This window comes from Brachyhypopomus gauderio, chromosome 11 (genome assembly GCF_052324685.1).
Source record: "Brachyhypopomus gauderio isolate BG-103 chromosome 11, BGAUD_0.2, whole genome shotgun sequence".
Lineage (NCBI taxonomy): Eukaryota > Metazoa > Chordata > Actinopteri > Gymnotiformes > Hypopomidae > Brachyhypopomus > Brachyhypopomus gauderio.
Genome location: NC_135221.1, coordinates 21,540,642 through 21,599,693, shown reverse-complemented (window position 1 = coordinate 21,599,693; position 59,052 = coordinate 21,540,642). Strand labels below are relative to the sequence as shown.

Here is a 59,052-nt window from a genome sequence, read left to right as displayed (position 1 = left end):
TATCTAAACAAATTGTTCTACATTAATCAGTCCATAGAATAAACTGCAAACAATAAACAATTTTGTATATGCCGTAATACCGAAATGCCAACTCAGTCCATCATGAACTTATTTCCATTTATTATGGAAATGTGTGCTGGCTCACAACAATGAATCCATTCTGTGGGCAATGGTTTGCAAATAAGTGGCCCTTGTGATTGTTCATAATCCATTAAATCCCACTTATTTCCAACAGCTGAACGATGGTTGTGTCCCTGCGAAATGGTCGTTTGAAGAGACAAGTGCTCATATTCTGAAATGGGACTGTGCTAATGCAACGCAAGCAAATAGCTGCTGGTGAACTGAAACGTCTGTGTACCGGGCCTGATGTGCTCACACACTGAACAGACTCTGTCTGTTCCACTCACCCTTGGTCACTGAAATGCATAGGAATTTCTGTCTTTTGGGGAGGGGTAAGGGGTGAATTTGAAAAGGATTAGCTCCTTAAAGCCAACGTTTTGTGGCCTGACAAAAAAACAAGATTCCCAAGGGTAATATATAAAGCGTTTATCGCCTACGGGTGACCCAGCAGTGCAGGGTAGAGTGGGGTTCGGGCTTCCTCATTCTGCGGGCCCACCACAGGGAGGCCATTTGCCAAATAACTGCCTCAGAATGCTTCCACAAGTAAAAGACTCTGGGCTTTCTCTGATTGCCTTGGGTCCTGATATCAATCTTCTGACATCTGGAGGTTTCTCTACATTCCCTAAACCCAAAGATGCTTCAAATATGAATGTTCACTCACTGAAATAAGCTACTTGGAGAAAGAGAAGAAACACATTCTCATGAGATATTGGGATTAATAATAAATATGGGAGGACTGAAACCCTGAGACAACGTTTAACATCTCTCTCTCAACCAGAGCAAAAAATACAACTGTTACTAATTGTCAGAATGTGACACCTGACCAAAATGCTCCTTTCTTGTGCTCTCACATTACCAGGGTTAATCTGATCCAAGCTACATTCTTGGCAGCTGAGGAGGGATTTGAACACATGACTTACATGACCATGCCAAGACCTGCTGATATGAGTCTGTAGAGAACTATTGACTCTGGAGCCATCCAGCTCAACTACATCCTTATAAACATGGTCAGTTTTGAGGAATGCTAGATTATTCCCAGGTATTTTCATTGCTGGTGTTATGACTTATTTACCTGGCATAAAGCCTCCCTGTAGGTAAACAAAAGAGAATACATTATATTCAATAATGACTGAAATCTCAAAGATTAAAAGAAAGTCAGAAAACACTATAAACGATATTTAAATATGCTTGCTAGTCTGATATTCAGAAAACAACAATTATTTGCTCATGAAGATTCCATAAAACTGATACATTTTATTACATAATATATTATGACTATGAACTTGACTCAGTGTGGTAAAAGGTACCTCTCTCGGTCAGCAGTCCGAGCTCTCATGGTGTTATAGGTAAAAATAAAACACAAACAGTGAGGAGTGAAGTGATTTATGACAGGGTGATAAGATACTTGCTGGCTATAGATACATTTGCACAGACGCAGCCTGGAGCCGTAGGGAGCAGAGCTCTGGAGGGTCTGTAGGAGCTGTAGGGAGCCATAGGGAGCCGTAGGGAGCAGAGCTCTGGAGGGTCTGTAGGAGCTGTAGGGAGCCATAGGGAGCCGTAGGGAGCAGAGCTCTGGAGGGTCTGTAGGAGCTGTAGGGAGCCGTACGGAGCAGAGCTCTAGAGGGTCTGTAGGAGCTGTAGGGAGCCGTACGGAGCAGAGCTCTAGAGGGTCTGTAGGAGCTGTAGGGAGCTGTAGGGAGCAGAGCTCTGGGGGGTCTGTAGGAGCTGTAGGGAGCCGTACGGAGCAGAGCTCTGGAGGGTCTGTAGGAGCCGTAGGGAGCTGTAGGAGCTGTAGGGAGATGTAGGGAGCAGAGCTCTGGAGGGAGCCATAGGGAGCCATAGGGAGCCATAGGGAGGTGTAGGGAGCAGAGCTCTCGAGGGTCTGTAGGAGCCGTAGGGAGCCATAGGGAGCCGTAGGGAGCAGAGCTCTGGAGGGTCTGTAGGAGCTGTAGGGAGCTGTAGGGAGCAGAGCTCTAGAGTGTCTGTAGGAGCCGTAGGGAGCCATAGGGAGCTGTAGGGAGCAGAGCTCTCGAGGGTCTGTAGGAGCCGTAGGGAGCCATAAGGAGCCGTATGGAGCAGAGTTCTGGAGGGTCTGTAGGAGCTGTTTACAGGCCACTGTAAATGCAGCAACAAGCACACAAACCAAAAGCCAAACTCCGTTTACAAGGATATAATAATGTCAGTGATTAAGTTCAGAGGCTGTAGTCTTACATCTTGTTTGTACATTACATGCTACCAAACCAAAATCTCTCACTGTATATGCATTGTATGACTGGTATGATCACAGTGAGTTGTGTATGTAAAAATGTCTAAAATAATCCTAGGTGGTGGGGCTACCAGGATGCAGCATGAAATTTTTATTTTATTATTTTTATAATTTTTTACATAAGTGGAAACACAGTGAGTTCGAAGGATTCTTCTTTCAGAGTGAAGGATGATAATTTGCTTTAGATGGAAATCACAGCAGCTTTTATTTTATTTTATTTGAAACACAAACATCTGAAAGCATATAAAGAAGAGCTCCAGTAGTAAAAGTCTTATGTCAGTTTAAATGCTTTCACAGGGTTAGGGCTAAAACGACACTTGAACATGGACCTTATGGCTAAGACAGTGGGAGAAAAAAAAACATGTCGTGTCTTTAAAACATCACGTATCCACTTTAGAAACACACAGTAGTGCGTAATGCTTCAGGCATCCTGTTATTTCAGAGTGAGAAGAATGTTGAAATTGAGTGGACAAAAAGTGGCTGCATGTGACAGGGCCCCTGGGTAGAGAGCACAGTGATGGAGGACAGCACAGTGACGGAGGACAGCACAGTGATGGAGGACAGCACAGTGATGGAGGACAGCACAGTGATGGAGGACATCAGTGACGGAGGACAGCGCAGTGATGGAGGACAGCACAGTGACGGAGGACAGCGCAGTGACGGAGGACAACAGTGACGGAGGACAGCACAGTGACGGAGGACAACAGTGACGGAGGACAGCACAGTGACGGAGGACTACAGTGACGGAGGACAACAGTGACGGAGGACAGCACAGTGACGGAGGACAGCAGTGAGGGAGGACAGCACAGTGAGGGAGGACAGCAGTGACGGAGGACAACAGTGACGGAGGACAGCACAGTGACGGAGGACAACAGTGACGGAGGACAGCACAGTGACGGAGGACAGCAGTGACGGAAGGCTGTTTTCAGAACACGCTGGAGCTGCCTGGAGAGCAGGATGTCCTGTGCTCTCCACCATTGTCCAGTACTCTGCTTGCGTGGGACCTCGGCCCAAGGTCAACATCCCCTTTGTCACGCTGAGACCCCAGTACATACAGACACACACAGACGCACGCACAGCCCACGCCAAGACGCACTTACGCAGACGCATGTATATAAAATCATGCACACATGGATACATTAATAGACCTTGTGTAGATGTTGGCCATCATACAGTGTGAACTACTCCAACATTAGTCTGTGTTAGGCTACATAAGGATCACACATATGTATTAAATATTGTCTGTTGAGGCTCAAAATAACTTTAAATGAGTCACTTAAAATAGGCTTCTTCCACTCAGAGTTAAATCGGGAATAGACAGTCAGACAAACACTGTTGTGTGAAAGTGTCAAGAGTAGCATCATGTGTCTAGGGTATTTGTGGTTTACTTAAAATGAAATCTACACAAGTTGCTGACCATCTAATCAGATCGTTTTGAAAATATATCGTCCTTGTTATGACTCCCTCAATAGACAAAGCCATAAAATGTATTTATTTATGATTAATTAGTCTTTTAAAATGCTTATTCCGTCAACTAGTAGTGTGTAATGTGAGTGATGACAGCAGTTGCCCCCCCCGCCAGCACCTTCCCGACGGCTCCCTGGCGCCCCTCCTCTCCAGCCGCCACAATCCTATTGTCTCGTTTCCTGTGACCGCTCAACTTGTCGGTTTGACTATGTTCTTCAGATTAACTACAGGACACCGTTATATAGGGCCAGACTAACGGATTCCTAATACCGTTCTCTCAGGTTGATTCATCCTTTTCAGAAAAGGCTGAAAGACAAAATTTCAACATAGCGTTAAATTTTTTCCTGTGTGGTGCGGTTATTGAACAGGTCAGAGCGCGTGGAGGTTTAAATGAAATTGTTCATGTTTCCTCACAAATTCACGTATTTCAAGAGCTTCGTGGACGGGGGAGACGGAGAAAGGTCTCTTGCAGATATAAGGTTTAAATTCCCGAATACGACAACGACTTTGAATCGATGCACAAAGAAAATACGAGAACTCAAACTGAGGTAAGTAGCTACACTATCGTGGAGACTGCTTGATAAAGCTGTAGTTCGACAAACTGAAAAAGGAAATCCGTTATGTCAGTACCTCACCGGCTGTATCACATTTTTTGTCGGGATTTCCAGCACAATAACAGTGAAGAGATGCTTAGTTGTGTAAACTAATGAAAACTGAACCTCACTAAACTAAATTTCATTGAAGTCGTGGAGAAAGACTACATATATTGAATGTGACAGATAAGAAAGATGACAGAGCTTAAGTCCATTGTATGGAAATACAATTTTCTTATAATGTCATTGTCCTACATCCTCTGATACATTTGGACCCAGGTTGTTTAACATCTTTACCAGGTAGAGAATAGTGCTTAGGTGTCAAAAATAATGATGTTCATCTTTTTTTGTTTCTCAATGGCTATTAACAGACATTAATATTTTAATATGAGTAAAATAACCAAATAACAGGCCTATAGTCATTATAAAAGAACCTTAGGCACCGATGTAACAAGCTGAAGTGGAAATCCACACTAAACATGTCTGTGTGAGTAACCTTTAAAGTGACAGTCACGTTGTGATTTTCACAATAGATTAGTTTGCCAATATTAATACATTAAAAACAGGATCTCATATGAATAAATATATTGCCTCTATTTTTCATCATCCTACTGTTCACTTACCTCTCTGTCCCCATAAAGAATGAGTAAAGAAACCTGATATATTTTCAGGGGATTGTATGAACCTAATGATTACATCATAGACTATTTCAAAGAATGGTATAGATCTTCCACCACCATTTTCATACAGCAAACATCTGCATTTACACACAGGGAGGGTTATCCACTAAAACTTGCGCAGAACAAAGATAAATGTTCTCTTCCTGTATGAACTCTACATAAGATAAATTGTGACTTAGTTTATGTGATAAGATTGAGCTAATGCCAATTTTCAATATTTTTACCCCAAAGAAAAACCACTTTGATTGACCAATGCAGGTTGGTCTTCAACAATTCAATTGCAGATTAGGAGAGGAGAGATGTGAATCAGGAAGTGGAAATAAACTAATTCTTGGTCCTTCAGATGTTTCTGAATGTTTGTCAATCAGTTTCTGATTACATGAGTATCTACAGCACTGTTTACTGTTTTCTTTGTTTGCAAACAAACAAACATACATGTAACATCAGTGTTACATGCAATCAATGTTTTCAGCGCAGCGAAACAGTAAAATGTCCTACTTATATCGTTCAATTACATTTAGCTTAAAAATGAATTTTGTCTTTAATCTATTTTGCAATTACAAATGCAATTTAATTTACAATGTTATGTCATAAAATATCATCAAAGTGATCCAAAATGCCCTTTTAAAATGAACATTACATTATTTATAACTTCAGTAGTTAGTATGATTGCATATTTCCAGTCAGCTGTGTTTACCTAACAACCTAACATCAAGGCTGAAAAGTAAACAATATTTGTTGTAGTGGCACCACTGTTAAAGATCCTCAGAGGTTACACTTAGGTGACGTCATTAAGTCATCTCAGGCACAGTTTACTTCATCCGGGGGCAAACTGTCAAGTGGCCTCGGAGGCCAGAGCCTGCCAGTGACGGGCCCAGGGGCCGACCGGAGCCTGGGCCGCCTCAGCACACTGGCCGTATTGTGAGCCTGCCGTCTGGGAGCGCCCGGCACAGTGTGGGCATTGTGAGGGCCCTGTGAAAACGCAAGGAAGATGTCACATTTGCGGCCGGCTCCCACAGAGCGTAATGGACTGGAGGGTGCGTACTGACGCTAGAGGGGAGAGCACGGCCTCCAAGGGCACCGCCGGCCCCACAGACGAGGTGTCTTCCCCAGCTCCCATCACCAGCGGGCTTAGGGAGAGGGCTGTGGATGGTCAATGAGGCCATTAGTAAGGTTGAGGTTGTGTTAGATGACCAACACGGTGTTGCTGCCTTGGCCATCCAGTCTGCCCCTTTGCACCAGTTGGTAACAGTTGTTAGCAGCATTACGACTGAAGGCTTGGTTTGATGACCTCTGCATTGAAGACACAAAACCCAACAGTAGACATGTAGGCTACAGATAAGAAAATACTCTGGAGCTGTACTGATATTGGATACGTGTATATTTGCATTTGCTAGTGTTATTGCTGCTAAAATGAGTTTATTAATTTTAAATTTACACATGGACATCAATAGAATTTCATTAGATGTGTACAAAAAATACCACCTACACTTCAATCAAAACAAAAATAATGCATCAAAGGACCACTAACATAGCGATCTACACATGAGGTACGTTAGGTAAGTAATACAATCTGCTGGACTTGGCACAATAAGTCAAATTCAGCAGAGGAGTGATGATGATGGAAGCCTTCTTCACATCCGTCACCCCACTCATCGTCTGTCAGGGCACCGCCCAGCTGCGTAGACCATTCTCTAAGCACTGCGCTGATAACAGGCCAGAGCAGACGGGTGACACTGAGAGATGCTAAATACCTCAGATTTGCATGGCGGGATCTGTTAGGCCTGATTTTTCAATAGGCAATACTGTAGACTGTAGAATAGATCATTAACCACTTATAATGCCAATAGTGTACAATATAATGGATAATAGAATTTTACTGGTGAGAACTTGTGACGCTGAAGTGTGGTTTAAAACGTAAAGTTTTAAGTTAGTAAGGTTCAAAGCCAGTCTTGGAAATGGAAGTCTTTGTTTTTCAGATTCATATCTAAACTCTTGTACCACCTACACAGTCCAGCAGGTGAAATTTTTCAATACATTTGGAATCCGCAGGATTTATATCCTGATATGAAACTATGCATCTCTGTTGATTGAAGTCTGTAGATAAAAATAAAAAACCTGCAGGAGAGACAGAAATCAGTTTGAAGTGCATGAGGTTGAAGGCCAAGACAACAACACAATAGAGCATTCTGGGTGAAAGGTAATGCTGCTCCTAGCGCAAGACACGTGCGGCAGAACTCTGCCAGAGGTGCTCCATGTCTTTGTCTTCTGCTAAATCTCTTCCTTTCGCTGCCCTCACCCCCACAGGAAGCAGAATTTGGCTGGGCCGACACACTGAAGAAGATGAAAGCTGTGTGTGCCTTTGTGCTACACGCCCACTGCGTTTGGAGCGTATTTCGATGATGGGCTGGGCAGTGTGCTTTGGCCGCAGCTCTTTTTGACACCCGTGAATTTGCAGGGAGCGGAAGTCCCTCCCACGGGACTGCTGCCACAATGGCGAGTCTGGTGCTGAACGAGACCGGCGTGGAGGACTGTGGCATCGACGACTCGTTTAAGTACAACCTGTACGGCGTGGTGTACAGCATCGCCTTCGTGGTGGGCCTCGTCACCAACTGCGCCTCCCTCTTCGTCTTCTGCTGCCGAATGAAAATGCGCAACGAGACGACCCTCTTCATGACGAACTTGGCGCTGTCGGACTTGATATTTGTGTTCACCTTGCCGTTTAAGATCTATTACAACGTAAGACGCCACTGGCCGTTCGGTGACACCCTGTGCAAGATCTCCGGCGGAGCCTTCATCACGAACATCTACGGCAGCATGCTCTTCCTCACCTGCATCAGCGTCGACCGCTTCCTGGCCATCGTCCATCCCTTCCGCTCGCGCTCCGTCCGCACCCGGCGCAACGCTGCCGTCGTGTGCGCCTTGATCTGGCTGTTGATCCTGGGCGGAGGCATGTCGGTCACCTTCTTTTCCGCCACGAACCGCAGCAAGGCCACCACCACTTGCTTTGAGGGCTTCTCGCAGAAGACATGGAAGACCTACCTCTCCAAGATCACCATCTTCATCGAGGTGGTGGGCTTCCTCATCCCCCTGCTCATCAACCTGGCCTGCTCCTCCATGGTCCTGCGGACCCTGCGCAGGCCCGCCACGCTCTGCCAGATCGGCACCAACAAAGAGCGCGTGCTGCGAATGATCGTGGTGCATCTGGCTATTTTCATCGTGTGCTTCGTCCCCTATAACTCTGTCCTGTTTGTCTACGCCATGGTGCGCACGCAAGCCCTGGCCAGCTGTTGGTTGGAACGGCTGGCACGTACCCTGTACCCCATCACCCTCTGCGTGGCTGCCTTCAACTGCTGCTTTGACCCTGTGGTCTATTACTTCACCTCAGAGTCCTTTCAGAAGTCTCTGACTACTGGGAAGTGTCACGGCAAGCAGGAGAACACGCTACGCAGCGAAGCTCCTGGCTCCAGCAAGGAGAACACCTGCATGGAAACAGTGGAAGGAAACGCAGCCTCCAGCAACGGAAAAGAACAGATCACAGAGACTCACTTTTGAGCAGCAGTGAGGGGATCACACCACGAGTCTCAGGAAAGTTCAAGAGGAGCTTTGCGAAGGTCTTTATTGAGACCTTTCCTCTATGCTCAGACAGAGGAAACCATTGGAATTCAGACTTTGGCCAAAACATGAAATAATTTAGGCCTAAAAGACTAGTTCATTTTTCATTTGATTGTACAGGTCAGGTCCAACACTGTTTTTGTTAAGGTCTCTCATTGTATGGGAGCAATAAACATTGATTAAAATTAATTTTTTTTGGTTAAAAGTAGCAAAGCAGCCAGATCTGCACTGTGCTTGGGTAATGTTTCACCTGAGCTATTGATTTTGTCTATGTTCTTGTTAAAAACTGTATGGATTTAGCACTCCTAAATTAACCATTAGAAATGTAAACATAAAATTTGTTACTGAACTATTAGTGGTTTAAGTTTCTTAGTGTGCACATGCACACAATTGCACTGAATAGCAGGAGATTTTCTTATTTTTATATAATGACACTTGTACTTGTATAAAATTGCCAGGTTTAAAGAACCATCCTAACAAACAGCACTTTTACATGAATTTTGTGTTTGAATGTCTGCTTCTACTAAAGCTCAAACTCCACAGGCAGTTGAAATGCAATGTTGCGTTCTCTTCATCAACCAAACACTTGATCAGAACAGAGCAATCCTAACCTGAAGAAATAACTGAGAATACATGTATTAATTTTGAATGAACATCCATGATTTCAGAGCAGCTAAACTAAGATTTAATACCACAGCTGCAGAAGTGTTGTGCTATTAACTGAAGCGTCAGTCATCAGCACTCAAGCCTGTCCCAGGCGTAGGAAACCCCCGTGTGTGCTGAAGACCTTGGTGAGAACACGTGTTTAAGGGTTCCCTCACTCAGAGAGTGGTGAGCTTAATGAACATTACTTCTCCACACTCTGACTCATGCAGCAGTTTGCTGCAGATGTAATGTGTCTTGTGCAGAGGAAAAGGGAAAAAACTTTGAAGTCCGGTGTTTCCCTGGCGGAGTGTTTATTTTGACTACAGCGGTGGGTCATTGTTTCCCTCTGAACACGGAGGCTTAATCAGGTTTGGGTCCTGTGAGTTGCCCTAATGTGCTTAAACATGTTGTTATTGGGCTTGCCACATTTCCTCTATTGGTTTAGTGAGCAGACTCCAAATGAGTCTCTTGGCTGATATGGGGCCAGAGGCCCAGCTGTGGTTTTGAGCGGTGTCAGAGTCAGACGCTCTGGGCTGGAGAGTCGGGGAATGACAGGTCAAACCCGTGACCTCCCAGTGCACAGCTGTGTATGGCCAAGTGGTGTGATGAAAGGGATCGTGCTGTTTAATGAAGAACAGTGTCCAATAGCAGAGCAGGAGCAACACCATCCAGTGCTCCAGTGGCGACGGACATGATGGCCGAATGCAAAGTGGCTTGATAATCACTCTGGAGAAATTTGTGTATCAGAACCAAAGGGCACCGCAAAAGCTCTGTACAGAGTGGCATGGGCCAGATGGAGGCAGACATCGCACAGCAGCTGTATGGAGAAACGCAGCCAGGGTGACGCGATGGTAGCGGAGGTCAAGGGTCATGAGGATATGTGGGGGAAACACAGGAAGAGGAAGCCAAGGGAGGATCAGGTGACCCAGCAAGTGCCAAGAGATGAAAGATTTACATCTGGGATTCACAAGGAACCATGTAATCTGTCATTAATCTTAAGTCCAATTTTTATTGAGAAGTTGAAGGGTCTGTTCAGTCAGTTCACTTTATTTCATTTTTCTACAGCACTTTTCCACAGGTTACCATAACACACCTTTCACAGTATCACCTGTCTTGTTTTTTCTGGTTTTACAACAATGAGTTTTTGTGCAATGCTTACTAATAGCACCAGTTTTATGTAGCAGAAATTCAGAAATTTCTTTAAAATTTTCCTTAAAATTTCTTAACATTTCTTAAACAGCAGTACAGCTACTCAGTACTCCACTGAGTGAAATGATATAATATCGAAAGTAAATTTTAATATTGTTGGTTTCTAATCAGCACCATTATGCCAGGTACTAGATTTAACTCTGAAAGATTCTTTTTTGTTTACTTGTTTGTATCTTTCTTTTAATCATACCTTAGCAGTAAAATGAGATGGTCAGTAATTAATAATGTTAATAATGTAATGTGCCATATTTTGTCAATTGTGATTTTTACACCCCAATCAAAATTTGTCCTCCGCTTATAACCCATCTGTGCAGTCAGAACACACACACACACACTAGTGATTACTAGGGGGCTGTGGATCACACGTGCCCAGAGCGGTGGGCAGCCCTAGCCCGGCGCCCGGGGAGCAGTTGGGGTTAGGTGCCTTGCTCAAGGGCACCTCAGTCATGGCCTGTCTGGAAATCAAACCCACGACCCTCCGGTCACAAGACCAGTTCCCTAACCGCCAGGCCATGACTGCCCCTAAAGTCAGACAGGGAATCATTTATCTCTAAAAATTGTTATCTGGATGTTCATACTGCTGGTTCAGCTAAACTCACATGGCAAAGTAAAACATTTAAATGTATTTATTTATTTTTGTGACTGCTAATGGAGATAACCCCCATGAGAAGAGTCTAGAAGTCTGAAACTAAATATATTAAGAATGTGTCAAAGTTTGGAGAATATTTTGGAGTCAATTAGTTCCTACAGCTGATGGACAGTGATGGCCCTCTGATTCTGGTCATCGTCAGACTCGTTTATGGCTATTGTGGTGCTTCTCAATAGAGTTGTATAATCCAGGTTCAGAAAGTAAATGTCCTCACCAGGATTTTGCTCAAGCTTGCTAGGTTTCTAATTAGTGCAATCCAGGTAAAATAAGTGGAATCAACACAATTCAGGAAGCCTGAGCAAAATCCTGGTGAGGACTTTTACTTTCTGAACCTGGACTATACAACTCTGCATAATGCTCTTTCCAAATTCACGTTCACGTTCTTGCGTCTGTCAAATCAATGTAGCTCTTTCCTACCCTCTAGTGTCGAGTAATAGCTAATCATTCGGAAAAATACTTATAACAGCCATGACCAGTAGGCGGCGTTGTCTACCTTCAATCGTTGTCTTATGCTATGTGGTAAAATTATTGAATATGTTTAGCCTGAATAACTTTCTGAGCCACTATTCTGTTATTTTGATCAATTGTGTCCACAGTATTAGTAGGTTGTTCATGTCAATCTAAACTTAATTTGCTTGGCTCAGTAGACAGTAAACATTGTATATGTATGTAAATATGTAATCTGTATATATCTTAATTTCTAAATCTAACATCTGAACAGCTTGTTTACATTAAATGAATTCTTAGACAAAAAGGTTGAATGAACAGCGAAATACAGCGGTCTTGTTGGACAAAGACAGCTCTAGAGAATAGCCCTAAGAGTTATTAATATACGGTACAAACAAAAGCTTTCATAACATAAACACAATAAAATGCAACAACACCACATGGTAAACATATCAACATTTAAACAAAATATATTATTTAATGTGTATATATATAACTACACATAAAATGTGTATGTAATGTGTGTTTAGCAAAGTGCGGAAATACTGGCTAAAACAGTTTATGATCATAGGAAGATATGATGATAAGATCATAGGAAGAAAGACACCCCACACACACACCCACATATCTACCCACACACACAGACATACCCATAAAACATTCAGTAAATACAATTACACCTTCTGCAAACAGTTCCAGACAATGTTAAAAGAATGACATTGCATTATTACATCTGTTATGTCTTATTGTGTGTATTTTGTACATCTCAAGCATTCATTTTAAACGTAACTTATTAAGGACAAATTTGAAAACAATTCTGTATGTTAAAAGTGGAACCTGAAACTTTCGATGTGCTTAATTATAGGTGTCCTCTGCAGAGTGATATATATACACTGGTGTATATATATATATTGGTAGTGCTTTATTATGACAGGTCTTAATTAGTAGTTCTAATTAGTAGCAAAATCTAATAGCTTGTTAGTTACTGATAATAATAACTACATACTTACAATATCAGTACATATGTAGTTCTATTATTTAGTATCATTTACAGGCATGTCATGTTTTTTAAACACTTCAAAAGTACAGTGATAGGAGGTAACACAACAGACCTAGTGTTCTAAATGCTGCGGTATTGGTCATTAGTTTCTTATGTTCTTATCACTGATGGTGCTGATTGCTTGACTTGTATGGCACAGTCACACACAACCTACTGAAAGAGCTTGGTGCTGTTTTAAAAGCACATATAGAGATTAGAAGAAATAAAACAAAAAGAATGTTGTTTGTTGAGTGGCACCTGTATTTAGCACCAGAGCAGTCCGTTTAACAGGATACTGTAAGATATTGTGAAGATATATCTTGGGTTAATTAGTTAAAATTACACTATTTATTTATAATCCATTTATATAATAATAATTACTAATAAACTATTAGATAATGATTAAGTTAATATTCATTAGAGCCTGTTATTATAAATTGTAACTAAAATGTTAATCTTCAGTGCAGGACTTCATCACGGGTTGGTAGCAGCATGGCTAAGGTTGAGCATGTTGCTAACCTGCAGTTTAACTGAACCTTCATCTAATTCAGTTTAACTGAACCTTCATCTAATTCAGTTTAACTGAACCTTCATCTAATTCAGTTTAACTGAACCTTCATCTAATTCAGTTTAACTGAACCTTCATCTAATTCAGTTTAACTGAACCTTCATCTAATTCAGTTTAACTGAACCTTCATCTAATTCCTTTTTTGGTGAAATTACACAATTGGCACAACTGACTTTAACCCAATAGCAGTTTTTTGTTCTCTAATAACACTTATGAAACAAGCCTGTCTGAAACTGCCTCAGTACACCTGCTACACACACACACACATTTGCACACCTACGCACACACACACACACACACACACACACAGCACACATTACTCTCATACCTGTTACTAAAACTGAGTGACATGAAGATCTGTGCATGACTTTCCATTCCATTTAGCAGCAAAGTGGAAACTTGTTTATGTTTATCATACTCTTTCAACCTAGGCACGATGTGCATGTAACTCAAAATGTTAAATATACAAATATAATACGGATTTGGAATTGTACATTAAAATCTACAAGAGCTGACTTTGACTGTGGTGCACTGGTAAAGATGTGAAAGTCACTGCCCCATAAGCAAACGCTCTTGCTGAATAAACACATCACTCTGTTGTTAGAGCTTACACTTTTTATAAAAACTTTTATTTCCTGCAGAATAACACATTGTGGCAGAAAGTGTGCACTGTCTCAGGGTGGTTCTGTGAATGTGACAATGGTATGAGTGTAATGTCCAGTCAAACAGCAATCTGACTTCCTCTCCAAACTTCCTTTAAAAAGGGGAAATTTCAATAATGTCCAACAGCCACATTTTTTTCATTGGTTTTCTATAGCGTGACGCAGCCTGTGGACAGACTTTGGTACGTAACCATACTTTGACTTATTTAAGTGTTTGATTGAGCTGCACACTCTGACATATTACATGTGAATTGTCATACTGTCAGTATCTAAATGGTTTGGATCTGGTAAATAGATTTTAACAGGTAAAATTTCTGTGGAGAAACTTTCCTGTCTGGAACTAAACAGAAAGACGTTTCTTGGATTCAGCTCAACTACATGCACGAATAACATGTTCTGTCCTGCTTGTCATGTCTGTCTTCTTTAGAAAACACAGCCAAAATACTGCAAGCCATGAACCAGGCCAGAAAAAAACCCTCTGCGTCCTTTGTTTCATTTTACAGTAGAGCTTTGAGCAAGTAATAAGGAGACTTACAACATGTCAGACCCGAATAGGAATGAATTATCAAGCGCTCCTGTGGTGGTGAAACGTGTAGCTCTCTCTCAGAGCTGGACACAGGAACAGCACGGAGCTCTCCAGATCCACTGGTGGAGATACGGACTAAGCAGTTTTTTTATCTCCAGAAGGTCCATGCTGCCATGCGAAGGGTGGAGTCACGTTCATCTACATGTGTTTACAGACTTCTCATTCGTCACGCGTGTTGCGTGTGCTCAGGTAGATCAAGTTCACATGCTCGTGAAGCAGAAACGTGGCCGCAGCCATGCACCATGTGACGGAGTAGCGTGCAAGGTTTGCTTTTACCGCATTTCAGACACAAGCAGCCCTGCAACAAGCAGCAAACGACTTCGGCTCAGATAAGGGCAACTTCCTCCTCGTGCAAGAAAGGTGGCGTGGGGGAGGGGATGAGAAAACGGCGGCAATTTGGTGAGAACTGCTCAGCATTGGGAGCAGGTTGCAGAGGTAGACACCAGACCGGAGCCTGCACACCTCGTCTGTACCAGGTAGGACAACAGGTGCCAGGTGTACACCCACATGTCTCGCCTGTGTCTGTGTGGAATATTGAACAATGTTCAGATACAAAACCAATAACTGTGTCTAGGGTGAAAGAGAGGACTCTTATTCTTACACGACACTTCTTTTCACCACAATGTGTGAAATTCAGGGTGCGTGTGCAAATGGGGGTATGACAGTGTTTGTTTATAGGTCAAGTACTTTTCAGTTACGTTTACTACAGTACCTTTTGTTTGACTGGCTGAAAGCAGTGTTGTGATGACAAGAACATGGAAAAACATGGAAATATTATGAGAAGCATGAAAAGAACAACCACAAATCAAATCCTGAAACCATGTCCTGGTGTCTCTGGATATGTGTTAATTTCACTGTGATGCATTCCCAAATTTAAACATCCATAAGACCGATGAAAATGACAGAAAACCCTGCAGAAGCTGGCTTTTGTTGGTCTTACTTAGAAGTCCACTACTGAGAAATCTTAATACCATTTCCATATAGAATATTGTCTGTCATCAATACCAATTGGAGCAAATGCTTAAATGACTAAATTAGCCTGATGTCAAATTAATTCAAGCAAGAGAAACTCACTCTGTTTCCAAAAGGGCACCGAGGGTGCTGTACTCCACTAAGGAAGCAACCCTCAAACACTTCCTTTCATCCACTATGACATTTAAAGGCTTCTCACCAACCAAACACCTGCATGTTTTATCATGTTATCTTCTTCCCCTTGCCGTCATGCTTAGTGTCTAACCATGCAAACACCATCACCCCTCCTCACCAGACGACATACAGGAAGGGAGTTGGCACTTATGAAACATGTGTAGGGTCTAAACTGTATGTCTGGATCAGTGGATTTTCCTTGGTACTGTGGATAGGAGAACTGCTTAGCTGATTCCAAACCACATCCTGTTATCATCACCGAAGCAATTAAACATTAATAAATCATTCAGATTAAGTGCAAGTCATTCATAATATATGTTGTGTTCGGGGGCTTGAGAAAAGTCGCAAATGTGAAGTTTAGTCATCATGAACAATTTAATGACCAATTTTCCAAACAATAGCGAATTAGAGTGTCATGAACTCACAAACATTATAGACTTCAGAGGGCAAACGTCTCTTCTAAATATTACAGCGAACTTCAGCTGAACATTTTAGTTCTTGTGAATGTGTGGAGAAATGTCTTCATTATTGAATGCTTATGTAAAGCAATTTGGCATAACTTGTTTTGATAGCTGACTCATGATGATCTATCAGTTTCATTTTTTAAAATTCAGCATCTTCCAATGAATTTGCTGAGTAAGTAGGACAACAGCCTAAAGCAATCTAGAAATGTTTTTCTTTGTTGGTTATTTCTTATAGCCTCTTCACTTTCTGTCTTGCAACATAAGGGATCTGTGGATTCTGCTGCCTTTTAGCGCGAATGAAAATTTGATCAGTTTATGAGATAAGAGTGTTTATATAAAATTTTCCTAAACACAGCAGGTACTGCATATCTGTTGATGCTTGTTAAACTGTAAAGTATATGTTTTTATTATATTATGTGTAGAACTGAATGCATGCTTATTCATAATCTGTTTTTGATTAATAGAGCTACCTACCTATGGCCCCTCCTTTCACTTCATCCAGTATGTTTTGGATAAATACATGAAACAAAATATCTATAATATCTATTATTATTATTATTATTATTATTATTATTATTATTATTGCTATTATTGTTGTTGTTGAAGTTTACATTTAAAGACTGAGCACGAGGGAGTACACTCACTGTAAAAGAACCCGCGTTCCTGTACAAAGGTGGCTTAGAGTGGCAAACGTGATATAACAGACACTTGCACAACCCCACACATTTTTTCAGTGTTTAGCCATGATCTAGACCAGGGGTGGCCAACCCGCATGCGGCTCTTTGCCTGGTTTCATTGGGCTCCCCAGGCGGTCCGCGGGCTCACCTGCACAAACGGGGCCACACACTGCTACATCTTCGTGGTGCGCGGTTTGTTTACAAGCCTAGCGAGCCGCTAATACTTTTAAAACCGGCGTAGTGGGAAACACGCATTTGACTGTCCTCACAGCTAATAATTTACACCCCCCCCCCCCGCTCAACAATCTACACTCGCCCATGTACGATGTGGCTCTTTGCCGTAACACATTAACAAAAGTGGCTCTTGGTCTATGACGGGTTGGCCACCCCCGAACTAGTCAAATGGCAAAGCAGATCACTTTCTAACTGCATGGCAGTACCTTGTCATGATAGACTGAAGGCCAGTGTCTTCACTGCCTGGCAAAACTGCACAGCCTGTACCATCTCAAAACATGGAACAGGAAGTCAAAGATGGAATGCCTGTCTGTGCAGAACGAAATATCACGCAGTCGTGATTAACCAAATAAACAATCAACAATAAGCAGAAGTGGGAGATCTTATTTTATTTAGAATTGTAGTGTTTGTGGTGCCATTATGATTGATGTGGGTAGGTTTTGGGCCATTACTATAATACAACCGAAATCAACAAACACTGTAGTACATACTGTAGTACATGTGTAGTACACTACATATCAACGTTTGAGCATGCGACCTGCTGGTGCTCTATTACTATATTTACACCATCTGCTAACTGCCAAATCACATGCTGCAACTCTGAAGTAAGATTTTAGTACTCTATTTTTCAAGCGAATTGCATGTTTGTTTAAGTGAATTCTTGAAGTTTAAAGTTTTAATAGATTTGTAGGAGATTAACCTGGATGAAGAGGCAGAGATGTTCTAGTAAATATAGGCAGGCAATATACAGAACTACAGTCAGTTTAATGTTCTCACTGTGGGCAACCTTAGTTACATAAACAGAGATGTAGCAGTTTTGGATGTTGCTATAACTCCCGAATGGCATGTCAACACTGCCACAACGTTTAACATGTGATGAAATATGGCATGATATATCCACTTTTCTTGTGACTAAACTTCCACCACTTGATGTGTGAGCTTTTAAGCCTCTTTGTAGTCTGTGCCTACTGCTTCTGATGCTGATGACAGGTTTGAATCAACATGAAGGTTAGACATCAGAACCCAAGGAAGCACACAGCACACAGCACACAGCACACAGCGAGCCCTTGGCATCAAAGGTCATCTTTACATTTTCAGATCCCTGCCATCCCTCTCGACCAGCCGCAATAAATGACGCAACCGTGCGGCAATGATCTCGTCGAACGACACGTCGGGGGTCCCCAACGGGACCTTCATCTGCAACTACAATATGGACGACTGGGAAAAACAGATGAACAAGCTCTACTCCTACTTCTACCTGCTCATCTTCATCCCCGGCTTGCTGGGCAACAGCCTTGGTCTTTGGGTCCTGTGTCGTTTTATAAGGTCAGTATCTCTACTTGGGCTTCGTACTGTATATACGCCCTGCCCACACACTACCGAAATGACTAAGTGGAGAACGCAGTTCGAAAGTGATTTGAACGTTTCCTGATCTGCTCCTGTCGCTTCTCTGGTTTGCAGCAAGAAAACCAAAGCCATCATCTTCATGATCAACCTAGCCATAGCTGATCTAGCTCACGTGCTCTCCCTGCCGCTACGCATCTTCTACTACCTGTCAGTCAACCACTGCTGGCCTTTTGGGAGCTGGATGTGCTTGTTGTGCTTCTACCTGAAGTATCTCAACATGTACGCCGGCATCGTCTTCCTGGTGTGCATCAGCGTCCAGCGCTGCGCCTTCCTCATGCGCCCCTTCTGCGCCAAGCGCTGGAAGCGTCGCTACGATGTGCGCATCAGCGCCGCCTTGTGGCTGGTGGTGGGACTCTGCTGCCTGCCCTTCATCCTGATGAGGACCAGTGAAGAGAAGACGCACCAGAACTGCACCAGCTGCTTCAAAGACTTGCCCATGCGCAAGGTGAACCTGCCGGTGGCCGTCACCATCATGACGTTCGGGGAGCTCCTGGGGTTCGTCGCTCCGCTGACCGTGATAGGCTTCTGCTCGTTCTTCATCGTGCGCTCGCTCCGGCGCAGCCTGCAGGCCGGCCACTCGGCCACGGACAAGAAGCGAGCCCTGCGCATGGTGCTGGTGTGCACGGGGGTCTTCATGGTGTGCTTCATGCCGTATCACATAAACTTCCTGCTGTACCTGATGGTCACGCAGGGCATCATCACCCAGTGCCCCACACAGCTGGTGGTCAAGCAGTTCCACCCCATCTCCCTCTGCATGGCCAGCCTCAACTGCTGCCTCAATCCCATCATCTACTACTTCCTGGCCACGGAGTTCCAGAAGCAGCTAAGCAAGCAGGGCAGCTCCGTGCTGAGGGGCCGGCTGATGAGTCTGGAGAGCACGTCCTCCTACAGGGAATAAGCTTGGAGCCTTTATGCATCTCAACACTGCACTGCCAGCCTGTGTCGGCATCCAGCTCAGGGCTTTTTGATGCACCTCTTCAGAGCTAAAACATAAAAGAGTCATTATGAAAGTAGTGACGCTTACTTTAACACTGTACAGTAACGAAACAAGAAAGCACCTTGCAGCCGGCTTTCACTTGTAATACTGCATTTCTGCCTATGTGGAGGTTCTCTGTGGGGTTGAACTGCCATGAAGGTCACCACTGAATGTATCTTAGAGGAAAAACTGAGTTGTATGGTGCCTGCTTTGAGTCTTTCGTACTTGAGTATTTTGCATTATTCAGATGTATGACTGTTTTTAAAAGGAAAAAGCAGAACATACAGTTTTTGTGATCCGCTTATCTAAGCAGAAACGCCATAAGACCTGCGCTTACTATGTTACAGCCGAAAACTCTTCTGAAATAAACATGCCGGAAACGACCACTTAAAGGATGTTTTGATGATCTTCTGAGATTATGTAAAACTGTAGAGAACCAGTTGTATGTAATGGAGCTAGTAATGGACCTAGTTCCTAATAGTATCTGCCCTGCTCTCATTATATTGTAGCATATTTTAAAATAACTAGTACTGGGTAGTGTCATATTTGTTCCCAAACCTAAATGAGTATAAGCAAGAAGATTTCACATCTTCGGTGTTAACTATAAGAACTGCAAATACAACTCAACCATAACAGGACCTCAACAATAACGTCGTTCTTCTATGCGACAGTGTCACTACGGTCTTATTTCTACAAAGAAACAAACAAAGGAGTTTCATGTGAAGACCGTTTGTAAAACCAATGAAAACACCCTTTTCAAATGTGTACTTTCCTTTTTGATACTTTGCCAAATGTCCATTCCTCCAAACCCAAGAGTAATATGTTTATAACTTATCCAGTGACTCATCATGTCTCTTTGTCTTCGAAAAATCGAGGAACTGCATGAAATGTGAGCAATTCTCATAAGGTGTCCTCAGACAGAAGATTTTGAGGTTTGTAAGGTAAACAGTTTAGCGGTAGCAGCAGCTGTTAGACTAGGTGGTAGAAACGTGCCAAGCTTTGACGTGGCGGTTAAACTGAAACCGTCTTTTGGCAAACAAAAGGAGCATTTGAAACCTCCCATCTGAAAACACATTATGGCTTGATAAGGTTAGCCCATCACAGCCTAGTACAACAGTGCACATACTTTGGCTACAGTGAACCCAAACGGGCCACGTCAAAGTAACATCACAAGCTTTTAACAGCGAATGTGACACTGAATAGAGTTGAATGTTTTGCAAGGCTAAGTGACATTTTGAGCTACAGATTATCAAAGTATTCCGTACTTCAAATGTCAAACCGCGTTAAGAGGTCGGCAAGCCAAATTTAGCTACAAAAATGAAACCGGTGAGCAGTGAACAAACAACTGTTTATGGAATAAACACAAAGAGCACTTTCTGTTTGACTGCACGAAACGTGCAATAATCAGAGAGAGAGTTATATAAATTAAGCAGTTACCTATTACAAATGTATTGCTCTCAACATCCTCATTTATTTTGTGAATATTTATTACACCTACAAGTTATATATCAAGAAATTTTGACTCGTGTCTAATAATTTTTAAGTTCATAGTAAGTTAGTAAACACATTCCACAAACGGAGAGAAGAACAAAGCGCTACATGCGATGATGAATGTAAAGCGCTACAGTGACCCCTAGGGGCCACATTAAAGTACAAACATTTTGGACCCAGTACCACCACGAACGATTCATTTTTGTCTTGGAATAAATGTGTGGTGGAATTACCCGTAGAAAATGACTTACAATTTAGGACTATACACTCTAGTCCAGGAGAACATCTCATTATATGAGACAATATGAGACGTTGTCAGATTTAGCGGTATGACAAAAAGTCAAAAACACATGAACCTGGTATACACAGGGCATATGAATCACAAACTGAACTACTCTCAGTGAAGTGAGCCAAACATGAAGTCTTTGATTAGAGCCACACAATATTAATAATGCTCATTATAATCTTATTTATTTTATGGGTTAACCACATGCTTGTGGAATGCACAAGAAGTCATGTAGCACAGCAGCAGAAATAGCAGAAGTGGGAAAGATTGGGTGAGTGTGACATCTGTGAGAACACACCCCCACAGTGAGACAGGAAACTCTATCAGAAGTGATAAATGAGGCGAATGTGAGGTAACAGAACGCAACAGCAAGCAGAAGGTTGTGGACAAAGAGGGGATCACCCAGAACTGTTTGGGCCAGTACAAACACACACCACAGAAATGAGACACCATAGCAAGAGTCACTGGAACGAATTCCTGTGAATGATGAAAAGTGAGTTAGCAAAAACAATGACATACCGGGCTGCTTGAGAAATCTAATTTTGACAGACCTGCTGGAGATTACATTGTCAGATGTCACTTCTCAGTGTGTTCTCCCGCTGATCGTTGGAAAGAGGTGATACATTACAAACGAGGTAAGATATTATCTTTCCTATTCTTAACAGCTTTTGGTCAAAAGTATTACGCATGTTAAGCTGTAGGGCTGAATGCAGTCTCTGAGGCCAGTTCTGACAGGGAGTCACAGTTCTACTTAGTGCCAAAACCTGAAGAATCCAAACTATTCCAGTCCTGCTGAAGATCCTGAAGAGTCTGAAGAGTATGAAGAGTATGAGGAGTATGTTACCATGGGGATAAGAGAGCCTGCATGCTGTCATCATCAAGTGAACGGGCAAGATATTGGGCCAGCAACCACAGTGCTAGTTGTAGTGCAATAAATCGAAAAGAAAGTGCCCCCCCCCCCCTTCTTGTGTGGGGACGTGGGGTATCCTAGATTTCACTGTTGTTTTAAGAATGCAGAATGGCTTTGTTTTTGCTGTAGATAAATGCCAGCTTTGGTGAACCTGATAAGGACTTGTTATCACAGATGCACACTGACTAATTTTAACTACATTTTCACTGTTCGAATGTCTTGTGCCTTCAGTACGTCCTGGTCAGATGAAGACATGAATCAGAGTTTACAATGTTAAGTCAGTTTCCAGTCCTCCCCTTAAAGATACTTCATAAAAGCTGCTGAGATCTGGAATCAACCCCCCCCCCTTGCAATGGTACCATGTTCCATGGCAAATGAAAAAAATGGTACCATTCAAGAATAGGCAATGGTATCACAAATGGAAAGAGGTGATTCATTTGTCTACTGCATGTGTCAGACTCCCACAACAGGGGTAGCATGGTTAAATGAGGGAGTTCCCACAGAAGTTTTGATAAGTTAAGCACGAAACTCTCGGGCCAATGGTTTGGATATGAGTTTGCAGATGTGACATTGCTGAGATGTGGGGGAGACAGTATTGACCTTCTCAGAATTGTCTGCTAGCCCAGTGGCTCCAAGGGTCGGGGGCAGGAGAAGGCGTTTGGGGGTGGAGGGTAGCCAATCACGTTGATTTGACTTTGGTGGCATTGCTCAGCTTCTCTGAGTCTGCCTCTAGCATACTGTATGGCTGCTCTTTCCCCCACATTCTGTCTGTTGAGCTCTCTGGGTTCCCAGGGGTGTCCTCCAGCTCAGGGTCTCATGACCGTCTCCCCGAGGATCCCCGTCTCCTGGGATGCTGGAGAAAGAGCTCAACTCTGTTGCTTAAAGCAAACATCACCTCTGGGTCATAGGGTGGAGGATGCTGACTGATGGGACACGTGTAATGCGCTTTTGGAGAGTTGGTGGAGAGAGAGAGAGAGAGAGAGAGAGAGAGAGAGAGACAGAGAGTGCACATAAGGTCATTTTGCTGGAGAGAGAAAGTTTTTCGGAACTCCCAGGCTGTCTCTGTTGGAGGCCTAAGGCCAGGGTAAGCTGGGTGAAGAGTGAGGACTTATCTTCAGACTACAGTGGGAAGTATAGTATAGGCTTGTGTGATGGTGGTAAAAGTTGTCAATGCCCCTGTAACACTCTGAGGGAAGACTGTGATCCATCTGTACTCAACTAAGTCAAACAATTTCTATGAACAGTAAATAAATAACTAAGATAAGATAACACCCAGATGAAATATGCTAGTAAAGTAGGAAGATGCTCATAGTTGAGCCTATATTCAGCAAAATAATCTAAGGTCATTTTGGCATGTTTCTTGTATCTTGGTATTCGTGTATCTAAAGTTTTCAGATACATCATTTATCTAAACTGTCATCTGTTGCTCACTATGTAATCTGGCAGTAGATGGTCATTTTCATATACATATCTTTTCCAGGAAATGTGTGTAGAGACAAATAGTTGGTGATATATAAATGTATGCTTATAGGCACTGTCAAAAGGTGATTTTGAAAAACATTTATAATTTTGGCCCATTTCTAGTGTGAAAGGTGATTGATGTTTGAAAATAGTGCAGATCGTTTTGACAGATAAAGAAATTTCAGAGAAGTGAATATGGCTTTGGTGGTTATGCTGTAGAGATTCTGGGAAATGCCAATGTGGTAGGGAGTCTTTCACAGGCCATAAACCCTTCGATAAACTTTCCTGTGCCAAAGACAAAAAAACACGGCCCCTCAGTTTTTTTCCAACTCAAAGTGCACAGAGGACATTTTTGAAATAGTTGTGAATTTTTTTTTCTGTTCAGTTTTCTCACTGTTGATACATCACCTGTTGTTGGAACTCTGAGTCTAGTGAGGTTTACTGCTCTTGTGCACCTTAATCAATGCAATTTTAGCTTAGTCACTGCCTCACAGCGTGGATATCATCAAATTTTGAATAGCTGATCTTTTCAATCTCAGGTCTTCATAGTTGAAGCTGGGCCCCCCTGTGTGATCGGCCACCGGTCCCTGTAAACTAGACGCTCTCTTCTGAATAGGGAAATCCCATAGGCTTAGGCTTTGCTTTTGTCCATCATGGGTGTATCAAAAATTACATATAACATGACTGAAAGACAAATCACAGTGATCGTGTCACCCCCCCCAAAAAGGATAGATAGGACACCGATGACAACTCCATTAAACAACAGATGCACCAACTTTACGGATGGTGTTAGTGCAGGCTGCATATGAAGCATACACATCGGTGGCCTGAGTAATCTCTGTAGCAGATTCATTATAATTTTAGTTGTAAGTGGTTGATATAGGTGTTATGGGGAAGGGAGAGATGAATATGGTGTGTTCTAGGTTTCTTGTGGGTCGGAAGGGTGTTGCTCCACATCCTGCCTGATGCTGCAGCAGCTCACAAAGACCTTGTGATGTTGTGTCCAAGACACAATGCTGTTGTGAAGTTCCCAGAACCTCTAGAGCACTTCCTTCACCCTCAACAGCTTCTTTGAATGCAAAAATTCAGAATTAATTCAGAATTCTAAAGAATTATGAACAGTTCTGACATTTGAACGATGTTTGAACATTTAATTTATGACAAAATGATAAAATATTTGAACATTCTAAAGTATGTTTTTGTTTTAAACAAAAATAAATAAATTTCCCCAATACTAGAATTCCTTGGCTATCCTGCTTCCAACTGATTCTAATAAACACCCATAATAAATTTATGTTTGGGATAAATTTATGTTTGAGCATAAGTGCTCAGATAAATATATACCAGAACATTTCTGAGCATTTAGTAAAAAATAAAGAATATGCTGAGATACCAATGAATGAATGAAGTCAGTTTTTAATGCGTCTTCATAATTAGTGGTTTAAATAGAGGTGTAACACTAGTGGGAGAAGCTCAGTGGTAAACTTCATGTGTTTGCTCAATTAAGAGCAGCAGGTGCAAAAAAAGATCTCACACCTCACGCCCTGAACACTCACGTCTATCACAACATGCCCTGAACACTCACGTCTATCACAACACGCCCTGAACACTCATGTCCATCACATCACGCCCTGAACACTCACATCTATCACCTCACGCCCTGAACACTCACGTCCATCACAACACCCCCTGAACACTCACGTCTATCACAACACGCCCTGAACACTCACGTCCATCACAACACGCCCTGAACACTCACGTCTATCACAACACGCCCTGAACACTCACGTCTATCACAACACTCCCTGAACACTCACGTCCATCACAACACGCCCTGAACACTCACGTCTATCACAACACGCCCTGAACACTCACGTCCATCACAACACGCCCTGAACACTCACGTCTATCACAACACGCCCTGAACACTCACATCCATCACAACACGCCCTGAACACTCACGTCTATCACAACACGCTCTGAACACTCACATCCATCACAACACGCCCTGAACACTCACGTCTATCACAACACGCCCTGAACACTCACGTCCATCACAACACGCCCTGAACACTCACGCCTATCACAACACGCCCTGAACACTCACGTCCATCACAACACGCCCTGAACACTCACGTCTATCACAACACGCCCTGAACACTCACGTCCATCACAACACGCCCTGAACACTCACGTCTATCACAACACGCCCTGAACACTCACGTCCATCACAACACGCCCTGAACACTCACGTCTATCACAACACGCCCTGAACAATCACGTCTATCACAACACGCCCTGAACACTCACGTCCATCACAACACGCCCTGAACACTCACGTCTATCACAACACGCCCTGAACACTCACGTCCATCACAACACGCCTTGAACACTCACATCTATCTCCTCACGCCCTGAACACTCACATCCATCACAACACGCCCTGAACACTCACGTCTATCACAACACGCCCTGAACACTCACATCTATCACCATACGCCCTGAACACTCACGTCTATCACAACACGCCCTGAACACTCACGTCCATCACAACACACCCCGAACACTCACGTCCATCACAACACGCAATGAACACACATCTATCACCATACGCCCTGAACACTCACGTCTATCACAACACACCCTGAACACTCACGTCTATCACCACACGCCCTGAACACTCACATCTATCACAACACGCCCTGAACACTCACATCTATCACCATACGCCCTGAACACTCACGTCTATCACAACACGCCCTGAACACTCACGTCCATCACAACACGCACTGAACACTCACATCTATCACCATACGCCCTGAACACTCACATCTATCACCTCACGCCCTGAACACTCACGTCCATCACAACACGCCCTGAACATTCACGTCCATCACAACACACCCTGAACTCTCACGTCCATCACAACACTCCCTGAACACTCACATCTATCACCACACGCCCTGAACACTCACATCTATCACCTCACGCCCTGAACACTCACGTCCATCACAACACGCCCTGAACACTCACATCTATCACCATACGCCCTGAACATTCACATCTATCACCTCACGCCCTGAACACTCACGTCCATCACCTCACGCCCTGAACACTCACGTCCATCACAACACGCCCTGAACACTCACATCTATCACAACACGCCCTGAACACTCACGTCCATCACAACACGCCCTGAACACTCACGTCCATCACAACACGCCCTGAACACTCACGTCCATCACAACACGCACTGAACACTCACGTCCATCACAACACGCCCTGAACACACATCTATCACCATACGCCCTGAACACTCACGTCTATCACAACACGCCCTGAACACTCACGTCCATCACAACACGCCCTGAACACTCACGTCCATCACAACACGCCCTGAACACTCACGTCTATCACCACACTCCCTGAACACTCACATCTATCACAACACGCCCTGAACACTCACATCTATCACCATACGCCCTGAACACTCACGTCTATCACAACACGCCCTGAACACTCACGTCCATCACAACACGCCCTGAACACTGACATCTATCACCTCACGCCCTGAACACTCACGTCCATCACAACACGCACTGAACACTCACATCTATCACCATACGCCCTGAACACTCACATCTATCACCTCACGCCCTGAACACTCACGTCCATCACAACACGCCCTGAACATTCACGTCCATCACAACACACCCTGAACTCTCACGTCCATCACAACACTCCCTGAACACTCACGTCTATCACCACACGCCCTGAACACTCACGTCTATCACAACACGCCCTGAACACTCACGTCCATCACAACACGCCCTGAACACTCACATCTATCACCTCACGCCCTGAACACTCACGTCCATCACAACACGCACTGAACACTCACATCTATCACCATACGCCCTGAACACTCACATCTATCACCTCACGCCCTGAACACTCACGTCCATCACAACACGCCCTGAACATTCACGTCCATCACAACACACCCTGAACTCTCACGTCCATCACAACACTCCCTGAACACTCACATCTATCACCATACGCCCTGAACACTCACATCTATCACCTCACGCCCTGAACACTCACGTCCATCACAACACGCCCTGAACACTCACGTCCATCACAACACGCCCTGAACACTCACATCTATCACCATACGCCCTGAACATTCACATCTATCACCTCACGCCCTGAACACTCACGTCCATCACCTCACGCCCTGAACACTCACGTCCATCACAACACGCCCTGAACACTCACATCTATCACAACACGCCCTGAACACTCACGTCCATCACAACACGCCCTGAACACTCACATCTATCACAACACGCCCTGAACACTCACGTCCATCACAACACGCCCTGAACACTCACGTCCATCACAACACGCACTGAACACTCACGTCCATCACAACACGCCCTGAACACACATCTATCACCATACGCCCTGAACACTCACGTCTATCACAACACGCCCTGAACACTCACGTCTATCACAACACGCCCTGAACACTCACGTCCATCACAACACGCCCTGAACACTCACGTCCATCACAACACGCCCTGAACACTCACTTCTGCAAGTTCAAAATGCCACATGGACCTCTTTTCCACTTACTTGTTGCCCATTGACTCTACAGCATTTTCTAATCGCAACAGCCAAAATTTAAAAAGGAGAGGACAAAATGAAGACTTCTTTCAAATACCTTTGCAAGTGTTGAAGAATTAATAGCATTTGAAATGTTAACATCTCCAAATGATCTGCTTCTTAAAGAACTGAGGTGTTTGAACTGAGGGTGAACTGAGACTAAGCTACAAATACAACTCCAGAATGAACATGTGACTGGGTTTAGTTAGTGTGTGTACCTGGACTATGTCCATATGTCTACAAGTCCACTTTGACTTGGGTCCTGTGAAAGTAATGAAGAAGTTCCTCTACAACTATTCCTCATCTACAAATCTCATTTGTACTCATATTCTCTGTTCTTCTTTTTGTCCCCCTTTAATCAGTTTTGAATGCGAACTTTGGCTTCTGCTTTCTAAACTGGGCTCTAGCTCTAAACTTGGCCATCTAAACTTGGCAATCTAAACCATTGCTCTGTAGTATGTCATGCATGCAACTTGATGTGCACAAACAAAGATGGTTTATCACATGAATACAAATATATTAGAATTCATTTACATTCATTAATCACAAGTAAACAAAACAAGCATTTGACTTTCTCCAGCAGTGACCTTGACACACGTACTGATGTACCTGATATGCTCATATGGGTTTAGGTTTGGCATGCAGTGTTTGTACGGAAATATAGATGAGTTGAAATATGTTAAGTAGCAGGTTAACCAGAGATTATATTGTTAGTTCTCATTTGGCATGGCCTGTTACACTCATATGTCAATATACATGGCTCAAAAAATACAGGGATCAATTAACCAACACAAACCAACCTGTTCAGTTAGGAAGCAACACTGATTTATAATCAATTTCAACTGCTGTTGTGCAAATAGAACAGACAACAGGTAGAAATGAGAGGCAATTAGCAAGACCCCCCCTATAAAGGAGGTTCTGCAGGTGGTGACCACAGACCTTTTCTCTGTTCTCATTGTTTCTGGCTGATGTTTTGGTCACTTTGGCATTTTGTCAGTTCTCTCACCATAGAGGTAGCATGATGTGGTGTCTACAACCCACAGAAGTTGTTCAGGTAGTGCTGATGGAACATCAATGCGAGTTGTGGCAAGAATGAATGAACGTTCAACTTATATAGCACCAAGGTGTCAGGGCTGGCTCGGATGCCGTGCCTTCTACATCCACAAGGGGCACCCGAGCCAGTCCTAGACTCCAGCAGCGCAATCAGCAATGATCTGTCTCACCTGTTGCCATGGCTTCTTAAGGAAGCCAGTGGAGACGGATCATTGCTGATTCGTTGTGGTTATGCCGTTACGCTCTCAGCCTCTCTCTTACTCTGTTTTGCAGCGTTTGCCTCTTTAGGTGTCTCGCCACCTATCTCTCTTATCTCTCTTCTCTGTCTTTTTTCAAGTCCTCTCCTGCGTCCCTTACTGACCTCCCTCAAGTTTTCCTCAACCTGTTTACCTTCCTATCCCGTTGCTGTTCGTATGGGAAGGGTTTTTTGTTTGAATAGCCTTTTTGCTATTAGTCAGCTCCTTCCCCTGACGTCCTTGTTTTTGCCTTATTTCTTTTTACGCGTTGAGCAGTCCGCGTTTATTCAGGCGCTCCTTTTAGTTCTGTTATTTATTGTGGCACTTGGTTCCACCTCTCTCTCGCTCTCTCTAACACGGTGTGTGCGTCCCTACCACCGTTGTTACAGAACGAATCAGCCTGTGACATGGAACCAGCCGCTTCTAACGAAGCAGCAGAACTAAGGGCAGCCCTCTCCCAGCAGGGTCAGTTGTTAGGCAGCCATGACCAGGTCCTCCGCCAGATCATGGATCAGCTCAACAATGTGACCACTGCCATTCGGGCTTTAAGTAACCCGTCTCCCGCTCATCGGGATCCGCCTCCCGCAAGCCCAGCCGAACCCGCAGCAGCCCCGCGGCACTTCGAGCCTACTCTCCCCGCCCCGGCTCGCTATTCAGGGGATCCCGAAGGGTGTAGGGGTTTTCTACTACAGTGTTCGCTTGTATTCGAACAGCAACCTCTACGCTTCCCTACCGAGCGCGCAAAAATAGCATACGTGATAGCCTTACTTACAGACAAAGCCCTGGCTTGGGCAACCCCCGTATGGGAAAAACAGAACGAAGTTTGTGCTACTTACGATAGCTTCTCCCGGGCCATGAAAGGAGCCTTCTACCATCCCTCGTCGGGCGGGGTTGTCGGTCAGCGGCTTCTGCGTCTCAAGCAGGGAAATCGGTCCGTAGCAGAGTACTCCATAGAGTTTCGCACGTTGGCGGCCGAAAGTGGTTGGGGTTCGGACTCCCTCATGTCCGTGTTTCTGGAAGGGCTAACGGAGGAGTTGAAGGACGAACTAGCTCTCCGCGACCCTCCGTCTGATCTAGAAACGCTGATCAGCCTGACGGTACGGCTCGATAACCGCCAGCGCGAGCACAAAAACACCAAGAAGCATTACCATCGCGAAACACCCCGCATGCCTGACGTTGTGCAGTCCGGTGAAACCAATAATCCCAGTAGTGAACCGCAACCCATGCAGCTCGGTCATACACGCCTGTCACGGCAGGAAAGACAGGCGCGTTTACAGGAGGGGCGGTGTCTGTACTGCGGGGGCGGGGGACACCAACGTACCAAATGCCCCGAGCTGCAGGGAAAAGACATGACCCACCAGTAGACGGGAAGGCTCTGGCGGGTCGTAACACAAGTCCTCCCACAACCGGTTTATCCATCCACGTTTCGTTGTCGTGGCATAAATCACAGGAGAAGCGCCTTATGGCTTTTGTTGATTCTGGTGCCGCGGCAAATTTTATCGACAGCTCTTTAGCGCAGGAATTACAAATCCCTCTGGTTCGCCTTGAAAAACCCCTCGTTGTCGCCGCGGTGGACGGCCGCGCCCTTATCTCCGGCGGTATCGACCGCCAAACCATACCGCTGGAGATGCACGTCGGGGAGCACTTTGAGTTAGTCACCCTATATGTCATCAGCGCCCCTCACATGCCGCTCATACTAGGGTTTCCATGGCTACAACGACACAACCCTGACATAGACTGGCTCTCGCGCAGTATCGGGTCTTGGGGTGCTATGTGCAAAAACACATGTCGTAAGAGCCTCCCTGCTTCTTCTGCTGAAAAGCCTGTCGAGATCGTTGACCTGTCCTCTGTCCCTGCTGAGTACCACGACCTCCAAGCGGTGTTCAGCAAAAAGAAGGCCAGTTTTCTTCCGCCTCACAGGTCTTACGACATCGCCATTGACCTACTTCCCGGGTCTAGTCCTCCTAGGGGTCGTCTCTTCTCTTTGGCCGCCCCCGAGCGAAGAGCCATGGAAACGTACATCCAGGAGGCATTAGCCGCTGGGTTCATACGGCCCTCCACGTCTCCAGCCGGTGCTGGCTTTTTCTTTGTCGGCAAGAAAGATGGTGGGTTGAGGCCGTGCATTGATTACAGGGGTCTCAATTAGATAACAGTCAAAGACCGACACCCCCTGCCACTTATGTCAACGGCCTTTGAGGCACTCCAAAAAGCCACCATCTTCACTAAGCTAGACCTTCGGAGTGCCTACAACCTAGTGAGGGTCAGAGAGGGGGATGAGTGGAAGACAGCCTTCATCACACCATCGGGTCACTACGAGTACCTTGTGATGCCGTTTGGTCTGATGAACGCCCCAGCTGTCTTCCAGAGACTTATTAATGAGGTGTTGCGTGAGGCTCTCGACCGGTACGCCTTCGTGTATCTGGACGACATCCTCATTTACAGTAGTTCACGGTCTGAGCACGTCAAACACGTCAGGAGGGTTCTCCAACTTCTGTTGGAGAACCACCTGTTCGTTAAATTAGAAAAATCCCTGTTTCACGTCCAGGAGGTGGCCTTTTTGGGCTACAGAATAGCCCAAAACGCTCTTGCCATGGATCCTGCTAAGATCCGAGCAGTCGCCGAATGGCCCATTCCCACATCGCTTCGTTTGGTTCAACGGTTCTTGGGGTTCGCTAATTTCTACCGTCGCTTTATAAAGAACTACAGCACTCTGGCTGGTCCCCTCATTGCGCTTACCAAGAAAACCCCGGGTCCCTTTGTCTGGTCTCCTGCGGCCCAGAAGTCTTTTGATAAGCTCAAGGAGCAGTTTACCTCGGCGCCTGTTCTGTGCATGCCTAACCCCGACCTACCGTTTGTGGTGGAAGTCGATGCGTCTGACTACGGGGTTGGGGCCGTCCTTTCCCAGAGAACGGGTACGCCGCTTAAGCTCCACCCTTGTGCTTATTACTCACACCGTATGTCTCCGGCCGAGCGTAATTACGATGTGGGTGATAAGGAACTCTTGGCTGTAAAGCTAGCCCTGGAAGAATGGCGGCATTGGCTGGAGGGGGCCAAACACCCGTTTCTTGTGTGGACAGACCACAAGAACTTGGCCTACCTCCAGCAAGCCAAAAGGCTCAATCCCCGTCAGGCCAGGTGGTCGTTTTTCTTTGGGCGCTTCGAGTTTACCCTCTCCTATCGCCCAGGGACTAAAAACGTTAAGCCCGATGCTCTCTCTCGTCAATGGGAGACACCCCCCGACTCCACCGAGCCCGGTACGGTCATTACCGCCTCCAAAATTGTTGCGCCCATTCAATGGGAGGTCGAGACCGCCGTTAAACGGGCGTTAGCAGCCGATCCTGGCCCAGGTGGTGAGCCATCGGGTCGTCTCTTTGTCCACCCTAACCTGCGAAAGAAGGTCATGGAATGGGGTCACAACTCACCCTTTGCTGCGCATCCTGGCTCTCGTCGTACGGCAGAACTTATTCGTAGACGGTTTTGGTGGCCGGGGATTGATAAGGACGTTAGCGACTTCGTTTCGACCTGTGTCACGTGCGTACAAAATAAAACGACCCACTCTAAGCCCTCGGGTCTTCTTCGCCCCCTGCCTATTCCATCCAGGCCCTGGACTCACGCCTCTTTAGACTTCGTTACGGGGTTGCCACCCTCCCGTGGCAACACTACCATATTAGTTATCAGTTATTAGTGGACAGGTTCTCCAAGGTAGCTAGGTTCGTAGCCCTCCCCAAGCTCCCGTCTGCCAAAGAGACCGCCTCGCTCTTCCTGCACCATATTGTCAGGCATTTTGGGTTCCCCGTCGACGTGGTTTCCGATCGTGGGCCGCAATTCACGAGCCGGTTTTGGGGGGCTTTTCTGGGTCTGCTTAACGCCAAGGCCAGTCTGTCCTCGGGTTTCCATCCCCAAACCAACGGTCAGACCGAGAGGACCAATCAGGACCTGGAGCAGACTCTCAGGTGCCTGGCGTCCTCCAACCCCTCCTCCTGGGCTGACCAGCTCCTCTGGGCCGAATACGCCCACAACACCCTATGGCACTCTGCCCTCGGGATGTCACCTTTTGAGTGTCTCTATGGCTATGCCCCTCCTATGTTTGCTGACCAGGAGGACGAGGTGGCGGTTCCGGGTGCCCGTGCCTTGGTGCGGCGGTGCCGGTTGGCGTGGAGTAAGGCCCGTAGGGCCCTTCTGTCTGCCTCAGCCGGTTACCGTCGCAACGCTGACAAGCACCGTCTTCCGGCTTTGTCTTTCCGCCCCGGGCAGCGGGTCTGGCTTTCCGCCAAGGATCTGCCGGTCCGTGGTGGAACCAAGAAGCTGGCCCCTCGGTTCCTGGGTCCCTTCAAGGTGGACAGGCGGATCAATCCCGTCTCTTACCGGCTGCTGCTCCCTCCTTCCATGAGGGTCCATCCGGTGTTCCACATCTCGCGTCTCCGCCCTGTTTTGTGTCACATGCCCCGTGCTCCGGCCCCGCCGCCTCCCCGCATGGTTGACGGCGGTCCGGTGTACACCGTTTCTCAGTTGTTGGATCACCACCGTGTTCGTGGTCGGGACCAGTACCTCGTTGACTGGGCGGGTTACGGGCCTGAGGAACGGTCATGGGTCCCCGCCTCTCGGGTTGTCGACCGCTCTCTTATTCGTGACTTCCGTCGTGACAGGGCTGTCGCTCTGGGCCCGCGGGGTCTCGGGCCTAGAGGGGGGGGGCTCTGTCAGGGCTGGCTCGGATGCCGTGCCTTCTACATCCACAAGGGGCACCCGAGCCAGTCCTAGACTCCAGCAGCGCAATCAGCAATGATCTGTCTCACCTGTTGCCATGGCTTCTTAAGGAAGCCAGTGGAGACGGATCATTGCTGATTCGTTGTGGTTATGCCGTTACGCTCTCAGCCTCTCTCTTACTCTGTTTTGCAGCGTTTGCCTCTTTAGGTGTCTCGCCACCTATCTCTCTTATCTCTCTTCTGTCTTTTTTCAAGTCCTCTCCTGCGTCCCTTACTGACCTCCCTCAAGTTTTCCTCAACCTGTTTACCTTCCTATCCCGTTGCTGTTCGTATGGGAAGGGTTTTTTGTTTGAATAGCCTTTTTGCTATTAGTCAGCTCCTTCCCCTGACGTCCTTGTTTTTGCCTTATTTCTTTTTACTCGTTGAGCAGTCCGCGTTTATTCAGGCGCTCCTTTTAGTTCTGTTATTTATTGTGGCACTTGGTTCCACCTCTCTCTCGCTCTCTCTAACACGGTGTGTGCGTCCCTACCACCGTCGTTACACAAGGTCACGTTACAATTTTTAAATACAGGTAAAACTCTTACAAACCAATCACACACCGGTGAGAAGCGGCAGCCAATTGCACACAGCGTACTCTCTACCGCGATCCACAGCCCCCTGGGGGACTGAATGGGGTGCAGGAAGGGGAGAGAGGACAGACCCTAGTGACAGAGCACCATCCACCACTGGACATACAAACACACACATTCATACACACACAGACACTCAGACAACTGCTTTTTATTGGACATGAAGAGACACAGACACACACTCAGGGAGAACTTGTCAGGGAATCAGGGAATGCCAATTTACCTAAACTCCATGTCTTTGGACTGTGGGAGGAAACCGGAGACCCTGGAGGAAACCCACGCAGACACGGGGAGAACATGGAAACTCCACTCAGATAGGGACTTGAACCCAAGACGCCCTGTGGTCTTCACAGATGAGAGCAGCTTCACACTGAGCACGTCTGGAGATGTGAGAGAGTCTGGAGATACCATGGAGAATGTTCTTCTGCCTGCAACATCCTCCAGTATGAACGGTTGGGCAGTGGGTCAGTAATGGTGTAGGGAAGCATTTCTTTGGAGGGCCGCACAGACCTCCATTTGCTAGCCAGAGGTAGCCTGACTGCCATTAGGTACCAGGATGAGATCCTCAGACCCATTGTGAAAATATATGCTGGTTCAGTGGGCCATAGGTTCCTTCTGATGCATGACAATGCTAGACCTCATGTGGCTGAAGTCTGTCAGCAGTTCCTGCATGATGAAGGCATTGATGTTATGGACTGGCCTGCCGGTTCCCCAGACCTGAATCCAATCGATCACATCTGGGACATCATATCTCGTTCCATCCACCAACGCCACATTGCACCACAAACTGTCCAGGAGTTGACTGATGCTTTAATCCAGGGCTGGGAGGAGATTCCTCAGGAGAACATCTCCACCTCATCAGGAGCATGCCTAGGCGTTGTAGGGAGGTCATACAGGCACGTGGAGGCCACACACACTACTGAGCCTCATTTTAACTTGTTTTGAGGAATTTCCACTGAAGTTAAATCAGCCTGTCATTTAATTTTCTCCTTAGATTTTGAGCATGATTCCAGTATGAGTATGATTTTGTTTGTTATTTTGTTCTCAACGCATTACACTATGTAATAAATAAAGATTTTCAGCTGCAATATTTTATGAATTGAGATCTAGGATGTGTTCCCTTTATTTTTTTAGCAGTATACATGCAACCATCCTCTAGAAGGACTAGAGGAAAGACACATTGAATTTTCTTTGGAGTTAAGTGATCAGAAACATTCCAGGTGCTGTATTCAGATCCAGGACCAATACACAGGGCCAGGGCTGCTTGTATGCAGGGGTTGTCTGACCCCGCAGCTTGTCAGGGCTAACACTGCACGTTAGCTTGGAGTACCAATAAACACACCTGTTCTTTGTTTTTTGGGGGGTTTTGGTTTGTTTGTTTTGATGATTTTACAGCTGATAACATTGAAAGTCTCAAAACAAGGAAATAACAAATATGTGGTTATGCTGTGTTAAGCAAATACTGTCTTAGATATTAGATTCTTAAAAACGGCCATGCTTTACTTTGAGGTGATCCGTACTCTCTCTTCACGAGGCACTACGATGGTTCTGGGAAGAAACTGAATAAATTCTTACATGTGCACATGTGCTAAATACTTGTATTTGTATTCAAGTACACACTAAAGCTATAGTATACAGTATATATATATTAGGGGTGGGCATAGATTAATTTTTTAAATCTAGATTAATCTCACTGAAATCTTGAAATAATCTAGATATATATATATATATATATAATACACACATATATATATATATACATATATATAATACACACATATATATATATATATATATATAATACACATATATATAGAGAGAGAGAAAGAGAGGAAGAAAGAAATACATGAAAAATTCACATTCACTAAATTTCTGGATGTTTGATGTTTTTGTCCACTTTTTTCATATGCAAACTGGTTTCATATGCAAAAGACCTCAGTGTTTCTCTGGAAACTTCACTACCATTGCTCTATTACCTCTCTCTCTCTCTCTCTCTCTCTCTATATATATATATATATATATATATATATATATATATATATATATATATATATATATATATATATATATATATGGAGATCTAGGATGTGTTATTTTAGTGTTCCCTTTATTTTTTGAGCAGTATATATAAAACCCTAATACTTGGTCAATTGGTCAGTTAGGGTTAAGTTGCTTGAGCGTGCAGTTTGGTGACAACACACAGCTACACTGTAACCACGGCTGCAGCGTGTGTATCCAGAGCATGCTCGTGCAATAATATGGTGCAGGTGGCAATCAAGTACGGAAAGTCCCCTGAGGTGTGAAGGGTAGCAGCTCATGGTTTAACATTTTAAGCGCTCAAGTGTGGAGTGTCGATCCCACGTGTTGCCTGTGTAACTACAGCTCAATAGTTCCCCTATGTTAATGTGCTGCCTGCAGTTTTATTAGAAAAACAATGGCATTTCTTAACTGTCTCTTAAACATCCCCATAGCTGACCACATTAACAAAGTTCATAATTGTTTCATCTGGAGATCCAGATATTAAAACCTATAATTAAATGTGCCTTAAAAGAAACCTTAAAATTGAGTAGGAATTTGCTCCAGAAGCCTTGGGTTTTATTGAGGAGTGAGTCCTGTAGTTTGCAGGTTTCTTTTACCAGTCTTCTGACTGGACACTCCAGATGGAATAAAATTCACAGAATATGTACTTCCATTTGAGTAAGCAACACTATTCCCCTTGGCATGGCCGAAGCTCACTATATGCATACATGATGTGAATACTACCAAAATATGAAAATAGATGCAAAGTAGATGCAAATAAAGAGCTCAACCTGTCATTAGTGCTACATTAGTACTGCAATGCAAATGCTTTTTGAAGAGAATATAAATGGTGCCTTGTATATTCACCCAAACAGTTTCTAATGTGCCATCGTTTGCTTCCTTTCAGGACTGGATACACAAAAGGGAAAACATCACAGTCCTAGGAAATTAAGAAGGCTGTGGGTGACAGACCACACTAGAAGACCTGATGGAGATGCATTATTCTGTATGAATCTATATTCTGCAGCACTGGCAGAGATGAGCTTGGATGATACACTTGGAAAGGGGGCAATCTGGATTTCGAGTATCGCTCCAGAATGACGTAAGTGTCTGATGTTCGCCACAGCTTCAGGGCAGACGTTTCCAATCTGGTCAAATGCGAAGACAATGAATAAAAGCAATTTCACTTGTGAAAATGAAACAGACATTAAAGAATATCAGCATTATACCTATGCTGTCATCTACACGGTCATCTTGGTCCCAGGGCTGATCAGTAACGTGCTGGCACTCTGGGTCTTTCATGCATACGTGAAGGAGACCAAGAAGGCTGTGATCTTCATGATCCACCTGGCCATCGCCGACCTGCTGCAGGTGCTGTCGTTACCTTGGCGCATATATTACTACCTGAACAAATCCTGGCCTTTTGGCCACGCCCTCTGCATGTTGTGCTTCTACCTGAAGTACGTCAACATGTACGCCAGCGTCTACTTCCTGGTGTGCATCAGCGTCAGACGCTGCTTGCTCATCATCCACCCGCTGCAGTACAACGCGGCAAAGAGACGCGTGGACCGCAGGTGTTGTGCGGTGGTCTGGTTCATCGTGTTCATCGGCTGCCTGCCTTTTCCCCTGCTGAGGAAAGGGCCCTCGGCTCCAAACACCTGCTTCTCGGAGCTGCCCATGGTGAACCTTACCTTAGGGAGCGGACTAACGCTGGTCACGGTGGCAGAGCTGGCCGGCTTCCTTCTTCCGCTGGCTGTGGTTCTCACGTGCACGTGGCTGACCGCCGGCAGTCTGCGTGAGAAGAACGGCGTGCTGCAGGACGCGGGGGAGAAGCGGAAGGCGTTGAAGATGGTGCTGAGCTGTGCCTGCGTCTTCCTGGTCTGTTTCGTGCCCTACCACGTCACCTTCCCGTTGGACTTCCTGGCCAAATCCAACAGGGTGGACTGCACATTCAGCAGCGCCGTCCAGCGCTTCCATCCCATCACCTTGTGTCTGGCCAGCTTGAACTCCTGCCTGGACCCGGTCATGTACTACTTCACCACCGATGAGTTCAAGCGCCGTCTCTCCAGGCCCGAGCTGGTGGAGAGCTTCCACATGCAACGTCGGTTCTCCTGCACTGCTACCGAAGAGTCCGCACTGCCATCCGAACAACAGGACTGAGGGCAGCGCCCCACACTCCCGATACACTCGCTGGAGAAAATCTCAAAATGTGAATAATCTATGCACAGTGAGCCAGAGTTCATGTACAATTGTGATCAGTTAACACTGAATATTTATGTATGAAAATGTTCACACCCTAATGAACTGTGATTTATCTGTTGTTGATGTGTGCTTATTTAAGTATCAGATGACAACTGTCAGTGATATACTAGTGAATTCAATAAATAATAAACTAAGCACGGCTTAATACAAATTCTAAAATAAATTCATACCTCGTAACTAAAAACACCCTGCAGTGAGCTGTTTTTAAAGGGACATTCAGGTCAAAGAGATGGACGGTAAAAGCTAAAAGTTTTTTGCAAAAACATTTCAAAGGTGGAAGGTTTTTGTAAGCGTGATTGTCTTATATGTGTTGCTTCCTGACGCCTTGACATTTCAAACAACTGGACAACAGTTCCAGCTCATTCACTTCAGAAGCTCTTGAGATGGTCTGTTTATGAAGGTGCAACTCATTCATAAGTTTGAGTACTTTATTTTGAAAAGGAAGAGGAATGTAATAACCTAAAACAACTGCATTTTATTCTGAAGCAACTTCATAACTTCATTTCAGCTGGGCCCAAGAGTACAGAGCCCTTTGTTCTTAACAAAAGAGAATAATAACTCATAAAAGCATTTGGAGAATTAAAAAATTTCCCTCCAAAATCTCTAATCTCTAATAAAGAGGGGGGGGGGGTGGTTACCACCAGATTCTGGAAATGCCTAAAGAAGCAATCATATCCTAAAACAAGGGCCTGCAAGATATACATCAGAATTCACTGTACTGCTAAAAAGTCAAACCTATGCCAATTTTGAACGTGTTTGTCTGGATCTGACTTAAATGAGGGGGATGTGGAATGAGGAAATGGGGAACTGAGTTAATAGAAATGGAAAATTTGTATACAGCATTTCCTTTAGTGACGCAATCAAACCATCACACTCTACAAGTATCAGCATAACAACCCCTGACTTGCTGTAACTAAAAACTAGGATTATATGGTTACGGTTTACAAGGTTGCCATGAGAACACGATCCAGTGTAATGGTGTGACATGTGGTTGAATTTGGGATAAAAAAACAGATGATTGAAAATTCTATTATGGGGTGGGGGGCTTGGTCACAGTCCACAGTGTCCAACGACTTTTCAGCAGCAGTGTGGTGGGAATCTGGGGAAACTCCTGGGCCTAGTGACCCAGAGATGCTGGCCAGCACACCACCAGCCACACGGGGGCGCTACCAGCACACCACCAGCCACACGGGAGCGCCATGGCAGGTACCTGCTGACTCTAACCTCTACAGACCCACACCACAACACCTGGAGATGGGTTAAAAAATGACGCACTATACTTTCATACAATAGCTTTGGCGGTTAGAAATAAAAAGACTGCTTACATTTGTGTTTTGGCAGCAGGGTGTAAAATGTTTCTGGGAAGTTGTTTTATATACACACACACACACACGAGAGAGACATTAAAAATAGTAGTTTCCAGCGAAACAAGATGTTTCAGACAGAGCTGAGCAAGCAAAGTGCTTCTAAATTGAGAGAACTGCAAATATTTGTATAGATTTTTGTAAAACTCTTTGGTGCAGACCAGAACTATGACGTTCCAAAAACTTAAAATATATAAAAGATGACAACCCACAAAAACAAACGATGAGTTTAAGAAATGCATTTTTATTTCGACAACGCACAAAATCATGTTCAGTCAGCAGTTTAACAGAACAGTAGTTCATCTTTAATTCAGTCCAGAATCTTTTAGGCCTGTTTTTGTCTGCATCAGGACACGAGTCCCAGCTTCCAAGATCCAGGCTTGATTGTCATTCTCTGGTAAGAAGTCAAACTTACTTCCTAATATCTGCATTCTCTTGGTTTACAACATGGGCGACCCTAAAGACGATGCCCCGCAGGTTTGTGCTGGCGTTAGCTGGATGGCTGAACAAAACGCCTGAGCGGAGGAAGAGTGCTGTGGCTTCAGAACGCTGCACGTTTACAGGAGGTGTGCAAACACCTTTACATGGGCGTCTCCCTAGAACTGACCAATCGAGAGTTTACACATTTACATATGCAGATATTCACCTGGGCCTGCTGACCACTTGAGTGTCCAAACATGCTGTTCATTGTTGCTCTTAATAGTAAATTACTCAGGGCTTCTGAAATTTAACCACACTAAGCACAAAAAAACCCAAACAAATAAAGGTGCTGGTAGTTGACTACATCTTATTGCAGCATCCTATTGCTAGAGGATGCAACGCGTCAAAGTCTTTCCCCAACTATTAAAAAGGTGTGATCAGAGGATCTGAGCAGGCGGTCAGTTAGTTTTCCGACGGACCCCCGGTCTCAGGAGCTGGTGAGACAGGAGTCACGGGGCGAGCCCAGCTGGGACGGAGGGCTCTCTGCTGCAGACACGGCCAGGCCGGGCCGCTCTACAGCCAAAACCAACTCTGCTAGAGGGGTAAATTCATCTTAATTACCGTCTTAAGATTCCAAAGATTTCTCTGTGGCCAGCGATCTGCTCGCAAACCCGACACTGATGGATCCAGGCTCATGTACAACCTCAAAGATGTGCTCACCTCACCCGATAGTTTACATCGCCACAATTTGGCCTTTTGAAACTCGTGTCTATTGGCCGTCTTACATTGCATACATCAGCAGGGACACAGGCTTTCAGCAAATGGCTTTCAGAAGCAACACTACGCCAGGCCGCATTGGACCAGCCCCACACTTACTTAAGTTACTTAAATGCATTTAAACTAACAAAAACAAACAAACAAAAAAGAACCAGGTTAAGAGTTCTAAAATGCGTATGCTTGCCAGAGTACTACACATCATAATTATTTGTACACCGTGTGGTAATGAGGAAGAAGAAAGGCCATAGCAAACAGGATCAGAGACTAGATCAAAGGATCAGAGACTAGATCAAAGGATCAGAGACTAGATCAAAGGATCATCAATGTGCTTTAGGAGTAATACTTCTACAAATCAAAGCAAGCATAGGCAGAGGTCAATATGCATCATGGTTGAAATGTCTTGAACAATGTATTTAGTATAGATCTAACCCTTACTAAAGGTCGTCTAGCAGAGGAAAGAAACAAACCACCAAACACAATCCCAACGCTACCCTCACGCTCTGCTGGGGACAGAGGTGTAGAAAATAACGTAATGCTTGAGGACATATACATCACTAGGGCTCTAAACAGGAGACGAGACAAGTCGGCTGTTGCTCAGGAATATAAAAGATCAGCCCGAGGTAAGCGATATGGCAGGAGCTGGAAGACAAGCCCACTCCTCTCAATCCTCCCTCCTCACCTCACCCTCCCCCTGGAGTGGGGGAGGAGGGAGAGACCCCGCCCCCCTTGGCCCCACCCCTCCAGCGATCATGCCTGTCTCCTCCCGACTTCCTGCTCACTCAGGCTTGGCAGATCTTCGTTTCGGTAACAAACGTGTTCTCAAAGTGGCGGATTTTGAAGCACTCCTCCACTGACCTCTTCTGGAAGCCTGTGGTGAACATGTTCAATAAGCAATCAATCAAACTAGTACCACATCTCTCTCTCTCTCTCTCACACACACACACCAGGATGTGCATTTACCCATAATCTCACTGCGACGCTGCATGCGATATGTATCTTTGCCTTCACACAGGTCGTATATGTAATAGCCCAGCGGGGCGAGGTCATCAATGCGTTCCGTCACCACCAGATCCTCGTGCACCAGGTACGTCTTGTAGGACCCAGACTGATAACACAGAAACAAAATGTAGACACAACGTAAAAAGCTGTACTTACTGACAACAGAAGGTAACGTGTAAAACCAGGATCCCTGCATCATTCAAACAACTTGAGATGTCCGAACGTCGCTCAAACATTTTAAGGTGCTACTTTAGGAACTTGTGGACAGTGAAAGCTTTAACACCTCAAATACATTTTGAACAATTTCATTTCCATCTTGCCCACGCCGGTGAGCATGCGGGATGAACAGTGTGGCACAGACACTAGAGGGCGCCGATGTCCCACACGCACCATGAGCTGCATGAAGAGGTCCAGCAGGTCCTGGGGGGGCATCACCACGGACGTGTTGAGGGGGATGACGAAGCACGTCCTCAGGGTGAGGTCCAGGTACGCGGTCAGCTTCTGATCATACACAACACAAGACACTGGCCTCAGTAAACACAGGAGAGTGAGCATTCTTCACAAGACCGTTCATCAGCCCAAGCAACACCCCTCGTACCTTTTTAAAATCATGCAAGATGTACGCCGGGTCCCCCTCGCCAAAGCGGGGGGCAGGAACATTAATGATGGCAACGTTGTCACGGATCTCCACGTCTTCATCGATGCGAGGCAGATAGTACGGCTCACGGGCCTCCACGGGAACGTGGGCCCCGTCCACCTCGGTGAACTGCATGGATGCGTGGTAGAGCTTCTGAAACACACAGCAGAGGCACCTCAGCAAGCAGACACGAGCCAAGGAACAAGACAAACGCAGAACTGAGAGGAGGAAGCCATTTGCAAGCAGTGGCTCATCCTGAGGGACAGGATTGGCTTTAAAAAGGGAAGGCAAAACCAGACAAGTTTTATTTCACTGGCTGCAAACAAACCCACTGGCGCCACGTTGAGAACAATACTCCTCAAACTTGGCATGGTCCGAAAGGCCGACAAGCATCAGAACCGATCGTTAGGAATCAAAATGACATTTGAGGTAACTGGATATTAATCGTTAGCCATCTCCCAAGAGAGCTTAAAATGAGTTTCAAATTTGAAAATTATTTAGAATCAGGTAACTAGACACCTTTCGTTTTCACCTATATGAATTTGGTGGAGTCACATTTCACAAGTGTGTGATGGCTACATAAAAAAACACACATGCAACAAATGTTTGTATTGAAAAAAATCACCCATATTTGCAAAAACGAGGGAAATAAGAAAAGCATTGTGCGGATTGCATTTAAAGTATGTGTAAAGTAACACAAAGATAACTGGTCAGCTAATTAGACGCACCTTGGGGGTGAAGTACCTGTAGACACAGGCGCCGCCGACGATGAGGCCCGACAGGATGAAGGCGAGGCCCAGCAGGGTGAGCAGACAGCGGCCCGTCGAGCTCTCGCTGCGGTACACGGAGGCTGTCTCCGGATCCTGCCCATGTCAACAGGATGCAAATACTAGTTAGTAGAGGAGAGGTCGGCGATACAAGAACCGGCTCGGTTATTAAAGACTTGAAGAAAATGCGGTTATTTGGAAACATTCTGGTGCGTCATCGCAAATGTTGGACTTTTAACTACATCGCTGTTCAACTGGCCCACACACACACACTCTCACATACGCTCTCTCTCTCTCTCTCTCTCACACACACACACACACACTCTCTCTCTCTCTCTCACACACACACACACAATGCGGAGACTACCGTGTCCACGCCACTGTAAACGCTGGCTGTATTTTAAAATGGATGCCCATTCACGGTTTAACCTCGTTTTCTGTATTCACGACCATGCAGCGCTGGTGGTTCCGTGCTGCACGGTTCAAATCGCACGTCTATGTAAGTAAAAACATCCATGTAGCCCAATAAATAAATAAACTCGGTACTCCCGGGTGGGCCACGGCAGCCCGAACACACATCACCTTTTCTGAGACCAGAGCTTCTTTTCCGACGGCTTTCTGCGCTAGAGCGGAATTAAATGCAATCTTCACCATCTTCTAAGGTAGTGTTTTGTAATGCAGAAAATGAAAGTGTCGTTGCTGTTTGCAATATCACTCCTGGTACCGAATCTCCGCCGGTAGGTCCCGCAGTGTAGTGACGCACTTTAGTTCGTTCGGTGCGGTCGGATTCCGCTTCCTGTTACTCATATAAGGAGGAAGATGTGTGTGTGTGTGTGTGTGTGTGTGTTAATCTATTTATGTAAATAAGTCAACCTTTACACACTACTCCGTTCTTCTACACCCGCTTACATTCATTATATGATGGGGGGGTTTCGCTTCCTGGGATATTTTGGTTATTGGTTGTAAATAATTAAGTCATTATAAGAAATTGCATTGTTTAAAGCGAAACATACCAATAGATCAGCCCATTCCAAATAGCTCCAAAAGCCATGCAATGAGGGTTTTTTCTGTATTAGAATTAGTACTAATACTGCGTTTCCCCCAAATAAATATTTCAAATTAAGAGTTTGGTATTAAAATTTTACCCACTGAGTGTTGTAGTATCGTACTACTGTAGTAGTGTAGTCAGTATCTATTTTGTATTTAAGGTTGACATTAAAAAGGGTTAGTTATTAGTTTGGTCAAATTATATGCTGGCAAAATAAATCATAGTGATTTCTTTAATCTGTTATGTATGTTAGTCATAAGTATTCATTGGAGTTAATGGATTCATTGGAGTTAATTGATTTATAAATATCTTGTTTTCAGACATTTTTAAACCCATAAAATACGTAGTTTAACACTACTAACTTGTTTTTATATTGACTGCACAATATTATGACAGATATGTCTCATGTACTGCGGATGATCTTATTGAATATGTTGTAACTGGAGGAGAGTTGTAGCTGATGATTTATCCTGATGCTGATCAAATGATCAGGACAGCACACCGCCCTGACGGCACACCGCCATGACGGCACACCGCCATGACAGCACACCGCCATGACACCACACCGCCATGACAGCACACCGCCATGACCGCACACCGCCATGACAGCACACCGCCATGACAGCACACCACCATGACAGCACACCGCCATGACAGCACACAGCCATGACAGCACACCGCCATGACACCACACCGCCATGACACCACACCGCCATAACAGCCCCCCCCCCCCGACAGCACACCGCCGTGACAGCACACCGCCATGACCCCACACCGCCATGACAGCACACCGCCATGACCACACACCGCCATGACAGCACACCGCCATGACCGCACACCACCATCATAGCACACCGGCACGACAGCACACCGGCACGACACCACACCATGACACCACACCGCCATGACTACTTCCTGTGCAGGTAGCTGGGCCAATCAGCTAATTCCTGTGCAGGTAGCTGGGCCAATCAGCTAATTCCTGTGCAGGTAGCTGGGCCAATCAGCTAATTCCTGTGCAGGTAGCTGGGCCTCGGCAGCATCCGCTTGTATGGGAACAGGAACAAACTGTGTTTAGTTTTCAGCTGTGTGCCAAATTCATGGTCACCAGTGCATGGAAAACGCTTCTTCAGCAGAGGTTTCACTGAAATCAGAGTCTCACTGATGGACTTTGAGGTGAAAACTAGTGAGAAGTGAAGAGCCACAGAACATTGACTAGATTCAATCTTGACTCCAGCAGAGTCTGGACAGCCAGATCCAGCCAGATCCAGCCAGATCCAGGCATGTTCACTGTGCCAGAGAAGAAGAATCTGGGAGAATATATTGAGTTGTTGCCCAAAGGTCCTGGGGGGTATTGCTATTACTAGCACCTTGGGTGCTTACCAGGTGCTAAGAGGTGCTTACCAGGTGCTAAGAGTAAAGCAGTTTTGCACTGGGATCACTCAAGTAAGCAACATTTATTGAGACGGGCGATCACTTTCATAAGGGCATGAATGAAGCCCCAGACCAGACTTATTAAGGTATGGGTCTGGCAACTGAAGGTCGATGTAGGAATCACATTTCCAGACATCATTGCAGAAACTAACCACACTCTGGCCAGATATGGTCCTGATGCCAGAAACCACAGGACAAATGATAGTGATCCTGAAGTTCACGGTTCCTTGGAAAGAGCAGATCGAAGAAGCCAATGAAAAGAAGAGGGTGAAATATGGAGGACTGCTGGGTGAAGGTCAGAGCCAGGGATGGAGGCCTCAGTGTAAGCCAGTCAAACCTGCCAGGGCTTTGCAGGCTGGTCTCAGGACAAGGCTGTTCTAGCTCCAGGGTTACAAGGCTGCACATTAGTAAAGTTGTCACGTCCCCCAACCACACAAGCTGCAGAAAGCTGTGAAGATGTGAAGATGGCTGTGACTTAAGAAGGGAGACCATCAAACACAAACGCCGGAACTCTGTGACCCCTATCGAAACCGCCAGACTCTGAAAACTCCTAAAGTCTAGATGAAGAAGTTACATAAGGTTGACATGTTTGTACATATAGATGTATGTATACTGTAGAGCCCGTCACTGGTGCAAGTCAGTAAAGTGGTCAGTTGTTCAGATGTCTATATATTCTCCTCATGCAATGAGTTGAATGAAGAGCTTTACTGCTGTATAGTCTAGACCTGTATACTGAAGCAAGACTCCCATAATTATATTCATAACTGATGTAGTCAAGTGCACCCTTAACATCACATTACTACGAATAAAATCGCTTAGCAACACATCAACAAAATCTGCTTCCTGGCAACAATTACTAGTCAAAACCTCCTGATGAATCTTTACTATTTTAACAACATTAGAAGGCAGTATTTAATATTTTCAGTGTATGGCCAGTTGTGCAAAGTGTGAGTAACTTATATAATGTAAGGTGGTGCTTATTAAGCAATTTATTTTAACCAGTTGTGTGTAATGAACTGAATTTATTTCGTGTCATTCTATGTATCTTTCTTCTTCTGATAATAATTTTGCATAAAGGTTCTAAATTATGGTGCTGGAGAGAGAGAGAATAGGGGTTAGGGTATAATCTACTACTGTATAATCTACTACTGTATAATTAACTACTGTTTACAAGAACACTGTCCATAAACATGTACAGTGAGATTACAGTTTCCTAAAAGGAAATGTAGTTATTTACACAACAGGGTTGGCTTTATCTACATAGTATATTTATTTTTAAATAAGCTATTTACGACTTCCTGATCTGCTCTCTGACCTGCCATTTGTCAGAACCAGATGAAGAACTTTGGTTGTCCTGAGAACATCAGTGAAGCTTATCACGGGCTCCACCATGGACGTCTGGACAAGGTTCCCCAAGATGCGTAAAAAATTCCTAATCCAGTTGTAAACACACAATCATTCTTTTGTAAAGCCAGTGCAAAACTTTCAATGCAAAAAAAAAAAAAAAGGCAAAATCACAACATCGAAAGGAAACAAGATTTGCAGTTTACTTGTTTGGTGAGAAAATGCATTAATGACTGCTAATAATGTCTAACAACTTCGCTTCCACTTGCGCCATAAATGTCAATGCACTGAAACAAGTCCTTTGTAATCCAGGAGCTACAGTTAGTGCATAACATTCATATCCATGTTTGACACTGTCCTGAACTTTGGGACGGTCTAACTAGTCTTTGGTCTGAAGGCATCTACTGCTACTACTGCTAAGCTAAACCTAAACCTGCAAATGAATAATAATAAAAACCCAAATTCTAATGTACCATTGCAAAGACAGTAACACACATAAATTTTTCCGATGGATATCTTGTTTTCTTTATGTTGTTCTAGAACATTGTAAAAATATGTAATATTATGGGAACTGGGGTTTGGCCAACACGATCAAATCGAATAAGGTTAAGTGCCACGGAATCAGTGCATCCAAGCTTGGTACACCCTTTCAATACATTTTATTTTTCAAAGAATTTCCTCATTTTGTTGTGTGCTATATCTCAAGGGATATTTTCTATATTTGCTACTTAAAATGTTCAACTCCCCTCCCACAACCAAACCCATTTTCTGACTTCAGCATATGGAAGTTTATCTAAAAGAAATGTTTTTTTCTGTTAATAACTGCTTATCTAAAAGCAAGTAGAATATTGGATATGCTGTTTATTAATTGAAATTATCAGTGTTGTGTCAGTATGTACGGGGACCCAGTGAAATCATTATAAACTAGAACATACAGGATTCAAGCATAATTCAAACGTGAAAGTTTTGTGAATGTTTTGTAGAGTGGGATCTCTATCACGTTGATAGAGCGCCACCTTGTGGCACAGTATTGAAAGTGTAACTGACACACTACATCAAATAAATAAATGAAAAACCTTCAACATTGTTCGACGCAGATTGTAAACCGTCCACATCCCACACGACGGTACTCATGAAGTTAAGAACATCTCTCACAGTCTCAGGCGGTTTGAACCGGAAACGCCTCATTGGACCCAACCGTGTCAGCTCGTGTCAAAACGAACATTTCCTACTTTTAAAATCTGATCGAGTGATCCATCGGTTCCCAGTGAGGGAAAGAATGTCAAGTGTATGTTGCCCCCCAGGTATCGTTTCCTCAGGAGGACGAGTTGGTACTTTGTGTCTATAAAAAAACCTTAAACATCCTATATGAAATGACCTCTGGCTTTTCAAGGTGGTCCTCTGGTTTCACTTTACTGATTCAGAAGGTAAACACAGGGCGAGCACTTGTTTCAGGTTTCTCGGGTTCCTCCTTCAGCTCCTCTACTGTACGGTTGACATCTTCTCTCTCCCTGGCTTTGACGTTTCCCATGTTTAACAGCCAAACTGTGGCCGGTAATTAGAAGTGGCTCGTAAATAAACAGGAGCTGATTTGGCCTGCAGCACAGACGTGGAAAAGTGGAGGTGAATGCATGTGTATAGCAGAGGTGGGGACTCGAGTCACATGACTTGGACTCGAGTCAGACTCGAGTCATTAATATTAAGACTTTTGACTTGACTTGAAAAAATATTCAGAGACTTAGACTTGACTTGGACTTTTACACCAATAACTTGGGACTTGAATTGGACTTGAACCTGTTTACTTGCAAAGACTTGATTTTTTTTTACCCCAAATCTAAATTTTAAAACGCATATTAATATTTATAAAGTGCGCCCCATTTATTTCATTTCCGTCCTTCTGACGCAGACCAGTCCTCTGCTTTTCCACACTCTGTACGTGTGTGTGTGTGCATGAGCTGCAGCACAACCAATCAAATGGGGGGTTGGCGAACGTAAATTTTTACCGGGCGGAGTGTAAAATGGACACAAATTAAGTATTATATCGCGAACGATCGATCGCCAGTGGTTGGTGCCAGAGCGAACTAGTAACTCATTGAATCATAGATGTGGATCAGAGGTAAATAAACTAGATTTTTTTCCGGCGTGAGAAATCGGATGTGTGGCGTGTAAGCGTGTGAAGACGGTCAAATGCGTGTGTCTCACGCTCAATGCATGAGAGTTGGCAACCCTGGGTTCTGTATCTGAACTCGGGGAAGAGAGCCTCTCTCTGTCACCATCATAATATCCAGTTCTATCTCAACATGGATTGACATACAGACTTTTGGCCAGCAAATGCAATGCAGAATAGTTTACTGAAATGTCTAAAGTTGCAGATTCCTGTTAATTGCTCAGTTCTTATATTTGTTTGTCTTGTGTCACTCACACATGTTCTCCAAGAAACCAGATAAGAGAAGAGAGGGAAAATGCTGTTATGGTTCTTTGTATTGTACTGTGAAAATATCAGCACTTTTTATTTGAACATGGAGTTCTACTTATGACTTTTTCACAGAATATTTATTTCTGGAAAATTGTAGTTTAAAGTATGAATATTTTTGCATCTAAGTTTAACAAATTGAACTGTGCAATAAAGAGGTGTAATTTTAAATTTTTTTATACTTCGTGTTTTCAGTTGCACATGTTTTATCAAGATTTGAGGAGAATACAGATTTAAAAAAGAACGCATGTCTGTTATTTACATTTAAAACATACCTGCAACATTGGTAAAAAAAAAAAAAAAAAGACTCGAAAGGACTTGAAATTCCAAGTTTCAGACTTGGGACTTGACTTGACTATTGCCTGTCTTGACTCGAGACTTGACTTGACTTGAGTGTCTTTGCTTGAGACTTGACTCGGGACTTGAGGTATAAAGACTTGGACTTACTTGAGACTTGCAAAACACTGACTTGGTCCCACCTCTGGTGTATAGGGTCAGTTTACAATTTGTTTGAACTTGTTAATCCTGCTCGTGTACACGCAAAGGAGGAAGGATTAACAGGCGGCTAGAGGAAGAAATAAGAAACCAAATGTTACTTTAAGTCGCAGGACACTTTATTGGGTTTAGTAAAAAAAGACGGCTGTAAAAATATTCCCAATGTGTCAACAGAAGTAATGCGTTTCATGGCCAGAGAAAAACATGAAAATTTGATTTCGTTTTCCGTGGAACTAATTAACAGCGGATTAAACCCCATGTCACTACACATTATTGTTCAAACTGACCAAGCTGGGTTTCTATTTGTTTCTATTTCTGCCCTGCGACCACGTTTCTCCAGCAACACTGACTGAGTGCCAGAAAAGGAATCAGGATTATGTATAATATTTAAGAAGAGGAAATGTGTCTCTGTACAAAATGTATATTTACATTTGCAGCATTTGACAGACGTCGTGGTCCAGAGTGAGTACATAGCCATCCAGGTGTGATGACAGATAGTCCCAGGACAGCGTTAAGAACACCAGCAGAATAAAGTCGTGTCTATAGTGGACAAGAAGGTGGTGAGTGGGTTTTTAAAAAGTGCTTAGTTTAGTGACAAAACAGAATCAGCTTTGATTCAAGGACTATTTATTTGACATTGTTTGATCCCTACATGAAATAGTGAAAAACAAACCGTGGTTATTGTCGTTTAGGGAGCTATAAAACGGACTGAACTTTTCCCCTACCAGAAAACCAGGGCAGGTGTTTCTGCTAGGAAGTTATTTTTTCATTGTGGTCTGTGCCAAAGGGGAAAAAAGGTGCCGTTCTGAAAACTAGCCCCCCCTCCAGTGCCAAGTGGTAGGTGGAGCTGACAGGTTTGTGAAATCTGTCAGCGAGGGTGGTACCAGGCCTGTCTTCACCTACAAAGCCCTTGTCAGCACTGACACTACCCACCTGTTGAAGACACAAAACATCCCGAGAGACCCAAACGGTACAGTATGCAGTAGCCCCATATCCACAAAGCCCTAAGAAACGAAACAATATCTCATTATATTGCAAATGTAACCCACCAGAGAGCAAAGCCAAAGACTCTGACTGCAGTCCTTTGACAGGCCCTGTGATCAAACGGTCCTTTGAACACCAGAACTCCGATCCAACATGTGGACAACCTATCAAATAAAGTATGTGAATTAATTTGATGAAAATGTCATGACTGAAGCGAATAGTGAACTGTAGATTCAGTGGGTGAAGACGTGTTTTCAACACTGGGCATTTCAAAGAAGGAATATATAAATAGACCTCGGAGATGTAAGGAAACGTCCAAGGTGAAGTAAAGAGGATGCTGAAAAATGAAAAAAAGAAAACAACAGTACTTTATGTATCGATTTCAAAAGGCATAACACACGTAACACCTGTCTGAAGATGGCCATCCATAATCAGACTTCTACCTAGTACACTGACTTCACATGTTTTGGTGATTCCTCTGCACTGTGTGCCCTGGGTCTGTGTGCACATCTGTGATTGTGTGTGTCTCTGTAATTACTTTGGAAATTTGATAATTTCATCCTTAAGGAGGGCAGCTGCAAAGTCGGAAATTCTCAGGTTTCTAGAACCTTGGAAAAAGTGTGCTAGATTAAACATCCTTCTCCACCTTTCTTGATTTTCTAACTTCTAAGCTCACACACACACACACACACACACACACACACACACACACACACACACACACACACACACACACACACACACACACACACACACAAGATTTCCCGTAACCCCATAATGACAAAGTATTGCAGGATTCCTTTCTACAGGTCCATGATTTATGTTCATGATGAAGGTACTGCAAACCAACCACAAGCAAACTATTTACTTCATTTACTTTCATCTCACAACCTATATCGCTAATGAAACTTCGTTTGTATCAACACTTGTTCTTGTGCTGGAAAAAGACACGCAACACACCACCTCAACCTAAGCGGTGGTGCGTTAGCAGTTGTATGTGGGCTTCATGCCAACGCTGTCCTCAGTCTTATTAATAAACGTCCTGTACTCTGGACAGTAAGATAGATGAGCTTCACTGTCTGATTAATAAGCCGCAAGGATGTTGCATGTGTTGCTTTGTGGAAATTTGGATGGACCCTTGTATCTCAGACAGGGCTGTCCCACTTATCATATGGATGTGACTACTGATTTAACTGACCAAGGCTTGAGGCGTCAGCTTTCTAATCACTCACAGATGGACGCGTTGTCCTGGAGCTCTGAGCACATCTCCACAGATTGCTCATCATATCTGGAACTTTTAATGATGGGGTGCCAAGTTTTCTGTGTGTTGAGGGAATTTTCATCTGCTGTCTATGTCCTCTGTCAGTCTTTGACTGCATCTTCAACAATGTTAATACAGATCAATTGTAAATTTTATACAATGAGCAAACCAGAAAGATTTTACAGTTGAGCATTTTTGGTAGTGGTAAGTCATAGCAAAATAATAGATTTTTTGGTCATAGGAAATTACTACAGAGAAACATGACAAATATTAGTTCTGACAGGGCAGAGAATTATCACAAACTACTTTCATGCTCCTTTCTGGAGAAACTTACAGAGAAGTCTCATTCTCACGAGCCTATTTTGATTCTCTTGGTCTGTCGGCATGTCGTTTCCAAACACTCAGGCATTCAAGTCAGTGGACAGTGGTCAGTGGACAGTGGTCAGTGCATGAGCTGAAGCAAATATTTCTGTTTCAGGATGGCTGTGTTAGGAGACATACAACACCGTCCCTAGACCGACCCCTGCGAGAGATGATTTCAGCTATAACTTGTACTGGATACAAACAGCAAATAAACCTCAAGGCGCTGCCGGCTGATGGCTCCTGTGTGAGCGTTGGCAGCTGGAGAGGGAGCCGAGAGGCAGCTGTCGTGATGCGGAGACAAATCCAGTCAGAGGAGACCGGGCAGCGACTGCACTGCCGCCGCTGTCAATCACTGAAGCTTAGCCATGTCATCCATCACCCGTGGGCGGGGCTCCTGGCAGGCTCCTGGGCGGGGCAGAGGAGGGCTCAGGTTGGGTTCGGTTTAGCGTGCGTGTCTCAGCACTGACCGCCCATGCCCGCATGACTGACAAACCCTTTCATCAGGCACTTACGCTCACCATAAACCTCTCGGTGAACCACTCAGCTCGGCCTCCAGCACAGGAAGGATTGGATCTGTTCGGTGGCCTAAGTTTCCATGCAGTCGCAGGATCATAGACCCCTCCAGACCCGGTGCCTTGTCTGGTGTACTGGAGCGGGCTTCTCAAGTGTCATGAGCTGTGTGACCACCGCAATAAAATCTGACTTGCTTAACCCTGAAGAACTTGAATTACAGTGTAATGCTTTCTTTAAGTGGAGGAAATTCCTTAAACAATCTATAATATTTCATTAGAGATATAGTTCATGAGATGAAAGAAGGTGCGGAAGATGGTTTGCTTGTGGTATTTGTTACCGTACTTCAATGCAACACCATTTATGGAAACCCTGAGAGCTATGAACACACAGCCTTGATGCTACTCTAGATGGCACAGTTGTGGCATTTATTAATGTGGAACTATAAATATGGACTTCTGCTAGCGGGCCGCACAATGGAGGATGGGTTCACTTTTGAGTCTTGGTCCTCCCAAGGTTTCTTCCTAATTTCCACCTAGGGAGTTTTTCCATGTTACTGTCGCCCCTGACTTGCTCATTAGGGATCTGGGCCCATGTGCTTGTAAAGCTGTTTTGTGACAACATGGGTTGTAAAAAGCGCTATATAAATACATTTGACTTTGACTTTCATTTAATATTTGAAGGAGCTGAACAGAATAGTATGTAAAGTATGTAATAGTATGTAAATGCAGAGGAAGAAGTGTGATGGTGTGGGTGGAGAGGGTGGTGTAATGGTGTGGGTGGAGAGGGTGGTGTGATGGTGTGGGTGGAGAGGGTGGTGTGATGGTGTGGGTGGAGAGGGTGGTGTGATGGTGTGGGTGTAGAGGGTGGTGTGATGGTGTGGGTGGAGAGGGTGGTGTGATGGTGTGGGTGGAGAGGGTGGTGTGATGGTGTGGGTGGAGAAGGGTGGTGTGATGGTGTGGGTGGAGAAGGGTGGTGTGATGGTGTGGGTGGAGAGGGTGGTGTAATGGTGTGGGTGGAGAGGGCGGTGTGATGGTGTGGGTGGAGAGGGTGGTGTGATGGTGTGGGTGGAGAAGGGTGGTGTGGGTGGAGAGGGTGGAGAAGGGTGGTGTGATGTTGTGGGTGGAGAGGGTGGTGTGATGGTGTGGGTGTAGAGGGTGGTGTGATGGTGTGGGTGGAGAAGGGTGGTGTGATGTTGTGGGTGGAGAGGGTGGTGTGATGGTGTGGGTGGAGAGGGTGGTGTGATGGTGTGGGTGGAGAAGGGTGGTGTGATGGTGTGGGTGGAGAGGGCCGTGTGATTGTTTGGGTGTAGAGGGCCGTGTGATGGTGTGGGTGGAGAGGGTGGTGTGATGGTGTGGGTGGAGAGGGTGGTGTGATGGTGTGGGTGTAGAGGGCCGTGTGATGTTGTGGGTGGAGAGGGTGGTGTGATGGTGTGGGTGGAGAGGGTGGTGTGATGGTGTGGGTGGAGAGGGTGGTGTGATGGTGTGGGTGGAGAGGGTGGTGTGATGGTGTGGGTGGAGAGGGCGGTGTGATGGTGTGGGTGGAGAGGGTGGTGTGATGGTGTGGGTGGAGAGGGCCGTGTGATGGTGTGGGTGGAGAGGGCCGTGTGATGGTGTGGGTGGAGAGGGCGGTGTGATGGTGTGGGTGGAGAGGGCCGTGTGATGGTGTGGGTGGAGAGGGCCGTGTGATGGTGTGGGTGGAGAGGGTGGTGTGATGGTGTGGGTGGAGAGGGCCGTGTGATTGTTTGGGTGTAGAGGGCCGTGTGATGGTGTGGGTGGAGAGGGTGGTGTGATGGTGTGGGTGGAGAGGGTGGTGTGATGGTGTGGGTGGAGAGGGTGGTGTGATGGTGTGGGTGGAGAGGGCCGTGTGATGGTGTGGGTGGAGAGGGCGGTGTGATGGTGTGGGTGGAGAGGGTGGTGTGATGGTGTGGGTGGAGAGGGTGGTGTGATGGTGTGGGTGGAGAGGGCCGTGTGATGGTGTGGGTGGAGAGGGCCGTGTGATGGTGTGGGTGGAGAGGGTGGTGTGATGGTGTGGGTGGAGAGGGCCGTGTGATGGTGTGGGTGGAGAGGGTGGTGTGATGGTGTGGGTGGAGAGGGCCGTGTGATGGTGTGGGTGTAGAGGGTGGTGTGATGGTGTGGGTGGAGAAGGGTGGTGTGATGGTGTGGGTGGAGAAGGGTGGTGTGATGGTGTGGGTGGAGAGGGTGGTGTGATGGTGTGGGTGGAGAGGGTGGTGTGATGGTGTGGGTGGAGAGGGTGGTGTGATGGTGTGGGTGGAGAGGGCCGTGTGATGGTGTGGGTGGAGAGGGCCGTGTGATGGTGTGGGTGGAGAGGGTGGTGTGATGGTGTGGGTGGAGAGGGCCGTGTGATGGTGTGGGTGGAGAGGGTGGTGTGATGGTGTGGGTGGAGAGGGCCGTGTGATGGTGTGAGTGGAGAGGGTGGTGTGATGGTGTGGGTGGAGAAGGGTGGTGTGATGGTGTGGGTGGAGAAGGGTGGTGTGATGGTGTGGGTGGAGAGGGTGGTGTGATGGTGTGGGTGGAGAGGGTGGTGTGATGGTGTGGGTGGAGAGGGTGGTGTGATGGTGTGGGTGGAGAGGGCCGTGTGATGGTGTGGGTGGAGAGGGCCGTGTGATGGTGTGGGTGGAGAGGGTGGTGTGATGGTGTGGGTGGAGAGGGCCGTGTGATGGTGTGGGTGGAGAGGGTGGTGTGATGGTGTGGGTGGAGAGGGCCGTGTGATGGTGTGGGTGTAGAGGGTGGTGTGATGGTGTGGGTGGAGAGGGCCGTGTGATGGTGTGGGTGGAGAGGGTGGTGTGATGGTGTGGGTGGAGAGGGTGGTGTGATGGTGTGGGTGGAGAGGGTGGTGTGATGGTGTGGGTGGAGAGGGTGGTGTGATGGTGTGGGTGGAGAGGGCCGTGTGATGGTGTGGGTGGAGAGGGTGGTGTGATGGTGTGGGTGGAGAGGGTGGTGTGATGGTGTGGGCGTAGAGCAGGGGTGGGCAATTAATTTTTACAAGGGGCCACATGAGAAACCTGAATTGTGTCAGAGAGCCACACAAACAATAATGACGTCATCACAGTGGCTCCGCCCACCTCACGCGGCGGAGGCGTTTATACTTTCCGCGTCACATTCTGTGCCGTGTTCTCCGAAACGATGTGTGTTGGTATAAAGAAACACCAGTCAAAAACAGGGGAAGGAACATTTACCTGACCAATTTTAATGTTGCTTTTTGTTTCAGATTTGAAAAGTGCTGGAATTTAGGCTAAATACTTGAAAATGTTTGAAATTGTAACTACTTCGTTTCACAACAAATAGCCATCTGAATGAACAGTTTTCTTGTATTACGTTAACAAATACGAGCCTCTTGTAATTCCAGGACGAAACATGAGAGAACGTGAAGACAGATTGGGCGTTTTGAAAAAAACAATAATTAAATAATGTGATAAAAATCTAATTATTTCGGATCATTTCGAATATATGTATAAATATTTAACTTAATTAAGTTTAACGTGCTGGGAAATATTGAAATGGACCTTGAAAGTGACGTATATTCCACCTTGTAAAGGTGTATGAACCCTGCAAACATGACTTTGTTCATTGCGCTGAAGCGCGGCGCGCGCGCGAAGTTACAAAATTCGAGAGGTGCACGACCTCGCGAATCGACAGCGCGCGAGGCCACCGTAATTACTTCATTTTCGCCGCGCGGACCCTCGCACGCGTCAAGTATAAACCAGGCTTAAACCTAGCTTTAAAGCACTTCTACGGCACTTACAAGGTCCATTTCAATATTTCCCAGCTGACTCAAGTTCTCTCTAAGCTCGGTTTCTGGAACGGAAAACCTGAGCTTTCGTTAACTCTGAGTTTACTTACCCCCTTTCTGGAATACCCTCCTGTTCAGTCAGCTATTTGTTGTGAATCGAAATACAGTTACATATGCACGCATTTTCAAGTACTTTAGCCTAAATTCCAGCACTTTTCAAACCTGGAACACAATGCACAATTAAAATTCGTCACGTAAATTTTCCGCCGTTTGCGAGGTGCAACGTTCACTCCCGAAAGTATAAATTCAGCCTTAACTTGTCGCTGATCACCTACAGTGTTCTCGCACAGCTCACACACACACGCAGGTATGTCCACACGGAATTAACACAAACGTAGCGCTTTCAAAATAAAAGCGTCACAGTTGTATTGCACGCACGACATAGATATTTGTTTCATTTATGATTGGCCTCTTGCGGGCCGGACAGGGACGCACAACGGGCCGGATGTGGCCCGCGGGCCGTTGTTTGCCCAGGTCTGGTGTAGATGGTGGTGTGATGGTGTGGGTGGAGAGGGTGGTGTGATGTTGTGGGTGGAGAGGGCCGTGTGATGGTGTGGGTGGAGAGGGCCGTGTGATGGTGTGGGTGGAGAAGGGAAGCTCCTAAGGCCCTGCACAGCATCAGAGGCGGCCTGCCTCACCCGGCGTCTGACACAAGCCTGCCGCACTGCCCCGAGCATGCCAAGAAAAGCATCCTCCCATCAGCACCCCGCTCTGATAATGACTTACAGAGACCACAGACAGCTGCATGGCCCAACCGCCATCAGCCACGTTTGGGGAAAACAAGTGTGTGTGTGTGTGTGTGTATGTGTGTGAGAAAGAGAGAGAGAGAGAGAGAGAGAGAGAGAGAGAGAGAGAGAGAGAGAGAGAGAGAGAGAGATAGTCTAAGAGAAACAAAGAAAGAAAGAGTGAAAGGAAAAGATGGCAAGTGTTTCAAAAGGCACCCAAAGTCTATGTTCATTAGACTTTAAAGGTTTGGACACAACTAGATCCAGCAGCAGAACCAGACGTTATTGGCTTCACCCACAAACAAGAAAAGAAAGTAGCGTGTTGAAGGGTGTTTAAGTGTGAACACAGGCCAAGCACATACGTGTGCCGTTTCTTCACATTTGACTCACTGTAGCATTTAGTTCAGACTGATCTCAGGCACTGGCTTGGGCGTTTGAATCTTCAGTGTCCACTGCACACATGTAACCCATAA

The 59,052-nt window shown here is 45.3% G+C and overlaps 4 protein-coding genes and 1 long non-coding RNA gene across 5 annotated transcripts; 3 read left to right on the top strand and 2 right to left on the bottom strand.

Annotated features, from left to right (window-relative positions):
- Positions 1–4,004: 4,004 nt before the first annotated feature.
- Positions 4,005–9,239, top strand: lpar4 (lysophosphatidic acid receptor 4). The gene is made up of 2 exons (XM_077022706.1): positions 4,005–4,401; positions 7,434–9,239. The coding sequence occupies exon 2, from the start codon at positions 7,620–7,622 to the stop codon at positions 8,679–8,681; it is 1,062 nt and encodes a 353-aa protein (XP_076878821.1). The 5' UTR covers positions 4,005–4,401; positions 7,434–7,619; the 3' UTR covers positions 8,682–9,239.
- Positions 9,240–14,355: 5,116 nt separating this feature from the next.
- Positions 14,356–19,842, top strand: p2ry10 (P2Y receptor family member 10). The gene is made up of 3 exons (XM_077022707.1): positions 14,356–15,022; positions 18,166–18,393; positions 18,529–19,842. The coding sequence occupies exons 2-3, from the start codon at positions 18,218–18,220 to the stop codon at positions 19,370–19,372; spliced, it is 1,020 nt and encodes a 339-aa protein (XP_076878822.1). The 5' UTR covers positions 14,356–15,022; positions 18,166–18,217; the 3' UTR covers positions 19,373–19,842.
- Positions 14,981–16,129, bottom strand: LOC143527473 (uncharacterized). The gene is made up of 3 exons (XR_013134135.1): positions 15,621–16,129; positions 15,259–15,273; positions 14,981–15,068 (listed from the first exon to the last, which is right to left on the bottom strand). It is a non-coding gene; the product is annotated as an uncharacterized LOC143527473 (long non-coding RNA).
- Positions 19,843–21,552: 1,710 nt separating the features above from the next.
- Positions 21,553–39,344, top strand: gpr174 (G protein-coupled receptor 174). Its single transcript, XM_077022704.1, has 2 exons — positions 21,553–21,862; positions 37,814–39,344. Exon 2 carries the CDS (start codon positions 38,020–38,022, stop codon positions 39,064–39,066), a length of 1,047 nt encoding a protein of 348 aa, XP_076878819.1. The 5' UTR covers positions 21,553–21,862; positions 37,814–38,019; the 3' UTR covers positions 39,067–39,344.
- Positions 39,345–40,756: 1,412 nt separating this feature from the next.
- On the bottom strand, positions 40,757–44,943 carry LOC143527469 (integral membrane protein 2A-like). Its single transcript, XM_077022703.1, has 6 exons — positions 44,715–44,943; positions 44,094–44,228; positions 43,327–43,518; positions 43,119–43,229; positions 42,690–42,834; positions 40,757–42,597 (listed from the first exon to the last, which is right to left on the bottom strand). Exons 1-6 carry the CDS (start codon positions 44,784–44,786, stop codon positions 42,509–42,511), a joined length of 744 nt encoding a protein of 247 aa, XP_076878818.1. The 5' UTR covers positions 44,787–44,943; the 3' UTR covers positions 40,757–42,508.
- Positions 44,944–59,052: the final 14,109 nt, after the last annotated feature.

What these genes read in the sequence shown, in the direction of transcription:
- lpar4 (XM_077022706.1), top strand. Translation starts at nt 7,620, where the DNA reads ATGGCGAGTCTGGTGCTGAACGAGACCGGCGTGGAGGACTGTGGCATC.
- p2ry10 (XM_077022707.1), top strand. Translation starts at nt 18,218, where the DNA reads ATGATCTCGTCGAACGACACGTCGGGGGTCCCCAACGGGACCTTCATC. An exon ending in GTCCTGTGTCGTTTTATAAG is followed by an intron (nt 18,394 to 18,528) that starts GTCAGTATCTCT and finishes TCTGGTTTGCAG; the next exon opens with CAAGAAAACCAAAGCCATCA.
- LOC143527469 (XM_077022703.1), bottom strand. Translation starts at nt 44,786, where the DNA reads ATGGTGAAGATTGCATTTAATTCCGCTCTAGCGCAGAAAGCCGTCGGA. An exon ending in AAGCTCTGGTCTCAGAAAAG is followed by an intron (nt 44,229 to 44,714) that starts GTGATGTGTGTT and finishes TGACATGGGCAG; the next exon opens with GATCCGGAGACAGCCTCCGT. An exon ending in ACCTCTTCATGCAGCTCATG is followed by an intron (nt 42,835 to 43,118) that starts GTGCGTGTGGGA and finishes CTGTGTTATCAG; the next exon opens with TCTGGGTCCTACAAGACGTA.
- gpr174 (XM_077022704.1), top strand. Translation starts at nt 38,020, where the DNA reads ATGTTCGCCACAGCTTCAGGGCAGACGTTTCCAATCTGGTCAAATGCG.